At 36.0% G+C, this 57076-nt stretch overlaps 1 protein-coding gene across 1 annotated transcript; it reads left to right on the top strand.

Annotated features, from left to right (window-relative positions):
- The first annotated feature begins 2866 nt into the window (after positions 1 to 2866).
- Positions 2867 to 54622, top strand: LOC111513703 (glucose dehydrogenase [FAD, quinone]). Its single transcript, XM_074179007.1, has 9 exons — positions 2867 to 3024; positions 11722 to 11875; positions 13584 to 13802; positions 17908 to 18242; positions 27911 to 28202; positions 29881 to 30057; positions 41866 to 42062; positions 46946 to 47162; positions 54283 to 54622. The coding sequence occupies exons 1-9, from the start codon at positions 3019 to 3021 to the stop codon at positions 54558 to 54560; spliced, it is 1875 nt and encodes a 624-aa protein (XP_074035108.1). The 5' UTR covers positions 2867 to 3018; the 3' UTR covers positions 54561 to 54622.
- Positions 54623 to 57076: the final 2454 nt, after the last annotated feature.

Below are 57076 nucleotides of genomic sequence, written 5' to 3'. Positions count from 1 at the left end.
AGCACGTTTGTGCTGTCCACAGTAATGTGAACTGTCAGGAATATACCTGTACGTGCTTGTTTCTTTTCTAAATATATCGTATTCTACCCCTCCATATTGGCTCCTGATTACCATTACGTCAAGAAATGGTAGTTGTCCCTTATTTTCTAACTCATACTTGAATTTTATTGATGGACATCTATTATTTAAAAAGGAAACAAACTCCTCAATATTGAATTTTTTGGTATCGAATATCGCGAAAATATCGTCCACATACCTTAGCCATATCCTAGAGAAATACTTTGACTTTTCTTTGGTTTCCATTTCGAATCTGCTCATGAAGAGGTCTGCCAGGTGGGGGGACAAGGGGTTTCCCATGGCCGTTCCTTCCTGATGTTCATAAAAGCAACCTTCTACCTGGAACCGATTTTGTTCCATACACAAATTAGTAAGAGAATCGAATTCATCGATTTCGTTATTATTGAAATTATTTTTTTCTAGTAATTCCCTGAGGTATTGCAAGGTCTGTGGAATTGGGACGCTAGGAAATAAGGAGCTAACATCAAAAGAAACCAAAATCTCACCTTCTTGCAGAACAATGTTTCTTGTATGTTGTATGAACTCTAAAGAGTTTTTTATACTAAAACCTGGTTCCGCAATAGACAAGGTTTCAAATTCCTTAGTGAGCCACTTTGCTATTTGGTAGGTAGGAGCTCCAACAGCTGACACAATGGCATTGTCGGCATTGATTCTCCCGGTTTGTGCATTTTTGGGAGGCAATATAGCTTCGACACCGTTGGGTTGGAAACTTGTAACTTCCGTTTCAGTTGAGAGGTAAGTATGTTGTCGCATTTCTTGCGAGAACGTCTTTTACTTCGGCAATCATCTTTGGTAACGGGTTCCTGGACAATTTCGCATACGGTCCGTTAGTAATAAGAGCATTGACCCTTTCGTAGTAGTCCGATTTATCCAGAATTACTACTTTGTTACCTTTGTCGGCTTCCAAATAAAAAACGTCCTTGTCTTTCAATCGTTTGATAAGTTTCTTTTGGATTTTATCGTTGTTTTTTGAATGCTTCCGTTTATCTGTTATCATGTTCTTGGAGATTTGATTCCTGACTTTTTCTCGAACTAGTACCTTCGATGAATCGGGCATATATTGAATCGAACTTTCAACACTAGCAACGATATACTCGAGAACTTTCTCGAAAGGCGGGATGCCAAATTTTAAACCGTTGTTCAAAAGGTTGATCTCTTCCTTATCAAACGATTATGATGAATGATTTTCAACAATATTTATGACTTTCAGAGTGGTTTCTTTTGGTGTATTCTTAGATATGAGGGTTTTGAGTTTCTTATTCAGTGTACACATTTTTCTGATATATTTTGAATCAATCATCCGAAACATTCCTCTCTGAAAGTCATTCCATTGTACGTAATCATTTTCGTCTAATCTATATGTTAGTTTTTTATATAGACTATAGCTATCTAATTCTAAGAGACTACGGTTAGTGTACAGATGATCGATTTCTAAATCAAACCATTTTTCTTTGGTGAATTTTTGGACTTTATCAGCAAGTGAAAACTTAATAGGAATATTTACGTTAACAAAATTTGGAAAAACTGAATATCTTCTACAGCTCTTTAGAAACCAAATATCTGCTTGTATTAGCCTAATTTTAGTTGAATACCTACGATACAGATTCAGTTCCGTTGACCTGGCCGTCATTATGTACTTATGATGCACTCTTTGGAACCTATGGTGTAGTAATGAATGTTACTGGAGTTCTTTCCCAACACCAAATCGTTATTTTCATTTGAAAATTCAAAGTTATTTTTAAATTTTCAAATAAAAATAACGATTTGTTGTTGGGAAAGAACTCCAGTAATATTCATTACTACACCAAAGGTTCCAAACAGTGCATCATAATTACCGTTCATTGACAAAACATAATGAACTGAGTTGAATGAACTCATTAGGATACTGAAATACTTGTTTTCGCCTAATTGTGTAAGAAAAATGCCATCAGAAGAGCTATTCTCAAAAAGATTTTTCATAGTTCAATCAGCTCCCCATACAATATACACAACATGTAAGTGATCCACAATTTGCCAGATAATATAAAAAAACCTGTAAATGTTAACAATTGAAAATTAGATTCTACAGTATGAATATTCTAAATGCCTGAATGTCAATGGATGGGCTCTAAATGGGTCAACCCAGTGATTGCAATTCATGTTCATCCTCAATGAGATTTTCACCAATATAATCATACACTTTTCAACCAACAATTCTGATTGAAAAAATGTTAGAACTGAATAAAATTAACAAAATTTGAATAATTTTCATAGGAAAGTTGAGAATTAAGAAGGGTGAAATTTCAACATCACTGTCACGTTGTAAAGTCGAGAAATATGAAGTGTGGAAAACAACCACTCTTCGGAAATACAACACATGATTTTTTTTTGATATCACAATCACTCACGAAACCATCTCTACAGTGGTCCATGTATTCAGTGGATTCTGAAAGAAATATTATTTTTGTCTTCTATTTTATTATGAGATCCTAGAGCTCCAAAATATTAAGAAGACTGGTATCTGCTAGTAAATATCGAACACAGAAATGAAAGGTGGTTTGAAGTTTCATATCTGTATATATTTTTCAATTTCAATCTGTACAACAAACGTTGAAATCAAGTAGACTCTCTTTGAGTGTTATTTTTTATTCAAGTACTTTTTTAGCATTTCAGTTATATTTGAACAAGCAGGTGAGCAACTAACGGACGTGTTCACATTGTTAACGCATTTGAAATTATTGATATAAGGACTTGACTTATCGAAAAACCTGTGAAATCAACTTTTTGGTTTTGTTATTAACTGATTAACGAATAGTTTGGAGAATTTAATTTGTTGAAAAATAAAAGCGGTCATTACTTGACTGCTAAATGAGTCGTACAATACAATTGTAGATAACTGTTCAGGTGTTTTATATTATATGACACGTTTTTTTTTCATACACATCTAAGTGAATCTTCAACATGAAGGTATGTACAGATTTTAATTTTGATAACAACTATACTCATCTTTGCATAAGATTTTTCTGGCTTGATGATTGATGAATGAAAAAAATTTGTTATCCATGTTTTCTGAAATATATCACTGCTTTGATGGGTTTCATATGATATCCAGCTTCTGTAGTAAAAAAAAAGTCATGGAGGAGCTCCCATTTATGGCAAAGACGGTATCAGAGGAAAATCAAGAGATGACATTCCCATATTGATTTCAATTTACAGCTGTATACAGTATACAGCTGGATCAGCTGTATACTGGTGGCTCTTAAGCTCTTAAGCTGTATACCATATTGTTCTCACTATCTTTTTTTGAGCTGTTAATAATTCGTTTATACTTGTACAGTTGATCAGACAATAACTGAATGAAGATTGGATGTAAGCATAGTAATAGCTCTTCAATATATTCAATGGAACAAAATTACGGAGATTACGAATTACAAAACAATGTTTCGACATTTTACTCAAAATATAATCAATGTGATTGTTCTAAGAGAGTTGAGCATCAATGTTCAAACCTAAAAATTTTTCAGATGAGGTTTGTTGTATTGACTGGCCATTTATTTTGACCAGAACACTGCGATCATTCTCATATAGTGAAAAGACGATTGTATATTTTAATTTTCCTTATTAGCAACTGCTTGATTGGCCTGACTCGACAATCCCTCATAATCTGAAGACTTCAGAGTGAACGAAGAATCGTCGGCAAATTGCACTGTACAATGTTGACGATTACTGTTGTTGAGGTCATGTACGAATAAAAGTAAGAGAATAGGTCCTAGGACGCTACCCTGGGGAACACCGGTGGGAACGACACAGGTTCTAAAGTGGACGGTCCCAGCCTCCAGTTCAACCCTCACAGTTTGCGTTCCGCAATCCAGATAAGATCTCAACCAATCCAGAGATGAGCCACGAATTCCTAGACAAAACAGCTTGCTCAAAAGTAAATCGTGATCAACAGTGTCGAAAGCTCGTGACAAGTCGAATAGAACACTCATCGTTTTTTCACCTCTGTCGAGATTAGAAATGACTTCATTGACTAAATTCATCGTGGCATCCTGAGTGGACTTGCCAATTTGGAAGCCATATTGACAGTCTGGGATGATTTTATACTTCTTGCAAAGTTGGAGCAAAGTTACGCATTTACCTGAATAACAATATGCCGTGGGAAAAGTTCTGAAATTTCGGAAAATTGTTTTTATTTTTTTGTGACTTTATTTTTCGAAGAATTCGGAAATAAATTGCACATCCACATTGCCACTTTTTCCCTGCCACATAATGGTGTTTTGAGATATTTTATCCGACATTTCGTCTTCCGGTCACCATCATCAACTTTATTATTTCTCATAGGCGGATTCTTACTGTTTTGAATAATATCAGATTTTACCTTTTCAATGATGTATCATAAGTTATCATTCTTTTTCGAAAAATTGGAGATATTGAAAAAAATAACTCATTATCATAATAGGCTTTGACTTTGATGTTTCTAAATTTGACTTTCAATTTCTTACACTCAATGACATTTTGTTATTGTACAAGTCATTGAATTTTTGATGAAAAATGGCTTTCACGAATAAAAAAAAAGAGATATTCTACAAATTTATTACAAATACAATAGAAAAAGTGCTAGGACATGGAAAATGTATTCAAACTTGTTTCCCGAAAGACGACAACCACATCGAACTATGTTCAAGTTATTGGATCAAAATCTCACCAAGTTTGGTTCGTTTGAAAAGCCAATAAAAAAATACGAAGGCAGGATCAACAATCGAAATTTGATGAATGAGGCAAATTGGACATTGTGTCCTTTTCAATGAAAATATACCTTTCAAATAACAAATAACAATAATTGACTAAAATGTAAAGACAAAAGTAAATCACAGCAAATGCTCGAAATGCTGGCCTTGTTCATGATAACACAGCTGTTTCCTTCTTCGAATATTATTCACTGCACGAATAAATTCCCTCCTCCTCAATCTTCCGAACTCTCTAACAATGCTGTGTTGAAGATCCTCAATATTTTGATATTTCCTCTGACCATAAACTCTATTTTTCAGTATACCTCATAAGAATGTAGCCATAACACTTAAGTCTGGAGACCTTGCTGGCCACCTCACCGGCCCATTATGCCCTATTCATTTATCACCAAACCTTTCAAACAGGTAATACTTGTCTGGTAGTGTGTGGTAGTGATGGAGCACCATCATGTTGAAACCAGATGTTGTTATAGTTAGCCAAATGTAGATCATCCAAATAGTCTTCGAAAATCGACATTAAAAACTGGTGATAAATTTCTCCATTCAGAATTCCGTCAGATAAATGAGGACTCAAAATTCTATCTTTGCCCATACGTTAATACTAAATCGCATTCGAGGTCGAATTTCTCGGAACTGTCTGGGGTTGTTTATGCTCCAAATGTGTTCGTAATTTAGGTTGAATATCCCACAATTCGTAAAAGTGCTTTCATTTCTCCAAATTACATTTTCCAGGAAAACAGGAAAATCAGGTCTTCTTATTAGCCAATTACAAAATTCTAATCGCCTTTCGGGATCACCTAGATGCAATTTTTGAGATATGTGTATTTTATAACATTTTAAATCGCTTCTTTTGAGATATCTCAAGCACTTGTATAACAAATATTCATTTCGGAGGAAATTTGACGTGTAGATTTCCCCGGGTTCATGTCTATCTACTTTTCATAATCCACCGATATGTGAACTCAAGGATCTTCATTACCACCAGACTCATTTCATCAGTTGATTGGTTTTTCTCAAGTTTTACTCTGTTGGGTCTTTTTGTAATCTTCTGTAGGTTTCTTGACTGACAAAGTTATTAAGTTTGCTTTTGTAGTCCCAAGTGTTTAAGACTACTGTTGCGTTTCCTTTGTTAGCAAACAGAATAACGATATTTTCGTCAGTATTGAGACTTCTTATGGCGGCTTTTTCACCCCTTAAAATGTTGCATTTAGGAGGTTTGCATTTTCTCAGGATTCTTGCAGATTCGCTTCGTAATTCTTCTTCAATAACAGCAGGCAGTTTTTCAATGTCGGCTTCTATGTTCGCGATGATTTCTTCTTTGGGTATTGTCCATGTTGTTCCCCCTTTAGCTCATGAGTAGAGTAGAGTAGAGTATATTGTAATAACTGCCATTGCGATAGTTAACGAAAAATATAATTTCATCCGTAAAGATCGGGGTCGGTCATCCGGTTTTTTGATATCGATACTTTTCCAACAGAGTTTAATTTATGATGGTTGAAACTTGGCGGCATAATGAAGGTTATGTTTCGTTCAGGATAAACTAAACAAACGTATCTTGTTGATATAATACTGGGAACGCGAAAATGCAAGCTACGAGTTTGCATTTCAGCTTCGTGGACAGGAAGTTCGGCCATATCTCAATAGGTGGACCTGAAAATTTATTTAAAATAAAAACTGACCAATGACTTCGATGAAAAAAAGATATACGTCTTGAGTAGGAGGGGTTATTGAAAAATTCGGGAATTAGAAACAGACATCAGAACAACCAGGAGACGGTAGAGAGTTAATAGAGACAGTGGCGATAGGAGTTAAGAGAGAGAGAGAGGATGTCATTTCAATTTTGTAGTAATTGTCTTATTGTTGTTTCATCTTGGGGAGAATATAAAAAGGGCAATAAATTACACTACACCCATTTCATATCTGTAAATATCATAGCAATTAGTACACACGGGTTTGAAGCTAAAAAAGGGTACGGCGTTCACAAGTTGATAAAGAGATAATTTCTGTTTGAGAATTAGCTATTTTAGGCGTGCTTTTTTTTCGGTGTTACCTTTCGAACATTTTTGCTGATTGTTTTTTTGTTTTACTCCCATGTTATATTTTCACATGGTTATTTGTTATGGTCTATTAACATACCAGTTCATTATTTCCATTCGTTTTATGATATAAGCCTAATCTGAAGCTTCTTGTTGTTTTTTAATGGCTCACTATTCGAGCAAATCCCGCACAATTTCAGGATAGTTGAAAGGTCTTCTGCCGAAAGTATTAGCCTCCTGCCTTGTTTCGGAATAGAACTTCAGCTTTTTCGGACATGCCTTGATATTCAAAATTTGATGTGGAGAAATCTGCATCTGTGACAGCCGCTGCCAAATGAATCTCAGAAAATAAATGAATCAGAAATGAGCATTTATCACATTAGAATATACTCATTTATCTATTTGGCTGTGATTGAAATAATCAGGTATAACGATGTCACATTCATTAGTACCCAATTTTTAACAAATCTTTATAATGAACAACGCCAAAAACAACGAATTGATCACATAACCTGGGGCAGTAAAGAGTCAATAGATAATGAAGAGCACACCAATAAGCACTGTTGAAGTTGATGATATGTTTCTATATTTACTATATTTATCAAATGTTTGAAATGCCTACTGTTCATATGCCGACATTTTCCAATACAAAATCACTTGTTTCTTTGGTGTTTTGTGATGAATTAGGTTTTGTAGATATTAGAACTTTCGTTGATGTCATACTCCTTCAATCCTGAACTAGTTTCCACTAAAACTTTAAGTGGAAGGTAGGTAGATAGGTGCCAGCCCAGCGGGGCAGGCACAAAGTATATGCTCTGCTGTTTCATCATTTTTCAGACACAGGCGACACACACTGTCTTCCGACAGTCCAAGTCTCTGCATATGATGACAGTGACCTGTAAGAAGGCATCGAAGACATCGTAGTTCATCCCTACTGTAGTCCAACAACTGTTTGGAATCAAGCATCAAAGGGTGAATAAACGCCTTTGAGTGAGCCAATCCTGAAAGTCCATAAATCTTCTTGCCATCCAGGTGTTCAGTGTTTGTTTGGCAAAGCCCAAAGCGATGCCAATGACAGATTTTGGTCCAATGAAGCCGCTTGCAGCACCCTCTTTTGTAAGAGAGTCCGCAGCTTCATTGCCTTCCAGGCCAGTATGGTCAGGAATCCAGACCAGAGACAATCTGTTAAGTCTGCCTATTGAGGAGAGTCGGTTTTGGCAGTCTGCTACCAATTTAGACGTTGCTCGGTAGGGGCCAAGAGCTTCCAACGCCGCTTTACTGTCCGAGAATATTTTTATTGACTTGTGATTGAGGTTGGATTCATCCAATCTGTCCGCACACAATTCAATAGCCTAAATTTCCGCGTGAGTTCCTAGGCAGGTAGATAACTCTGTCTTGGGTCTGCGACTGAAAACAGCTGCACCAGAACCGGAAGTGTTTTTGATCCATCTGTGAACCAACAACTATCGGCTCTTAATATTTCCTTCTCTTGGAGGATCCAGTCCTCTCAACTCGGGAATAGTACTTTATAAGGTAGTTCGTAGTTGACAGTTGGAGACATGAAGTCAGAGGTCATTTCCAGAATGCTGTGACTTCCAATGTCAACCAACAGTTTGTTGCACTCTGCATTGAATTGATTTGTGCAATTGGCAATGTGCACAAGTCTGTATGTAGTCCATCTAGCCTCTCTTTCCAGAAAAATGTGAAGAGGAGGTCGATCTAAAAGGATCTGCATGGCCGCTGACGGTTGGTACTGTGGTACAGTACCGCATCCGCAATCTTCTTTAAGTGGACTTTTATGCGGAAAATAATGAAAATTGATGTCGCAGCATCGAGATCTTTTTCCCCACAAGTCACATTGCGTGTTAGTCAACCAAATCTTTACCATTTGTTTGAAGGTGATTGACAATGTTTCATGATGAATTTCACTAGTTCGGACTTCCATTGTCTACTATATAAAATGATTTGAAATCCCTTGAACAACTAAAAAAAGAGAATTGAAAATGAATAGCTGAAAATAATAATTATATTAAGCGAAATAAACCTGAAATGAAATAATAGTGAAATAAAATACAAGTACGAATAGAACAATGGAATAAATAAAAATGAAGAAATGAAAAAGAAAATAAAAATAAAAAGTGGAGAGATTCCAAGTCACGTTAGTTCACGACGTTTCGATTGTTAGTATCTACAATCGTCTTCGGGTTGGCCATTTTTCGCTTGATGATGGGTTTCCATATGTTGCGTATTTCTACGCTGGCTTGGCTGTATACGTTGTTGGACAACATGTATGCGGCTTCCTTGAATTTTCTCCTAAACCAATGTTCCTCTCTGTGCAAGATCTCAGCTTGGGACCACTCGATGTTGTGTTGATGGGTCCAAACATGGTCTGCTATTCCTGATTTGCTGGTTTCCCCTCGCTGTGTGTGTTTCTTGTGCTCGGCAATGCGAACATTCAATGGCCTCTTAGTTTCACCAATATAGGATTTTCCGCACTCGCAGGGTATCCGGTAAATGCAATTCTTGGAATCGCAGTCCGCGTTTGGTGGCCTGGTTTTCGTGAGGCTGCTACGGATAGTGTTACCGGATCTGAAGCAGGTTCTGATGTTGTACTTGGAACCAATTCTTCTACTCAAAACTTGTCTAGATTTTTACTTCCCCTAATACAACCATTACAAGGAAAAACATCATCTTTCATAAAGAATTCAAGGCATTTTGTCGAACTACTAGGGTCAATGGAGGTCACACAGGAAGATCAACTAATTAGTTTCGACGTGGAAAGCGTTTACACCAACGTTCCGGTCGAAGAAGCAGTCCAAATCATACAGAGAAAGCTATCCGAAGACGGGAACCTAAAAGAGAGAACGAATCCACCTAAAGAAGTAATCATGGAATTACTAGGATGCTGTGTACGTAACTGTTATTTCCAACTGAAGGACGAATTCTTTACACAAGATGAGGGACTGTCAATGGGTTCACCACTTTCACCAGTCATAGCCAACATATATATGGAGTGGTTTGAAACTCTAGCCATTGAAGAATCCCACAAGAAACCTCGAGTCAGTTTGAGATATGTTGACGACACCTTCATAATATGGAACCATGGGAATACTGAACTAGACGCCTTCCTGAAATACATCAACAGCGTGAGACCTTCCATCAATTTCACAATGGAGAAGGAAATCCACAACGAATTGCCATTCTTAGACGTTTTGGTGAAAAGGACCGACACTAAGTGGGAAACATCTGTATACCGAAAACCCACTCATACGGGACAGTATCTGAACCACGAATCCAACCACCATCAATCGACTAAAAGAGGAATCATCAAGACTCTATTAGACCGTGCTTTTGGGCTCTGTAATACGAAGGAAGGTCTCGAGAAGGAACTAGACATCATCAAAAATGATCTTCAACGGAATGGCTACTCCAAAGCGATGGTAGAAAAGACTTTGACTAGAAAACAGCAGGAGCCTCGCAAGGAAGAGAAGCCGTCACAACCAGTGCTTGCACTTCTCTACATCAGAGGATTATCGGAGAGGATGAGAAGAATTGGTTCCAAGTACAACATCAGAACCTGCTTCAGATTCGGTAACACTATCCGTAGCAGCCTCACGAAAACCAGGCCAACAAACGCGGACTGCGATTCCAAGAATTGCATTTACCGGATACCCTACCCTGTGAGTGCGGAAAATCCTATATTGGTAAAACTAAGAGGCCATTGAATGTTCGCATTGCCGGGCACAAGAAACACACACAGCGAGGGGAAACCAGCAAATCAGGAATAGCAGACCATGTTTGGACCCATCAACACAACATCGAGTGGTCCCAAGCTGAGATCTTGCACAGAGAGGAACATTGGTTTAGGAGAAAATTCAAGGAAGCCGCATACATGTTGTCCAACAACGTATTCAGCCAAGCCAGCGTAGAAATACGCAACATATGGAAACCCATCATCAAGCGAAAAATGGCCAACTCCCGCCAAAACGGTCATCTCCCACGGAACCAGTGAAGCGAAAAATGGAAAGCGGGGATAAGTGAAAGTACTCGAACGACCTATAAATAGTCATCTCTCGGAGGAATCAGTCCAGTCATCACCCGAAGACGATTGTAGATACTAACAATCGAAACGTCGTGAACTAACGTGACTTGGAATCTCTCCACTTTTTATTTTTATTTTTTTTTTCATTTCTTCATTTTTATTTATTCCATTGTTCTATTTGTACTTGTATTTTATTTTACTATTATTTCATTTCAGGTTTATTTCGCTTAATATAATTGTTATTTTCAGCTATTCATTTTTAATTCTTCTTTTTAGTTGTTTGAGGGATTTCAAATCATTTTATATAGTAGACAATAGAAGTCCGAACTAGTGAAAAACAAATCTTCACCAATTCAGTAGAATAATTGATAGTGAAACAAGAAATTTTCCGCTCAAGTGAAAATATTTATGGTGTTCCATATACATCGATGATTAGAAAGAGGAACATTTTTATTGAACGTTTTCAAATGGTGGAAGAACGGCAATGAATTGTAAAAAAAAAGTATAACCAGTATCAATGTATCATTTTAATTATAATTGTATCATCATTACGGAGAGAATACTATTATGATCTATAACCAATTATTCAATAAAATATTGAAACTTGATAATAGTGGCCGATAATTAACTTATTCAAGTAAAACTTCATTGTAAGATTCACGCAACACGTGTTTCGCGAACTGTTCATGAAAAAAAGCACATTGATGAGGCACTTGAATGAATTATTATAACTAATAACAGTAATGAAAAATTCATTTTTTTCATCTAGTTCATTTAATTTTGGCAATTCTTGTGTGAAAGGAGTACTTTTGTTAGATTGATTAACATACTGTTACAGCAAACATGTTATTTCCAACAAGCGATGTTGATTGTTTTCCTACCAGTCATCAATGGAGATCATCACGTGATAGGAAATATGATGAACCTTTTGCTGAATTTAACGGAACATAGGCCACTGATTCACCCTCTCTACCCGCAAATCAGAAATTATGGTAAGAAATAAACAATATATAGTGATGTAATCCAAGTCAATTATATAACAGTATTTTATTCAGGCTGATTTCGGAATATTCTTCCATTCCTTGATATCTCATGTTCCAAATAACGTTGAACTTGAGCTTGAAGGCCCTAGAACGCCATTAGAAAGTGACTCTGAGGTTGCTTTCCACATTTAACTCAAAATGAACTTGACATCACGCATTTTTTTGAGGTGCATTTGGAATTGCATAATTCAACCTTGAACGACTTTCAACTACGTTATATATCAGCGACAAGGTGGCTCCTGAAGTTAGATTTTGATTCAACTTCGAACTACCTTCAGCGATATCAGGAACAGGATAACTTTATTGACGCATTTGCAATCTTTGAAGTCATTTTTGTCGATGCTTGTCGACTGCATCGAGCATGTGAATACCACCAGGGTCGCCGACATGGTCTGGAACATACCTGTTCTGCTCATAATGGAACAGACCCCAGTAGGGTGGTTTACTAGCTACGGTGAGATTGCAGAGAGCATCAAGCATCTGAGGAAAACAAAGCCCCTGGGCTTGGTGGAATCCAGGCGTTTATACTCCGCAATTTCCCTCGCGAAGGACTTGTGTAGTTAGTGCATATTTCCAATGCAATAGGTAAACATCAACGGAGGTGGTGCCCATCCAAAAGGCTAGCACAGCTACATAACTGATAGATAGCTATCGCCCGATGAAACTTGTCCCAGAGGAGTATTTCGGGTTCCGACGAGGTCTGAATACGACCTCCCAACTGATACGAGTTGTTTACGGGATGAAGGAATCTTTCTATCAGGTGAAGAACACAGTTGTGGTCCTGCCAGACATTCAAAAAGCCTTCGACAGGAGGTTCCGGACAACTAATCCTAGCTTACACAGGTTAAATGAGAACGATATCGAAAACGCACCGCAAGAAGAACTCTCGCGGAAAGAAGGGATGCGTCGACGGAAGCTTAAGCGAAATTCTGTTAAGTGGAGAGCTACCCACTAACACCAGCGTAGGCTGCTTTCACTTGTGGAAGGGGCCTCCGCTGACATCTTACTCAGCTCAACAGTAGAGTCATCCTCCTGACATTACCCCTTTCCTATACCTTTCACCTTTTTTTTCTCTAACCACACTCCCGCATGTGGGAGAATGAACTTGTACATATTGTAAATAGATTTTTGTTAGTATTATGAACCCCAATAGGACAATAGGTTTTGGTTTGGTTTGGTATATAATTGGTGTGATGTGTCACCACAGTATAGCTAAAAGCAGTAGTCCAAGTATCCCCACTTTTTAGTAATAAATCACAGCGCGCATGATCAATTCGTAGCAGGTAGTTTTTAAAATGCACCCTAAATTACTTCGATAATCGGCAATATTTTCATGTCTGACATTTTTATGTGATTTGCCGCTTTTGGCCTATCAGACTGACGACGTTTTGCTTGTGAAATCATGATAAGGAGAAGTTTTGTTGTGGCTAATATTACCACTTCGCAGAAAATATTCCAATATATTTGATTAGAATTTGGAAAAGAAAACTATGCTCCCAATATGGAAAAAATATATTCCCATTTCAGAGTATATCCAAATAGTTTTAACCAGGATATATTTTCAGTGTCCCCATACATCACTTGTTGAGTGTATCGATTCGTTAGAAAATCATTTCAGTCATTCAACGTCATGAAATGTACCATATTATTTTTTCAGATTCGAAAGCAAAATATGACTTCATCGTAGTGGGGTCCGGCCCATCAGGTTCAGTTTTAGCTAATAGATTGTCTGAAATACCAGAATGGAATGTTCTTTTACTTGAGGCAGGAGAAGAGGCCAACCATCTAACAGAAATTCCATTTTTCTCCGGATTTTTTCGGGGTACCAAATATGATTGGGGATACAAAGCAGAGCAACAAGATGGATTCTGCAGAGGTGAGTTATTTCCATCCTAATGAATATTTGTATTCGTGAACTATTCAAGATAGAAAAACAAGAGTAGCGTTATTAGATCTAGACCAGTAAAAAAGTGATTATCTATACTACAAATTTTGAGTGTCCCAATTTCAGCAGACAGTAGAGTGTCATCAGCATAAAAACATATTTCACTATACTGAAGGCTGTTGATTGAATTTGAGGTGAATATGTCGGAGAGTAGGGAGCCCAAACTAGATCTTTGTGGAACACAGAGTGTAATGAGATATATTGTGATACGACACAATCTATGTTGACCTCTTACTGACGAGAACGATCAAATCAGTAAATCCGCACTGTCTATATGTGATCATATTTTTGATAATAATGCATGGTTGTATCGAATTCGTGAGTGAAATCTAACAAAATCAAACAATTGCAGTTACCTTGATCTATTGCTCTAATTACGAGTACATCATCGACAATAGGCAGAATTGATCCTGAGCAACCATATCTATTGTGAAAACCTTAATGAATAGACAGTATTATTGAAAATTTCTGTTCCTTCAAAGTAATCTCTACCGCCCTATCCAAAACTTTCGATGAAGTTTTGGATAGGGCAATAGATATAGTTACGAACAACTACAGAGATACATCGTCATAAATGCGAAAATACGAAACTAATCTTTCTAGTAGGTCGCTATTAGCGATAGTGACAATTAAATTGGTAAGACGCTGTCAGTTTGTGAATTTTCGAAATTGAATAAATATTAATTGTGTGTTGTTGTTCTGTTCTTAATTTGTTACTTTAATAATTCACTTGTTATCGAAATGGCATACACAAATAAGGAAATGGCTGATATGTACTACGTTTACGGTCTGTCGCAGGGGAATGGGTAAGAATATTCTAGAAGATATGCTGAAATGTATACTCAATGGCAGCATCCTTCTCATAGAATATTTGCTCGACTTCATCAACGATTACGAGAATATGGTTCATTCGACAAAAGAACGCAGGATTGTGGTCGCCATCGAGAATTACGAACACCACAGCTTGAGGAAGCAGTACTTAATTTGATTGAAGAACAACCTACTACCAGTACTAGAAAGATTGCTTTCCAGCTAAATGTTGATTATATAACGGTATTTCGAATTTTGAAGGAACAACTCTTATACCCTTACCATCTGCAACGAGTACAGGCACTGTTACTGCGAGACTTTCCGAACCGTCTTGAATTTTGCAATTGGATGCTGGAAATGATTAGAAGAAACTGTGACTTTCTGAAGACGATAGAATTCATAGACGAATGTAGTTTTTCTCGGGACAAGATTATTAATTTTCATAATTATCACATGTGGGCTGATGAAAACCCTCACGCTATTGTCAAAACTAACCATCAAGAACAGTTTGCTCTCAACGTGTGGCTCGGAATTATTGGTGATGATTTAATTGGGCCTCATTTGCTACCTCCTCGATTAAATGGTGAGACATACGTTCAATTTTTAAGAAAAGGGCATCCAGTACTACTGGAGGAATTTCCTTTGGGCGTCAGAAGGGATGCGTTTTTTATGCATGATGGGGCTCCCGCCTATTTTAGTCAAGTAGCTCGTCAGCATTCAACTGAAACATATGCAAATCAGTGGATAGGTCGAGAAGGACCACAGAACTGGCCCGCTCGATCTCCGGATCTCAATCCTCTCGATTTCTCTATTTAGGGCCATTAACAGCATTTGGTTTATCGTACTCCTGGTCGCGTGAATCAGAGAGACTCCAGGAATATTTGAGCGAATAGGTGGCTCAATGCGTCGACGTCTAGACGCATGCGTATTGTCTGAAGGTAGACATATTGAACATTTACTATGATTTCTACATGTTGTGTGTTTTATTTATATATTACTCTTCAATCGTTTAATGCAGGTACTAACTACAAAATAACAATAAATCCAGTTCACATTTTTATGACGATGTATCTCTGTAATTGTTCGTAAAATAATTTTTTGCTACGAACTGGTTTATTTTGGGCAAAAAACCCAAGAAACATTTTTTGTCTAGAATAAAACAGGCTATCGGAAATAAATTTCTAAATGGTAAACAAATGATAAGACAAAAAGATACATTGGAAATAAATTTTAGGGGTTGCGTTTTCCACCCCTTACAACCATGGGGTAAATCAAATAAATCACTGGCTAAGTGTCGTTTTGGTAGTACAAAACGTCAGGTCAATTTCAGTATTGCTACTTTTTCAGTGCTTGTGAAAAAAATTGTTTTACAAATTTTATGTACCCCTTTTAAGGGGCTGTATCTCAACAAGGGATGCTCCAATGAAGTTCCTTTATATGAAAGATCCTATCTTTTTTTTGATGAGGAATCACCTCCTTAAATGTTTTACACTTATTCAGTTACATCCTGTATACCATATTACATGAGGGCAGCATAATCGAATTGTATATTCGAGACATCGTAACCGGCAGCCTCCATTCTTATAGAAAATGAATAAATTATCAACTTCCTCAAATACAAATTTTGATCTGATATTTCATTATTTGCATAGAACGTTGAAAATTTGTGTGGTGAGTCAGTAATATCCAAAGATTTCTGTGGTAAATAATTTCATTAGACCTCAACTTTTGTTATTGTGAATATGATCGAAAGTTGACACTTCAAATAATTTGTTTATGTTTCATCATTATTCTATCAAATATACAGAAACAAACAAAAAATCAGATTTATACATTGATGAAAAATTGTCATGAAATAAACATATTGAAAAAGTATTTCCTTTCAGTGAAATTTTTTACAAGATTAGAAACTTCATACTTTCAAAATTGAAAATGAAATGAGAGGAACGGTTCCGTTCCCTTTATCCAACTCTTTGGATAAAAGATGTCAAGTTGATGTAATCTATACAGATTTCAGCAAGGCATTCGATATAGTTTCTCGTCAACAATTGATTTTGAAGTTGAGTGTATATGTTACGGGCATTTCGATGAGTCCGGGCACTATTAATAATAGTCGGTCTATATTCATAATCCCCGACTCAATTGGGCACTTTTCCTGGCCATTATGAATAATGCCCACCCTATCTTGAGCGAAGTGATAAAATAGGTAAACTGTAGTGTTTTTGTTTATTAAATGAAAAAAAGTTACAAAATTTTCATTAAAAGTTAACAAAAAAGTAACTATTGGACATAGTAGTTAAAAAATGAATAGTTAAAAATGTAATACCATCAGTAGTTACCTACTTTTATTTTAATGAAAATATTACTTAAGAACAGTAGTTCAAAAATTAGTAAACTAAGAAAAATCAACAGAAATATCTAATAATTGAGGACTGCCCAAGAAAGTTATTTTAGAATTATTCATTCTTGAAAGATGAGCTTTTGTGACATTTGAAATTGCAAAGAATGTTTGATTCTTGCATTTGGAAGCCTTGTCCATCAAAATGAGAATATTTTCGAGCACATTCTCGAAGAGTAGTATCAACTTTTGGAACATCGTCGATCGAAATTAACTTTTCTTTACACACAGTAAACTCATTTCTGGAGTACAGTTTGTTTAAAATACCGTGTTTAGTAACAGAAATAGAACCAGTAACAGCGGCTGAGTTTCCATTTATGTTATCGATGTCTTCGTTTACGGCATCATCCGCTCTGTCCACAATTATGTTGTGACCTTCACCGGAATCACCATCTTTTAACATTGCCTCAAGGTTATCTTCACTTACTATCTCCGTTAACCTGTCAAATGATGGCAAGACTGATTTTAAACCTACTTTGAGATTGGCTATGACGAGGTTTGTCGTGTACCAATTCATCACATTGCCCGGCTACAAGTAGAGAATTATTCATACTGCTTGGTCCAAGTGATAAATAAGAGTACTTTACTCTTGTCTCAAAATCAAATATTTGAAGCCTCCTCGTGTATTACATGTGTTTTACTGTATTTCGTTGGTGTATATATAGTCTTAGGGGATGCACAAACTTTCATCAAGAATAACTTTTTGTCGAAAAACGCTTGATAAATAAGTTTCCCATATTGTGCATACTTTGGGGATGACACTGTAAATGCCGGGAATTCAATAAAAGGTATAAGACAATATTGTAAATTCCTCAATAATTCTCACAGGTTGCATCGAGGGCAGGGTGCAATTGGCCCATGGCTTAGGTCTTGGTGGAAGTTCAATCATGAATTACATGTTTTATGTCAGAGGAAACCCACTTGATTACGATAAATGGGCAGCATTTGGAAATCCAGGGTGGTCTTACGAAGATATGCTACCTTATTTTTTGAAATCTGAAGACTCTCACCTCGAAATAAAAGATGAAGAATTCCACAATGAGGGTGGCTATTTATCTGTGAGTGATATCCCATATCGAACAGAAGCCGCAAAAGCTTATGTAAAAGCAGCTCAAGAGGCCGGTTACCCATATGTGGACTATAATGGAAAAAATCAAATGGGGGTGAGTAGAAGTAACTTTTTTGTAAACTTATCATATTTTTTCAACCAATCCCTAACGTAAATTAAACAAAATAATTGAACTGAAGTAGGAAAACCTGAATTTGAAAATACTCAAAAGAGGCAAATATTCTCTTACCCCATATAATAATAGATAAAAATGTAAGATGGAATAAGCACGCAGAATATGTTGCGAATAAAATAAGGTTTCTATTGAACAAGTTTAAGTTTTTCAAAAAGATTTTTGACATAGCACAAATACGAACATTATATTTCAGTCTAATACAGCTCATATCAACTATGAAATAATTGTCTGGGGAGGTATTACTGAAAATTTTTTGCCAAAAAAATTATCCTATCAAATTTGTCTATTTCTAGTCATGTGTGTCGAAATAACCAATGAAACCATCATTACACTGATAACTAACTACCCATGGATAGTTTTCACGGGTAGTTATCACTTATGTCATGACATTGCTAAGCAACCAACACAATAAAGTTGTTTGACATTTCAGTAATTCAATTTATTTCGAAAATGTCACTTCCTCGCTTTGGTGTTCAAAATGATGCGGCAATTGACAAAATCATTGAAGAAAATACACCAAAAAATACTGTCAATAGTAAAAAATACACTTGGAAAATATTTATGGAGTTTTGTGACGCCAGAAAATATGAATTGGATGGAAATCGTACTCTCGAAGAGCTTGCATTAATACTCAAGGATTGGGCGATTAATATGAGAAAAAAGGATAGCACAAAGTTTAAGGAGGCTACTGTTAAAACCGTATGGAATATAACAAGCAAATTATTACAAAAAAAGTATTACAAGGAGTATAATATCATGCTAGACCCCTTTAAAAGTGTTGCATTCAAACAAGCGCGGAATGCACGCGACGCAGCACGAAGAAATTTACAAACAGATCCCACTAAACCCAAAACAAGCTCAGTACCATTAACTCCAAATGAAATGAGTAAAATTATAAACTTTTGGGATGAAAATACCCCTATAGGACTCCTACGCAAATTTTATCACATAGCAGCGGTGGAATTGGCTTGGAGAGGTGGTGAAGGTGCTGCTTGCTTAGTTGATTATTTTCATATCGAAAAGGACAACAATGGATCTCCAACTAATAGGATAGAATATAATCCAATTTTCAGTAAAACCTGCCAAGGGGGTTCAAAGAACTGCGCCTCTAGCAAATGGTTAGTTCAAAATAGTGATAACAATGCTTGTCCTGTCAGATTATTCATTAAATTATTATCAAAACGAGGCACAAATATCAAGACAAATAGACTATTTTTAAGGCCAAATCGTCACTGGAAGACAGGAAGCGATAACTGGTATGACAATATGCCTCTGGGTAGAAATATAATCAACGGATGGACGAAATCTTCTGCTGAAGCAATTGGCTTGGATACGAAACAGAGGAAAATAACCAATCACTCTAATAGAGCAACTGCAGTCAGTCAACTAGCTAAGAGTGGAGTTCAAGAACAGCAATTGTTGAAAATTACTGGGCACAATAATGGAAATTCCATAAAACCTTATTTGAATATTGATCAGGAACATCATAACCAAATAATCAATAGTATGCGTGGAAACACCTATGCAGTAACCGAGGCAAATACAGCAAGATCAACGGAATATCATTATACGAATTATTCTTTTAATAACTGTGTGTTCAATAAATAATTTTGTTCGAATTGCAAAAAATTTTCTCACCGAATATCCCTCGAACATTGATAAATAACTCATAATTTTATCACAACTTCCTCAAGCATGTTATTTTAGGTAACATCCCTCCGCCTTCGGCGTCGGGATGTTACCAAATAACGTGCTTTCGAAAACTGTGATAAAATTATTTCGTTAGTTATCAATGTCCTTGGGATATTATAGCTGATAATCATCTCAGGGTTATCAATGTCACTCAAAAATTCCTCATCAAAATTATTTTCAATAGAGATTATACCTATCCGTCTGAAACACTTTTCACGTCATCTAAATTTTTTACATGTAGACATCTATATTTTCTAAGTCTTGCACTGTATCATAGAAGACAAAATTATTGTCTGAGGATCATTTTCACAATACCATATTCAAGCAAAAAATCTTCAGGATTCCTAAAGTAAGCACCTCTCGAAGTCAAAGATTTCTCACATACTTGTGCCCTATTGCCTATGCAGAAGTTCCATTTGAAATGAAGTCTATTACAAGTGATACAGATTAAAAAAAAACTGAAATTATGGCTAACTAATATAACAATAGGTAAGATAAATGAAATATTGGAACGAAAAAAATGAAGTAGTGATACAGATAGAAGAAGCACATGTTCTCACAAAAAAATGTGATTATTTACAATTACATATAAATAGAAATAATTTCACAATTCATGATCTACACCAGCTTTATACGTATATTTGAACTTTTATTCATATGTCTTAATTCACATCTGTTATTATTGTTCACCATATTCTGTACTGTTGCAATCTTTCTGAACAAGGACTTACCTTATAGAATAGACAGCAACTCTACAAAAGTGCAGTCATCAAAGACCATATTAAGAACAAAACATTGAATGAAATATGAGACACATGACTTTCAATTACTCTACGTATATGGTGTATGAATGATGAATGTTATTTCCGATAGTTTAGTTTGTAATGTTGTTTGTTTACTTATCCATGTTCATGATATTTTTATTTATTTTTCAATTCCAACTGACATCACAACGAAACGTCTCAACTTAGTTTATTGTTTCAGTTCTTTTTTTGTCATACACAAAGTCTATGAGCTTCAGTGGCTTGTCATGTTTATTTCTGCATTTCTAATTGGTTTTTCTTTTGAAAATTCAATACGACGATTGAATATAAGATTAAAAACTTGGAACATTAACAATTGAAAATGAAGTACACCTTAAGTATGAATAATTGGTAATGAACGACTTTGTGACCTCGCAGGGTCTCGCAGTATCAGCAATTGCTTTATCTGGAACACACGTGTTCATTTGCTGATACTGCACATGGTATTTTCCACAGGAAGCTGTTATCGCTTTGTAATTTGATACGTTTGAGACGTTGATTTGCATACAACAACTCCTCTTTCATACAAAAAGTTATTGCTTTCTGCTGCAACTTTTCACAAAACACTTTCCTTGTAGAAGCTGGTGTTGAGTTGGATTTCCTCTTGTATGGGTTCTTGGATGTTGATGCTTGGTCTTCTCCTAGGGATGAATCTTGATAAGGTACAGGATGGTTGTCTGTTTGATCATGGATGATCCGGGGGTGGTTGATTCGAAGTGGACATTATACCGATTCGTATAGGTTCTTTTTGTCTGCATTTGCAGAAGATTAAAGAATAAGTAAAACAATGATCGATGTTATGGTGCAATATGTGACAAACGACTCATTGACAAGTTTGTCCAATCCTTCAGAATATTGATTTAATTGGTGTTGAGCGATGTTCAATTCGTCAAACTTGATTTTGTTGATTTTCAGTGGTTTCACTTCTGGAAGATGTCGTTTTTCAGGAAGGTTCAAGCATGGTTTTTGTACAAAACGTTCTTATATCTGTCGACAAAGTATTTGGAGTGGATTCTCGTGCTTCCAACGAATGAGCTACACCCGGGTTCGAGTTTTAGCAGGGAATTGGTTTTGATCACTGTGTAACTGGTTCCATATATTCTCAGTTGATGGTGATTGATAGAACTTCAGATATTGTTATGAGCCACAAATTTAAACTCAGTTCGTGGACATTGTATTCCGCAGCGTAGATCAGTGAACACTGGCAAGTTTTCAGGAGAATGGTCAATCTTCTCAATAGTTGGGCTTCGCATACAGCTTCGCTATTGATCGGGCAGGGTAGTAGATCGGAACAGATTTTCACGCCATGATTCAGAATGTTACAGTTTCAATATGTTATCAAGGGTTGATTACATGAAAAGAAAGCTTTCCATTAATGTTTCACATATTTCCAATATTTTTGATTGTGCTTCGTACACAAGATCGTCAGAAATATTATAAATTGATTGATATCTCGATTGAAAGTTTCTTCATCGATTTGGAATTTGTGTATAGTTCTATTGAAATTCCTAATCACTAATGTGTTTACAGATATTTGGTTTTTCAAAAGGATTTCTAGCTGGTGTTCATCTTGGGTGAGTTTATTAATACAGTTGGTGTAATATTCGCCATCGGATGAGTCTAGATTACCAGTAATGGCTTTCCAGAAGGTGTCTACTCTTTTAATTATATCCTCGTTCGGATCTTTTATAATAATTTTGGGTGTCTGCAAATATTTCTCTATATTTCAAGTCGAGTGAGTCAGATATTTGGGTCTCTAAAATAATGTGTGTTTCCACTTCGGTTTTGAAGAATAATATTCTGGAGTTTGATTGGTAAAAGTGTAGAGTATGCTTTTCAAGTCTTTATAAACGAGAAGAGCCCATTTATCGTTTGAAATTTTCAAAGTGCTTCCTTCGTGAAGAAAAAATACTATTGTGTTATTAATGGGTTGAATGGAGTATTGGTAGTGTGTTGTGTATGTTGCTGAAATCAGTGGGATAATCCTGAAAATGAAATCAATTTTCAGTACAAGGTTGTAGTCGGTCAAAATTTACTTTTTTTTTTGTTTTGTCTTCCAATTGACTGGAATTGCTGAGTTTTGGTAGATTTCTATAATTTCAAATGAGCCACTGAATTTGTTTTCTAATTTGTTTTTTATTTGGGATTCTTTTATGTTAACATTGTCTTCTACCTTATATTCACTTATATTTCGTTCAATGTTTTTATCAAATCGAATTTTGGATGTTTATTTTTGATCTTTGACGAGCAATTTCATAGTAATACGAAATTTTATTATTCGAATCTCGTATTTACTTGGTTATGACTTCTTTTTGGTTGTGAAGAGTTTCGGGTGATCCACTAGAGTTGTGTCCAAGTAGTAGTTCATAAGGGGTGAATCCGTGGGTTTTGTTTTTGGTATTGTAACAAATTATTGCATATGGTAAAATGTCTAAGGGGTGTTCACCGGGGTTGTCAATTTTATTTGGTCTTGTCATTTATAGAAGGGTAGAGGAACCGTTTGATTACTAGCGGTCCACACTGGAAAATGATTTTTTTATGTCATACAATATACAAATGGTTTTCAATAGGGCGTTGTTGAATTATCAACCGAAATCACAACGAATTCTGAGTGGAGTTCCGTTAGAAGTATATCAGTAGGGTATTCACTACTGATTTATTTACGATTGGGTAAGACTGGGTGAATTTGGTGAGTTCGTCTATTATTGTGAGTATACAGTTTTTGTGGTAATTTCAAGAATGTCTGTTTATTCTCTCGAATGGTGTTTTTGGAGTTTCAGTAATGACTAAGGGGCTATTTAAGTTTTTTCTGCAGATTATTGCTTTCGCAGTTTCGCAGCAATCATGAAATATTTTCTATCTTTGAGGGTTTTACTTGAAAGAAAATTGATTCTATCGTAAAATTCGGCATATTTCTCGAATGTGTCATCAATGATTTCATGATGGAGATCTTATAATTTGTTTTGAGTAGTCGGTTTTCGTATAAGTGACTGAAATTTTCGTATTTTTGTAGAATTTGTTCGACGGGGGTTTCTTTGTATTCCGTTGTTTTATATTTTTTACCAGGTTCATACTCTATTTCTTAATCATACTCTTCTAATTTGAGTCTTCAACTTGCTAGCCTACTACACGGGTCTTTTATTGAAAAAAGCTAAGTGAGGGGTCTATGGTCAGTAATGAGTTTGAACTTTCTTCCGAACAGATATGGTCGAAAGTGTTTCACAGCCCATACAATCGCTAAAAGTTTTCTGTCAATCGTAGAGTACCTACTTTGATTCAGCGTTGCATAGTGTTCTGGAGGTGTATACTATGTGGAGGTCATTTCCTATTGATCCTTGTGAAAGAATAGCTCCTATTGCAAATGCACTAGCATCTGTCGTTGAGAGAGAAGGTTCTTCGGAGTTGGGATAGATCAAGATTAGATTGGAAGTGGGAGCTAATTTTAATTCATTGAATGTTAGGAATCAATCGTTGAAAGGTGAGACCTCGTTAGTCCTTAGCTCGCACAAGTTTCTCAACTTCTGAGAGTAGTCGTTCGTATGGGAGCGACAGCTGATTAACGGAAAAACAGATTTTAAAGCACTTTTTTTACAGATTTCAAACATTCTGAGTCGAATTGGGTATCTTCTTGTAATAGTTTTGTAAGTGGTTTGGAAATTTTGGCAAAATTTGGTATGAAGCGTCGATAACAACCATGTAAGCATAAAGAGGATTTGATTTTTTTTGTATTATTTGGTTGGGGAATTTTTGGATGCATTCCACTTTGGACGGGTTTGGTTCAACATCGTTCTTTATGATTACATGTCCAAGGTAAGCGACTTCTTTCCTTGAAAAATTCCTATTATTCAGGCTGAATTTTCTTAGTCTTTTGAACACTTCCATCAGTCTTGAGATGTGTTCGTGGATTGTATATAGTAATGTCATCCATGTATACAAGGCAGCGCTCGTTTTGGATGCCAAGAATGATATCAAGTGTGAGTTGATTTTTTATCTCTTGGATTATGTCGATTTGTTCGACAACAGTAGTTACAAAAAGGATTTGAAGCCCTATAACTTCTGTTTAATTATCTGCGAGCGCTTGCGACAGCTGGTCGTGCTGTCATTCTCTAGGCCCTAGAGCCTAGCGCTATATAACTTCTGTTATAGAGCCTCAAATCCTTTTTGTAACTTACATTATATATATATATATATATATATATATATATATATATATATATATATATATATATATATATATATATATACCTTTACACCTTTACAAATAAAATCAAACAAACAATCTAAACTAACAATGCGAGACGCGTATTCACAAAATCTTACAGATACCCTCAAATTGACCAGATTTCCAAAATGCTTAATCAAGGTCTCATTCAACATTCTACATCTCCTTGGTCATCACCTGTTCGGATAGTACCAAAAAAAGCTAGATGCTTCAGGAAAACCCAAATTGCGTGTGGTGATTCACGATCGAAAACTGAACGAACTGTCAATATCCGTTACCCAACATTTCTGACCTGGTAGATCAGCCTGAAGAATGTCAGAATTTTACCTGCCTCGATCTTGCATCAGGATTTCATCAGATCGAAATCAACCTGAAAGAAGTTCCAATAATAGCCTTTTCTGTCGAGAACGGTCACTACGAATCGTCCGCATGACATTCGGTTGAAAGAACGCACCATCCACATTTCAAAGAGTGATGGAAAACATCATCATTGACATCCAAAACAAGCGCTGCCTTGTATACATGGATGACATTTATATATACAATTCACGAACACATCTCAAGACTGACGGAAGTGTTCAAGAGATTGAGAAAAGCTAACTTGAAAATTCAGCCTGAATAATGCGAATTTTCAAGAAAAGAAGCCGCTTACCTTGGACATGTAATCATAAAGGGACAAAATTTAAAATGTTTATTGAAGTTTCAGGGCATACTACGATATTTCTTCTTAGTCGAAAATCGAGATTTTTCATTAGCGATTTTTTATTGAAAAAATCACTACGCCACTGGATTCAGAGTGCCTCTAAACTGGTGTTACCAAAATTTCATGGAAAAATATTCATTATTAACAAAGTTATGACAACTCAAAAATTTTAAAACTCACACAGCTAACAGTCACAAAAAACACCCTATATCAACAGATATAGCCATGAGAATATTTTTTTTATGATTTCAACAATAAAGTACCGCCAGATGAAAAAAAAAAAAACAAATAGCGTAAATATTTTTAATGAAAATAACGGAATTACATTCAAGTTTTCACGTAAATTAACTAAAACTAAGATCTAATATTTCAATTTAAATCTTAGTTGCCATGGAAATGATATTACAGTTTGACACTTGTGAAAGATTTGAGTGTACTATTGTCAACAATAGTAACCTTAGAGTTCTTCGAATTATTTTGTGTCATGGCTGCAAGATTGAGCGTAAGAGAGGAAGTTGAAATTGTACGTCTTTCGGGAGATGACGTTAGAAGTGCTAGAGAGGTTTGTAGAGTATTTAATGAGAGACATCCAGATCGTCCTCGTATTAGCTGCGGTACGGTAAATAAATTGAATAAAATATTCAATGAAACTGGTGCAGTATCAAAAATGATGTTAAAAAGTAATCCTGTACAAAGACGAAACAGGAATAACAGGAATGATCAAATCATTTTAGATTATTTCGGAAATAATCCTAATGCCAGTATAAGGAATGCCACTTTAGATTTGAATATTCCACGAAAAATTATTCGGAGTTGTCACACACACACACACACTTCAAGAAGGCGACGAAGCAAGACGCCTGGAATATTGTTTATGGGCCCAAGGGGAATATTTGAACAATAGAAATTTCCTAAAAAATATTTTATATACCGACGAAGCCACTTTCACTACAAATGGAGTAGTGTCATCACAGAATTGTCGCTATTGGGCAGCGGATAATCCTAACTGGTTAATAAACTGTAAAAGCCAGTATTCCCAAAAAATCAACGTCTGGTGTGGGATATTGGACGAACGAGTTATTGGTGCAGACGAATTATTGGTGCAGAGGTTTCTAGAATTTTTAAACACAGAGTTTTGGGATGCTATTCACGAGCTGCCAATCAATGAACGATCAAATTTAATTGTCCAGTTAGATGGGTGTTCAGTTCATTATGCCAGAGCTGTGAGGCAATGGCTCAACGAATATTTTCCAAACCGATGGATAGGCCGTGGTAGTACGTTTATAGAGTGGCCACCCAGATCTCCAGACCTCACAGTTTTGGACTTTTTTCTCTGGGGACTTCTCACACAAAAGGTTTAAAAAAACCGCTCAAGAGATAGAAATTAACTTTGTGCAAGAATTCGACAGGTATGTGCAGATATTAGCCCTCAAGAACTAAGGAACGTAATCAGAAACATTCGTAAGCGCTACGACACATGTATCGAAATACGTGGTGGATTAGTAGAGGCTACTAGAATACGAGTTAGAATTAATTTTTGCACTGAATCGAAACATTTCAATAATTTGTTATTAGCTACGTTCATTAAAATTTTTTGCTTCATTGTTAGTTGAATTGTGTGAATGTAATTCCATTATTTTCATTAAAAATATTTACACTATTTGTTTTTTTTTTATCTGGCGGAACTTTATTGTTGAAATCATAAAAAATTATATATTGTGACTGTTAGCTGTGTGAGTTTTCGAATTTTTGAGTTGTCATAACCTTGTTGATAATGAATATTTTTTCATGAAATTTTGGTCACACCTATTTAGAGGCACTCTGAATTCAGTGGCGTAGTGATTTTTTCAATAAAAAAGTCGCTAATAAAAAATCCCGATTTTCGACTAAGAAAAAATATCGTAGTATGCCCTGAAACTCAAATAAACATTTCAAATTTTGTCCCAAGGTAGACCTTTTAGTACTTGACATTTAAAAAAAAAAATTAAAATCGATTTACAACTTCAAATTTAAAGGGGGTGTTTCCATTAAAAATGAGTCACACTGTATATATATTCTCTTTGTTTCGGAAGTTGATTGATTTTTTGTTCATTGATTGATTTTTGTTCTTCCTAAAAAGTTGCAATATTCATCAAATAATTTGTTCACCAAATTCTATATTTTTTAGGTATCCTACATTCAGTCAACTACACGTGAAGGGAAAAAGTGCACTGCTGAAAATGCATTCTTAAGGCCAGTACGAAACAGATCTAACTTGAAAATTCAAACACGATCTCGAGTTTCTAGAGTACTCGTAGATGAAGAAAGTAAAACTGCTTACGGTGTTGAGTATCTCAAAAATGGAGAAGTTCATTACGCTTTTGCTAACAAAGAAGTTATTTTATCCGCTGGCGGTCTACATTCACCACAAATTCTCATGCTATCTGGAATAGGACCCAAACAACATCTAGAACAATTTGGTGAGTAGATGCTTACTGCATTTTCCCTAACCTTCCTATATATTACTAGTTTGGAGCAAGTTACTCTACCGTTATTATTTTGATATAATATACTTCAGATTCATCTTTCAATTACTCCATCATTTCAATATACAAGTCCATATTGCTGAAAACCTCTTTTGTGAAAATGATTCATTGTATATACCTGTAATCAAATATATCCAAGCGATTCTCTGTACAAAGAGTCTGAAATATTTGATATGAGGTAATTAACAATACGAAGGAAAGAAGCAAAATTGGTGATTCCGGATCACAAATATTGAACTAGAAAAAAAAACTTTCCAACAGTGAATAAAACGGTAGGTTAAGAGGTTATCTCTTTCTATGTCCAGAAACCTTCAATATTCTGATATTCCTTCGCCTGATAAAAAAAGTGTAGGGCCTGACGCGAGGAGTCTGGAAACCTAATGCTAGACATGGTGTCAGCCAGCATATGTTGTAGGAAATGATGAATGCCGAATTCACTGGAGTCATTCATCAAAGCAATACCATATTTGTTATAGAGTTTTTAGCTCTCGGCGGACGAATGTTGTTCTATTAAAGAAGGAGAAACTGATATAGAGATTTCCTATTCGGACTTCACAGACTCCATCCAGACTACTGAGTCGAAATGGTTGATTTGATTAGTGGAGTCTTTTAAGGAATGCCGCCTTCTTCACTCTATAATCTCAAAATCATGCCGGCTTGCAATACTGGAGCAGAAATTTCAGCCAAACAAATGCAGAAAGCTGTCGTTCTCGGCTCACTACGTCCGCCTAAGGAACATGGTTTTGTACCCAATGATCATTTACACCACGGTAGGAGGATATCAATTGGTAGATAATGCTGTCGTGCCTTCCCTAAAGTTTCGGGGCTTCGAGGATAGGGCCAGACCTGCACCTTAGGAAAAAATAATATGCGGTGTTGCCCTACGTCCCAGGAGATCCGAATTTATTGAAACTACCCATTCTTTACCCTCAGGTTCATAAAACTCAATGAGCCTAATGTAGTTCATCTAGACCATCAGATCAAGTAGATATTTGTGGTGGAGTTTTCAATTCCGGGTGAGACAGATATCGTCTAAAAAAGGGAGGCAAAACGGACAATTGCATCTGCTTGGGACATATGATTCTTGGTGTGGTGAGTGGTCACTGGTTGATAATGCCGGTGCATTTTCCCGAATATGTCGGGGCTTCTGAGACAGGGCCTGACTAGGCTATCTTTTGAAAAACAGTAATAATAATGAACTTCATTGATTAACACACTTCCCAAACAATATACGGATTGGATTTTGTTTAAAACCAAATATCCTCAAGATTTATGTCAGTTTGAAGTTTATTGTGCAAGAAATGATGATGTCGTGAATTCCTAAGAGATCATCTAAAAAATTTCATTTATGTCTAGTTGTTTTTCTGAACTCCTGAATGATCTTGAATTGGTCATCGAATCATTTCCCTAATGTTTTTCAAACAATTTTTTGATCTCAGTCAAATGTGTTTCAGATCATTAATTACCGAACATTACCGATTTTATCTCGATCATGTTATTACAGGTATCATTTCCCTAATGTTTTTCAAACAATTTTTTGATCTCAGTCAAATGTGTTTCAGATCATTAATTACCGAACATTACCGATTTTATCTCGATCATGTTATTACAGGTATTCCCGTTATCCAGGATTTACCAGTAGGGGCTCAGTTGTACGATCACACCACCTTTCCTGGAATGGTGTTTAGTCTGAATGAAAGTATAGGCATAAATCTACTGAGAAAAACAATTAATCCTTCCACATATTTTCAATATTTTAGAAAATCTACAGGACCATTAACAACCTTAGGTGAGTATTTCTTCGTGATAACAGTTTAGTAAGATCTAGAATAGTATCTTGAATCTTGCGAGAACATACACCATAATAGTAGGAGAGCCCACGATGCAAAATGGGGATTTACTCGAGCGTCATAGAGACATATTAGCTTGCAAAGCTCAGATGATAAGAAGAAAAAAATGTTTTATAATATATAACTTTTTATCGGTGGGGGAAGCGGCTATAGATTTTAAAATATGTAAAAAAATACTGTTGCATGTACATACCCGAGCGCGTCAGATATTGATAGTGTCAATGTCCTACGTATTTTTAATAATGTTCGTATTTTAATCTGATCGTTGGCATGATGCGGGTGGTGGTCATTATTATAATGTGAAAAAAAATTCGCCGTTTTGAAATACTCAAGCGCGTCAGATTAAAATATATATGGTTCATCTTTATGTTCTAGACCAGGAGTCTCCAAACTTTGAAGCCTTCGTGCCATAATGATTTTTTCAGTTTGTTCCAAGGGCCAATTTCTGCCCTTAACTATATTTCTAGAGTAGGATAGTCGCAAAGTGCGTGACCTAAGCAAACTTACTTTTTTTTTTGCATTTCAAATATTATTGTGACACTTAACGACATCTAGTGGCGAGTAGTCGTACTTTGTACTATCTTTTTAAGCTACCCGCTAGGTGGCATTAGGCATAATTGAATATTTGGAATTACCGCGTTGGTTCGAGAAAGTTCTGGTTCTAGTGGCTAGTGTAGTCCGATCACCTCGAGATGACAGTAATAATTGCATATAAAAAGGCTAGCGGCGCAACTACGAGTTAGTCTGCGTAGGAAAGGCGAAGGAAGCGAAACTGTCTATTGTGAAATAAAGTAACACTCGTCAATAAAAGTATTTTGATTTGACTTATTGTTTTTATGTGTGATTTGTTAGTATGGAGAAGCGAAAAATCGACAGTGAATGCGGAACGTTCCAAGAAAAATGGAACTTTCAGTATTTTGTGATTGAGTTCAGCCTTGAGCTTGAACCACCGACGAACACGGCGGTCGATTTGAGTCAGTGAACAAAGAACCCACGTAGAACCGACCGGCTATCGACCGACCGAGAGAGAGATAATTAGGGATGAACTGCTTGCCAATCCAATCGGGTCTAGATCCTTCTGGTCGGTAGCAAAAGTTGTTAATCAGAACCAGTTCACTTCGAACTTCACTGTTTAGAAACTCTTTCATCTGGAAAACTGAGTTTATTTGGAATAAACTTCCTGAAAACGTTCTTCAAACTTCTAAATCCATTTCAATCTCCAGCGATTCGAAACTAATGTGAATTTCTATTTTCGCACAAGCACCGCTCAACGAGCGCCTTAAAGATTTTTTTGTAATGCTTGTGTTTTGTCCTTAAAAAAATTAAGAAAAGAATCGAGAAAACTCAAAGATCTCAACTGTCTCAGCCCACCTCTTTTGAAAATTAAAACGCTATATATAAATTCAGGAAGAAGTTGAAAAAAGAAACGAAAACATGATTAAAAATTCACAAAACAGGAACAAACCATTATGGCATGTTGTCAATATGAATAATATCAAAAATGAAATGATATTGTATATAATGATCATGTTTATGAAAGAAAGGTTTCGGCTTTCTACTTCTCCATCTTTATACAAAACATGTGGGAATCTTCCAGAGAAAGACAGCACTGAATTTCAAAATGAACTTACAAAAATGTGTAGTTTGTGCAAATAAGTAAATTTCAGACACAAACTGCACGAAAAAGCCCTCTTGAAACAACTACTTTCATATAAACATTGAATTACACGAAAAAAAAAACTTTCGAAACAAGTAATTTTATATGAACATTGAGTTATGCAATAATGATAATAATATAAAATTCGTCAATTACATTGAATTTTTTGAGTTTATACTGATTGCTGGTTCTTTCTCTCTGATTCAGGATATATATACATTTCATTTTATTTTGTAATCGTTGTGAAGGTGTCAAATTTGAGGAATTACATGGCGCCCAAAGAACTTTATTCTATTCACTGGTACTCCAAACATTCGTTATGGAATTGAATCAGATATCATTCACAGGAGTGCTACACATTAGTATATGAGAGAGGTAAAATGTCACTTACATTGAACAGAGTCATCCTAAATTTAAATTAACAATAATTTACTGCATTCAAATTATTTACTCTCAACGAATTGAATAAATGAAATTATACGACGATAATACAATATTTATTCTTGCAAAATATCATTCATAACAAACAAAATAACAAATCTACTATGACAAATGTTAAAATATGTCCAGTAGTAACCAAGACATTCTCCAACGAATAGGTATTAAGTTGAAGGGGATTGAAAAAACATTGATTTTTTTGAAGGCGGTATAAATATATATTCCTTTGAATTATACTGTCAACAGACACATCGCACCAAGACAAATGATTTCTGATTTTGTTGACAAAAAAATATTTGATTAATCAGTTTAATCTTCCTCTTTGAAGATGATCACTTGGTGATCGAAACACGTGTCGAGGTGTTAAAAATAAGGATTTGGTGTTGGGAAAAACTCCAGTAGTATTTATCTAGTACTCATTTATTCACCTTTATCTTCTTACTACATTGTTTTGTATTCTGTCCTATGTGAATAATTTTTTTTTCATGGTAGTGTGCGCTGGTCAGGCCCTATCCCCCGAAGCCCCGATACATTCGGGAGGGAGCGCCAGCATTATCAACCAATGGTCACTCCACACACCGTGGGGTAAGTGATCATTGGGTCCGAGAGTCATGTGCCCAGAATGACAGCCTTCTGCCTCAGTGTGGCAAGCCGGTATGATTTTAAGATTCGAGAGTAAATAGGACATCATTCCACCAAGGACTCCAATAATCAGAACAACCATTTCGACAGAGTGATCTGGATAGAGTCTGCGGAGTTCGAAGAGAAAATCTCGATATTTTATTCGTTTTTCTTCCTCTTTTCTGACGATATTCGTCTCGCCAGGAGCTGAAAATCCACGACAAATATCGTTTTGTTCTAGTGATCGAGAAGGAATACATCAGGCTTATTAGCTTGCATGAACCTGAGGGTGGGGAACGAATAGTTCCAGTAAATTCGGCACTTATCGTTCCCTCTCGTTATTGTTAATATTATGTTTTTTTCACCGTAGTGTGCGCTGGTTAGACCCTATCCCCCGAAGCCCCGATACATTCGGGAGGGCGCGCCAGCATTATCAACCAATGACCACTCTCCACAACGAACTTCTAACGACTTTACATGCTGTATTCAGTACCATTCTGTCATGTAGACGCTCCAAAGTCCACGACCTCCCTGTTGTCGGGGGAAGTACAACCGTGGAACGGACTATTTGGGATGCAAACTCCCATAGAGATGCATCATTTTTCGGGTCTTTACGTCGAGTTGTGCTGATATTTGCCGCGGAAAGAGTTTTTCACTGCTGTTACCTCTTGTGAGTGGCGTTGTTCCACGCCGAGGTAAGTATACGTCTCTCCGGCATTCAGACGGTGTATGATCGTCCTCTTTTGAGATGGACCATTGCACAATTGTCTATCCCGAATTTCATACCGATAGCATGCGTGTACTCTTCCACCACCCTCAAGGACTGATGGAGATCCTTCTCTCCAGAGGCATAAAGTTTAAGATCATCCATATAAAACAGATGGGTGACCTTGTGCCTCCCGTTTCCGGGGGTGCCACAGTTATACCCTCGAGTATTTCTGAGCGCAACGGATAATGACAATAGTGAGATGCAGAAGAGAAGGGGACTGAGAAAATCACCCTGAAAACAACTTATAACACGAATTCAAGCATGTTATCGGTCTGTAATTTTTAGGAATCGACAAATCTCCGCTTTTGGGGATAAGAACGGTCCACCCCTCGACAAACCAATCCGGAATCGGCTGCTCTCCGTCCAGCCAGAAGTTGAAAACTCTGGCCAGATGGCGGTGTGTACTTGGTAATTTTTTTCACCAATAAGTGTTCAGCTCATCTGGGCCTGGAGCAGCAAAGTTCTTGGAACCAACAAGAACCCTTCGAACGTCATCCGGGGTTATCGGGTTGTGCAGTTCATTGAGCTCATGCTGTCGAAGCTCTCTGTTGAAAGCTTTGAACTGCACTAGGGCTGAAGTGTCTAAGTTGAGTGGCTGCGAGTGTTCATAGATATCCTTCCAGAAGGATTCCACCTGATCAGCGGTCGGCGGATTATCCACAACACGTGGAGGTTCTTGGAATAAGCGGAAAGGTTTCTCGTGGAACCTAAGGTTTTCTGCGATACTTCTCGCTCGCCTCACTAGTGACTTCTTAGCAGCATTCGTATTCTACCAAGGCAGTGCTGTTTGGTGGTCAGCAGTACGCCTTGACTTAAGGTGTAATGGATACGTCGTAGATTGGCGGCTATTCGCCGCACGTGAAAGGCATATTGGCCGACCTGTAATTCATCACACATTGGATACGAGACACGTGTTGTCTCGCCGACGAGATCCTGCCCTCCATCTTGTGTACACGCCGTTCAATCTTCCGAACCGCAAGGCCGGGATTTCGTCCTTCCGATTCGGAAAGCGATTGGACGACGTTATACACAGCGGTGTTTATTTGCCAGATGTCAGCTTCTTTTGTTAGAACACTATGAACCTCCGCATCCAAACAAGCCAGTTCTTGTGACTTCAGGGGCCCAATCCTGTGAAGCGCCCTGCGTGTTGTGATAGAGTCCATTGGTGGCATGATGCGAGTCTCCTCCCCAGCCGGGTGGTAGAACTGGGCGGAAAAGGCGGCATGCTCCGGGTGGGTTTCACACCACAGAGCATGCAATCTCGCCATGTACCCTCTTCGCGCAGGCTTACTACTCTTGCAGCAATGCATAAGGCTATCTCTCAGCTCATGCGTCCACTCAAAGCGTCCGTTTTCGTTGCCAGGGTTGTCATCGGTAGGCAAATCATCGTTATGGGGTCGATTGTGGGGGCCTCTTCCTCGATTATTGAGAACCAAATGTTGGGTTCGCCGGGTGGTTAGCCCTGTGGACCCACGGCCGGCACCGGAGGGAGAATAGAGTTCTCCTTCCCGGGTGTGCCTTATCATTATCATTATCATGCGGCATTCTCTGACGATGGCAATCAAATTAGAGGAGAAGGGCACTTAAGTAAAAGCTTGTTTTTAAAGTTTTTTTTTTATCATTATTTTATTGAACTATAGTATTGATGTTTTTATATATACATGAAAACGTAAATTTGTGATTGTTGAGATGTCCTTGTTAAGTGTAACTGAAATATTGACGTTTTTGGTAATGTATGTAATCTTTGTGCATTCTATTAATACCACTACGGAACATTGATATTGAAAAAAAAAGGGTATCCCCGTGGACATATGAATTAAGAGATGAAGACGGTAATTATAAGGGGATATGGAATGCGAAAGACCTAAAGTCAGCTAGCGCTGATGAAAATTTACGCTAGTAAATTTTCTTGAGGCAAGGGGGGAATTGTAACGGTCTAAATTTACTTGTAAATATTGTAGATATTGTTCGTTTATTTACTATGGAATCGACAGAATTGTCATTTATTGATGACGAACTTTTCGTCACAGCTAGGGACACATCTGGTTTGTCAGTGTGCCCAACCTACATTTTCAAAGAAGTTGTTACGTTTCAATTTAGCACTAGATCAAACTGCTCTTATGTGACCTTTCAAAAACACTACCTTACCTTTTAAGGTAGGATTGTAGGATATATTTGGTTGGTTTACTAAAATCATTTAAAACACATTTAATGGTAAAATTCTTACCCTGGCCAAGGGGTTTTCTATACGATTCTTCGTGTGCGGTGTTCTGCACGGAAGTCCTGCTGGGACTTGATGAGTGACTGAGGGCCTTCTGTTTCTTATGAATCTAGAGACGAGAAACGAAGGTTGTAGAATTGAAGAAGTGATATCATAGCTAAGATCACATGAGAGATGCGACAGTGATTCAGACATACCTAATTTCGGAAATCCTTCCACCTGGCACGAGTTCGGTAACCACCACAAATCCTCAAAAGAGCTTAAGTTTCAGACTGCAAATATCCACACCAAAATGACCAATCAGTCTTCCACTATACAATCCTGACTTGTAGAAATAATCCCCGTGAAGGATGGCACAAATACAACCAAATATATCCTACAATCAGTCTGATGGTACCCTTTGAACTCCGAACCAAGCTCACCGAAGGCTAACTTCCAAATACTAAGCGACTGCCACATCTGACAGCTAACCAGTTGTTGCCACAGTGCATCCAATCTACACTACAAGCACCAAGGGGGCGCTGTGCACAACATCATACATCTATCAATTCCTCCACAGCCACTTGAGACAATATCAACAAGTCCATAACCCATCAAAACTCCTTCTCAAAGCAATGCAACCCTAAAACAACCCTTGACAACTTGAGTAACCGATAAATCCTCCACCCGTGAACAACTGTAGAACTAGTTCGGTGTAAGTCGACGGAACGATACTACGAAAGTTCGGCAGATGTCAACCAACAGCTGTCTTTTAACCTTGTTTACGAATATTTACAAAATATATTGTTCCAACCTATTTTCAACTATTTACCAATCCTTATTCATGCGATGGAATAGAAACATACAAGGTAAGTCGCCACATCCTTCCCTTTCAGTACAAATATTAGAGCATTCGTATTATTCAGATTATTTACCGAAAATATCAAACAGTATTCAGAAACCAGAGCTAACTAATATTGTTTTTCAGGCGATATGGCTCTAATATGTAGTAATCCTTCTGGAAGTGATGAATAACAATCTATGCAAGAAATATTCTCGGAAAGGTATAGAGAATAAGGCAGACAACGGCTGAAAAAAATGATGGGTGAAGAAAACTGAGAAACAAACAATAACAACTATTTCAACCTAGCGAGGAATTTCGGATCTCCAACGTCGATTGGCAATAGGAGAATGCGTAAGTACTGGTCAAAGCAGTTAGTCAGGGAGCATACATTTATTCTTATACATTTCAGGTATGGTTTTCTATGGAACGGAAGATTCCCATTACTATGATGTTAAATGAATAAAATGAACTTGTAACTGAATTACATTGTTAATATCCTCTGAGTAAAGATCTTAAAAGGTAAGGTAGTGTTTTTGAAAGGTCACATAAGAGCAGTTTGATCTAGTGCTAAATTGAAACGTAACAACTTCTTTGAAAATGTAGGTTGGGCACACTGACAAACCAGATGTGTCCCTAGCTGTGACGAAAAGTTCGTCATCAATAAATGACAATTCTGTCGATTCCATAGTAAATAAACGAACAATATCTACAATATTTACAAGTAAATTTAGACCGTTACAGCCTCACTAGTGACTTCTTAGCAGCATTCGTATTCTACCAAGGCAGTGCTGTTTGGTGGTCAGCAGTACGCCTTGACTTAAGGTGTAATGGATACGTCGTAGATTGGCGGCTATTCGCCGCACGTGAAAGGCATATTGGCCGACCTGTAATTCATCACACATTGGATACGAGACACGTGTTGTCTCGCCGACGAGATCCTGCCCTCCATCTTGTGTACACGCCGTTCAATCTTCCGAACCGCAAGGCCGGGATTTCGTCCTTCCGATTCGGAAAGCGATTGGACGACGTTATACACAGCGGTGTTTATTTGCCAGATGTCAGCTTCTTTTGTTAGAACACTATGAACCTCCGCATCCAAACAAGCCAGTTCTTGTGGCTTCAGGGGCCCAATCCTGTGAAGCGCCCTGCGTGTTGTGATAGAGTCCATTGGTGGCATGATGCGAGTCTCCTCCCCAGCCGGGTGGTAGAACTGGGCGGAAAAGGCGGCATGCTCCGGGTGGGTTTCACACCACAGAGCATGCAATCTCGCCATGTACCCTCTTCGCGCAGGCTTACTACTCTTGCAGCAATGCATAAGGCTATCTCTCAGCTCATGCGTCCACTCAAAGCGTCCGTTTTCGTTGCCAGGGTTGTCATCGGTAGGCAAATCATCGTTATGGGGTCGATTGTGGGGGCCTCTTCCTCGATTATTGAGAACCAAATGTTGGGTTCGCCGGGTGGTTAGCCCTGTGGACCCACGGCCGGCACCGGAGGGAGAATAGAGTTCTCCTTCCCGGGTGTGCCTTATCATTATCATTATCATTAGTATCAGTAAAACCGACTTGGCTTTTCAGCGGGGTTATTCGTGATATTCTTTAGTTTACTTCGAGAGCGCGTTGAATAAACGGCTATACAACATGTAAGCTAGTTGTTCGGGAATCGTGAAGCGTCCCATATTGTCAAAATTAAATATGAATGGAAAAATAATTGTTATGAATGTACATATTCTTTAAGAATACAATATCCGCCCGAAATAAAAAGTAAGGAGGAAGTAGTGCAAAAATGCGCGAGTATGACCGGTGTCAATAGAGCGACAATTTTTAGAATTCTCAAGGAACTCATGGAAAACAACTTTTTCGGGCCGAAAGTATCCACTGGTAGAAAGTGTTTGGTTATCGATGAAGAAGTGAAGAATTCTAGTAGGAGACCAGTACACTCTTTTTACATAAAAAACGAAATACCTACATTAAATAAAGTTTTGTCAGTTATTCGTGAAGACAGTTTCTTTCCTGATATAAGAAGAACTCGATTATGGAAGATATTACATCAGCTGAAATTCACTTCTGGAAAGGAAGATAGAAAGACCATCTTAATAGAAAAATCAGTGATTGTAGAATGAAGAAGAAACTATTCAAGAGAATAGAAAGTCAGAATAGAAAGCCAGGTCAATGAGGGTCATACCGTCTCGACGGTTTGGCAAGATCAGAACATCAATAGTGGAAGACAAGCCTTCATGGAAGGTTGGTCCACTGGTTTGAAATTCCAGATGGAGAAGGTTGTCGTCTTATCATCACTTACATAGGCAGCAGTGAAGAAGGATTCGTGAAAGATGGATTGATGGTGTTTGAATCGAAGAAAAATGAGGATTGTCATCAAGAAATAGATGCCAATGTATTCTAAGAATGGTTTAAAAACATACTTGTAAAACTTCCGCAAGGATCCGTAATAATAATGGATAACGCAAGTTACCACAGTAGACGAGTCGAGAAGCTGCCGACGTCGTGTTGGAAGAAAGCCGATATTACTGAGTGGTTACAAATAAAAGCTATTCCTTTTGAATCGACCATGGTAAAAGCGGAGCTCCTCAACTTGGCTAAAAGTCATAAGTCAAAATTTTTCAGGTATGTCACCGATGAGATGGCGGAGACTAAAGGAATGTCGGTTCTTCGGTTGCCGCCTTATCACTGTGAATGGAATCCAATAGAGTTGGTTTGGGCTCAAGTTAAAAGATTCATCGCAAGAAATAATAAGACCTTCAAGCTGTGTAAAGTAAAGAAATGCCTAGACAGTGCTCTGGAAACAGTTGACCAAAAAGCTTGGGAAAAATGTATCCACAAAACAATCAGAATCGGAGCAGAGATGTAGGATCTGAATGATCGCATAGACTCATTATCAGAAACAATTATTCCAGTTGTCACCAATCCTAATGAAACTGATTCATCCAGTGAAGAATCACTACACGAATCCCTGTAGATTTTTTTAGATTGAAATTATCGCAATGTCTTATTCGAAGTAAGCATTCCCATTAAATCTATAAAATTGTTTCTGAATCAACTATGAAATCCAATAAGGAATATGAATCTTCATTTCCAAACCAACAAGAATATATGCAGCCACACTTTTCTACTTCCTGAAAATGTCAAAGTCGAAGCTGAAACGTCGAACAACGCGAAATTTTGAACGCGGTTCAACTCGAAATCAGTTGTTCAAATTTGTAACCGCGGAAATCTATTCTATCTGTATACTTATCTGGTGATGTTTCGAATACTTTATCCATCTTCATTATCATACCGACGATCAATTTGATATTATCAGTGTCAATGATAATAATAATAGCAAATTTATTTACATCAAAAGAAGAATTATAACTACAAATTATAATGTTTTGATTTAAGTAGGTCCTTCCCAAAATAAAATATTTGAACAAAATAAGTTTTCACCATATTTTAATTATAATCTCATCATACAGAACATATCAATGGAAAATTTATTTCAATACCCCCAGTCCGACGCCTATTAATATTATCTTGAAAGTGATATCAGAAAAACATCGAGCGGTTCTTTTGGCGGTATTTTCGCATTCTTTGTCGATTTTTTCACGGTCTTTGTCGCATATCCCTATTTTAATGGCTCGTCAGTGGCGTCCTCATGGGATAAAGAGGGTAGACATATCTCAATGATTTTGTGGGTTCATTGCAGTGATATTTGCTTGAGACGACTATATTGCTTTATTTGATGTAGCGACATACTTGCATTCTTGAAATTCTTTTACTCTCATACAATACTGAACGAACTATAGAGGTAGTTTTTCGGTTTTCTGCTCTCCATCTCTACACAAAATATTATAGCAAACTACCAAAGGAAGGAAGGAAATATATACTTTTATATTAACATTAGATTATACAAAAATCACGTTCTCCTATTCAGTTTCCATTTCAAACATTCATTATGAAATTGAGTAAGAACGTTACACAATATAATATATGAAAAAGATATATAAAATTTCATTTACATTCTCAATGGCAGACTTCGAAGTTTTGGAATGAGACACTAGTCATAACAACTTTATGTCACGGATGAGACAAATTTATTTATGTCACGATGACATTCATATGTTCATATTCATATGTATTTGATATTATCACAGCTATATGAAACTTGTTTGAATCGGAAGGGGGTTATTTTCAGTTTTGCACAATTTTTGTTTGAAGATGGAGAAGTGGAAGCCTGGAAATATATCCCAAGAGAAAGTTTGATCTTCCTCTTGAAAAATATCACTTGATGATCGAAACACGTGTCGAGGTGTTGGGAAAACACTTCAGTAATATTCATTACTACACCAAAGGTTCCAAACAGTGCATCACAAGTCATCAGATAACAACAATCAACGGTGAAACGGAAACTTCACATTCTTGTTTTGACTTTAGCAAAAGGCATTTGAATTTACCAAGCACTTGAAACAAATTGAATCCCTTCAATATTAGCAATTGCCCAAATTCTCTAACAAATATTGATTTATATGAGAATTAGAATGCATTTTTCTGTTCGGATTTCAATATTCAATACGAATAGGAATTATATTGTTGAAATTTTACTCTACAAAGAAATATAATAGAGAAATGTGCCTCATTGATTACTCTTGTTCATATGACGACCTATTTATTTTATTTAGTGTAAATTCATATCAAGTATAGGATAGAGAAAATAACTTTAGTTATTTATATAACTTTCTCTATCCTATATTTTATTGATTTGTAATTCTGCATGGTTGCCAAAAATAGTGTCCGCAACACATCTGAACTTGTTACTTTTTTGTCATCATTCAAGTACTTGAACAGTGTGAAATCCAGTAGAAAGAATTGGCATGAAATTAATATGAAGAAAACACTTTTCACACAACCAGAACTAGATATCTTTTCTCCTCGTTATTCCAGAAATAGTGTTCTAGTTATGGCTGTGGGAATAGTGCATAAAGGAAATATATTTATTAGAAAAAGTTGATTCATCATGGAATTTCATAACCAACAATTGAAAAAACCTGTAAATGTTGTGAAAAGTATGTCTATTACCATTTTTTATTTATTCAAATCATTTAAATAAGCTGATATCTGTGACAAAAAATCAGGAAAGGGCTTCGAAACGCCTCAAGTTTAGTGTCAGATATGTACGAAATGTTTTCATTTATTGGAAGATAATAATCTAAACAATAATTTTCCAGGTGGACTTGAAGTACTAACCTATATAAGAACTAATATTTCATCTGAGCCAGATCCATCGTATCCCGATGTGGAATTGTTTATTGCTTCTGGATCGGTGAATACTGATTATGGCTTGACTTTCCGAAAAATTCTCGACATACCTCCTGCTATATATGACAAAATTTGGAGGCCTTTGGAAGGCAAGCCGGTGTATCAAGTGAGTTGATCTATTTGCACTAATTCGGTACATCGGCCTAATCTTCTCTATTGTTAGGGATTTTAGATGAATTCATGGGTGCCAGTTTGTCTTATTTATAATTCTATGGTTTTACAATTTTCAATATTGTATTTTATGACGTATATATTCAAAAATGTTCTTTAATTGTTTGAACACTTCTCTGTTTTCATTGTGTAGACATAATTTCGAGGAAGAGCATTTGCATTGGATTCATAACTGATTTTCAAATCTTTACGGAATTGAAAAAGACTACCTTTCATATTGTACGCAATTTTACCCCCAGACTGTGCTAGCCACTTCGCAAATTACACGTCTATTTAGACTGGAACTTTAACAAATTACATTTAAATTTTCTTTAATCATACTAATTTATGAAATATTAACAATGAGAATTCAATAGAAAACTGATGATATAATAGTATATAATAGTGATATTAATAGTAGCCTCAATTGATGGAAAAAACCGATTGTTTTGACCTCATAAAAGAAACCAAAACATAATATCACCAAAATAAAATAAAACTCAATTAACATGATTCTTTTAATCTTTGGAGTTGTTTGAATTATATGTCGAACAAAAATAAAAAACAGAATGAAATTCTTGAAATGGAGATAGAAAATAGAAAAAGTTGTAAGCAGTACACTAGACAACAAAGACTACTTCACAAACATTGGAAAGGAATTATCAGAAAAAATCAAGATCAAAGCCAGCTTTACACCCAACAAACCTTGTACCTATACCTACTCTTCAACATATATTTGAACGACTTATTCAAATTGCATGTAGAAAGAAATGTTATGAGCTATGCTGATAACAGAGCAGTATTCTACAAAGGCAAAACTTGAGGATCGAAAACTGTAGTAGAACGGGACTTCAGAACTATTCTTGAATGGTTTGACCGGCAACCACTAACAGAAAATACAGACAAATCCCTCCACTTCTCACTACAAAAATTCGACTCATTTTGACACCATGAAGGTCAGACCTAGATTTCAACTTGAAATGGAACGTACAAATACTAGAGGTAGTAGATACGTATGAAATTTCACTTCATTCCTTTTCTTGTTTGTTTTAGAAAGTTAGAACTTTTTTTTTTCTCAAAACTTTCATTGATACAAACTCTAACCATCTCCGCCGTTAGCCAGTTGATTCGCTGGGTCGGTGAACAGGGTAACCTCATGAGATGGGTAGCTTCTGAGTGTAGTCATAATGTGAACTTAAACTGATTCAGATCTGCAACTTCTGATGTAGTCATTCCGGGTGTTCCGCAGTGGTCACACCTGGGTCCGATGTTGTTTCTGGTCCAAAGAAATAAATTGCTTTGAATACTCAAACTGAATCGTATGGGCTGAAGACGGTGACATTCACACGAATGTGATATAAGCGGATTATACACGCACAATATTAAGGGAGGTGCAATGAAATTGAATATGTGTTTCTGATATTGAAATGTTGGGCAATATTTACTGAACGAAATGAAATCGTTTTAAAATAGGTAGTGCAATCTGGAAATTATTGTGCAGGGTGGCGGCAATATTGTATAATATCTCGTTAACTGATGTCGAGAAGTGGAGAACGTATCGGCTGACGCATGAAAAATTGAATGGTTCATTTTGGGATGTATTGAAGTTTACTACGACTTTCGGATTTCGGCAAATATACAAATTGCATTAGATAACGAGATAAATATTACGTGCAGATTGATAAATGGCGCGAAAAATTGTGATTAATTGAAAGTATTTCCATAGTCGAGACTTACTAGAATAAAAACCGGAGGAACTGATGATGCGGAGAAAATTATACGTGGGTGCTCGTTATTACACAATCGTTATTACACATATCCTTTCTACACGTTTCAGTTCAGTATGCAATTCCAACTATTGTACAAGAGCCAAATCGATCCCTCTACGAAACCCTTCTTCACTCGGAAGGATCGATTGCAGCTTGAAAAATGGTTCTTATGCAGAAGAACATGTTCTTCCTTACGAATCAGTAGAGAGTTGTCCTGAAAATTTTGAGAAGAAAATTGGATTAGATAATTTAGGAAACGCTTGCTACATGAATAGCATTTTACAAGTGTTGTTCATGACGAAAAATTTCAAGAACGAGGTTTTAATAATGAACGAAAACAAGAATGTTTCCTACTTATTCACCAAACTCAAACACATGTTCATGCAGCTGCAGTTTCGTAAGAATGTATCATCTTTCCCTCCAACCGACTTCCTGGAGTCTTTGAAGTCCACTAGATACTTATTAGGACAACAAGAGGATTGCTCTAAATTCTTGGGGTTCTTGTTGAATACTCTTCATAGGCAAAACAATAGCAGAATCAATACTCCTGACTGTAGTACTATTTTGATCATTCCCATATTGATTTCAATTTAAGAGCCACCGGTAGACAGCAATTTCAGCCCACTGGGCATCGTCAGTATCGGTCAGGCGGTCCTCACATGGATTATTGATTGAATGTGAGGTAATGTAAGGTAAAAATTCTGTTGAATTGATTGATTATTAGAATTATCCTTATTGTTCCTGATCTATATCTATGGATGACCTATTGAAGATGAATTTATATAAGAGGTTTTTTGTTAATGAAAAGTGGTTACCCAATTTTTACCTTACATTACCTCACATTCAATCATTGAATCATTAATCTATAAACGTTTTTTCTAAAATTCCAAACATTAAAATTGCATATAAAAATCAGCTCACATTGAACAAATTTTTTTTAAATTAAAAGACAAAGATCCAATTTCAGATAATTCAAATGTAGTCTGCCGCATATCTTGCACACAATGTGTTAAAAATATATTGGCCAAACCAAAAGGAAATTGAAAGACAGAATTTGTCCTTATAAAAGCGATATTAGAAATTGTTAAAAAACCTATGCTCTAGCTCAACATACGATTGAACTAGACCACAAACCTGATTATGAGATTGGGACTATCTTAGAACATGAATCCAATTAAAAAAAGAGAACTTTTCTAGAAACGACAAAAATTTGTAAAGAACCAAATTCAGTTGATTTTATAGAACAGACTTAAATCGTCTCAGCGTGATGTATTCATATCTACTTCTAACAACTGATATAACCCTTCTAAAGATAATAATCCTAATATTAGCAACCCTAGATAGTTGGTGTTTTTATATTTTTTATTCTTCATCTCTCATTGTATGTTGGTAATAAGGTCAAAAAAATCACTCTCAATGATTTCATAACTGTCAACTTCACATCCATGCATTTAATTCAAAATTTGAAAAAAACCTGTTACTTCCTCTGTGTATCATAGTCTTCATAGGAGACTATGATTCAATAAATACTGAGTGTATTTCAAATAATCTAATCAATCATTACATAATGTAAAGTTTTCATTTTCATGTTGTTTTTTACCAAGAGTGTTTGTCGTTTGGGAAATGTTATGTTTACAAATTGCGGCAAGTGAAAGGGATTACTAACCTCACTTTCCTAAGTGTCACACGTTTCACAATCAGATATTAAAATCAATTATCAATTCATTGTAGAGTTCCTGATGAAAAGCCAATAAAGGCTCGAAAGCTAGAACAGAAAAAAGAGTTCACTTATTTTACCATCCTCTTACTGACTGCATAACCGAAAATGATAAAAGATTCTTCTTCAACTTAGACACACAGTCCTTCTCCGGACTGTGAGTTTGTGAGTTTGAGAGAAGCTATAGTTCCTTCATAACAATCAAAGCTTATCGGTCATCTGATGCAGAACAGACAGTGTAAATATAGATTCAATTATAGATTGGAATCTTAATTGTAAACAGCATGATTCAATTGAGAATATTAGTTTTAGGTTAGTCACGAAAAAACGTAAAATAAAAATTTCATATTCAAACTGACTGCAGTAATCGTCTATCCAATTGACTGAAACATTGATTTGGGATCATTTACCTCTAGACTGAAAAACCATTCAATTTTCCCTACATTCCTCAAATTTCAAAATGGTTTCATTCTATGGAAAGTTGAAAAAAAATTAATGGCCAAACCTAGACTTTGTTCAATATACATAGTCACTTGAGGTTTACATGTGGTAATCGCATTTCAATATTCAGCACCTAGAACTTTTTCTACTTGGTATCATTCTAATAAATATTTTTAGGTGATGTCCCAAACACAGCTGAATCAATAAAAGTGATAAAAATATCAAAACTGCACGCTATCGTCTCTTATTCCCTACTCTCGCATGATCTGTCTGTCTGTCTGTTTTTCCGTTAATCAGCTGTTTTTCCGTTAATCAGCTGTTATTAATACATATGCGAAATAGGACAGAAAAGAGGGTAAAATTGTCCAATACACGTATGACCAAGAGGGGAAAATTTTGTTATCTACGCTTTTAGTGTGTATCGAAATGAGTATTTCAATCCAACTTCTCAAAACTATTCGAAAGAATGTGTGATTCTAACTTACCTGCATACTTTTTGTTATGTAATTCACATTAAAATTTCGCATTCGATTATTGGTTGACGAAAGTTTGAATAACCACGCGGCTTACTACTGGTTTGGGTTAGGAAGGTTAGTAAAAACGCATACTCAAATTACGAGGCTGGATAACTGATGCCCAAAACTCCATGTTAACTGAAAAAAATTGGTTTGATCAAATATCTTCTGTCATCAGTTGAATGATCATCCACGTCATCTAGAACTGGATTCGTGTAGAAAAAAATTTGTTATATATACGTGGGTTTAGATAAATTGAAAAAATAACTTCGATTCATTCTGACTAGCAGTGATGTACAATACGATGAAAGAAGTTGTGAACGTGAATACCGCAACAACATTTTACGATAAATTCAGTTTCTATTCATCTAGATAAAAATTTGCTTTCATTATACAGGTTTTTCCTATGTTGGTTCATCCAAAATCCAAAGGACACATGGAATTGAAATCAACGGATCCTTTAGATTCACCCAAATTCTTTGCAAACTATCTATCGGATCCCGAAAATCATGATGTCAAGACTTTCATAGCAGCAATAAGAGAAATTCAAAGGATCAACGATAGTCCGTCGATGCAAAGATACGGAGCCAAACTAGTTGACACTAAAATACCAGGTGAGTGTATGGAATATTAAATACACAAAACTGATCAGTTCATTTTTCTGACTAACCATTAATTCAATTCTATGCTGTTGGTATTATTGGCAATAATTCGGGACAATCTTTCAATAATATTTACTACTATACCAAAAATAGTTTTATGGGTGATATCTGCAAATACAATACAATATTGAGATAACTTTTTTTACGTTTTGAAATTCAATCAAGATTTATTTTCATATTTATTACATGGCTAACAGCCCTACTGCAGTGTGAAACTCCCTGCAGTCAACTATTATTTGGAAAAATATCTGTAGAATCTCCTCTTTTCCCACTTCAAAACATCGGTCTGACAAACATTTCCATTTCTCAACCAGATTGGCTATCTTCGGTATAAGTTATGGAAATTCCTGATTTAACAAGTTTTGAAAACCACCCTTGAATTCACTGCAGATGACAGTTTCATTAAGAGCTTTGAAATGACAGAAATATTTTCAGTAACATCTTCAACCGTGACTTCATAACTTGTAAATGTACTTTCAAAAACATACATAATCTGTTCTTGTTTTATTGATTCATATTCTATTTTCAGAGTGAAGTTTTTGAAAATATACGAGTGATCAGTGAAAACATGAGTCATATCCTAACAGAACACACATTCATAGTTTGACAGAACCCAAAGTGGATAGTTTAAAATCTGTTTAAAATCTGTTTTTTCGTTAATCAGCTGTCGCCCCCATACGAACGACAACTCTCAGAAGTTGAGAAACTTGTGCGAGCTAAGGACTAACGAGGTCTTACCTTTTAACGTGTGATTCCTAACACGGTAATCGAAGTAATCGAAGTACAAGGTTGGACTGAAATCAACATCAAAACTAGATTTGAAAAGAGAAATTCTGCGTTCAATTTCTGTCACTCTTTTCAAAAAAACCAATCTAATTCCTATTTCAAAAGAGTTATTCATTCAAAGTTACATATACTCTTAAATTCTTCTGAGGTGAGCATGATTTGATCAGGGAATATCATAGCCATATATCTGAAGATCTGATTATCTTCCGTAGGAATCGTTTCATCAGTATGAATTCGGCTGTGCCCGAAATATAGTTGTCAATGGTGACAGAAAGATGTTCGTAAAGAGTATTATATAGTAAATGTCTATGAATTTCTACCTCGATGATTATGGAAACATCTAATGCATCATAATGTACAGGATACACAAAAATTCACTTCGTCATAACTTCAAACGATAGAAATCGCAACTGATCACATAGCATAAGATAGAAATGTACAGCGGCATAATGTACAGTTTCAAAACGTAATCCATCACAATATACTTCATCATAACGTCCCTTTTCATAACGTACTCCGTCATAACGCATCATATTATCAAACGATCATATTCCTAATCGGTAGAAACGGTAACGCGTCATGAAGTAATTCATCACAACGTTAAACACATAACGTAAAGTATCATAACGTACTTTGTCATGATCCTATAGTCCATGCACCTGCTTATACTAGGTGGGAATAATGGCGGAAGTTGAAATTTTGAACTCATTGAAGATCTAAGAAGAGCCTTATGATACTGAAGAAGCTCAAATATGATGAAATACTCAAATTTATTCATTCATTCTTCCTAATTTTTCATAATTCTCCATTATAATGGTGATTGAAATTCTGAGATTCATTTACACCACAAAACTAATTGCGAACGAGTTGGCCATTAACCATCGGCCATTGCTATTGGCTGATTCGATCTGTGTTTTCTTCAAACTTTTAAACTGTTTGAAGGTTATAATGAATATATTCCAGATCGATTTATTTGTCTCTATTTTGTCTCTGAAGCTTTTCAACTTGTTAATATGGCTATGCAGAATGACATGAAAGTAAGTAATTGTAGTACCAAATTATTTTGTGTGACCAAAATTAATGAAATACCAAGTTACAAAACTAACAGTATAGTCTGTTAACTAGTTTAGTGATCCAATTATTTTTTCTCAGAAAAGTTTGGTTGGGTATCATGATCAATTTTTTCTTTATAAAACAATTGTTTCCTTTCCGACGTTTCGAATTTCATTAAATTTATCTTCAGGACTCGAAAAGTAAAAAGTAGTTTCTTCGTGTTGATAATATTACTATTTTAAAAACCATTAGACATATTAAATACATATTAAAAAACAACCACCAACTTTCCGAGATAACACCAACACCAAACGACATGAAACAAACGAATATCAAATAACTTTGGTTACTGTAAAAAGTGGGACTTTGATGATGTCACAGTGCCGCAATCAAGAACCACGATATGTGCTAAAGGTTCGTAGTTTCATCACATTGATACCTTACTTTCAATCTTCCCAATTATAATCAAAATCAAACCAAAACAGTCATTGAAAAAAACGTATGTAGGTGAGTGCAATATGCGTTAAATTTAGTTGATTAGCATTTGATTTGGACTCAACTGATGTTAAATATATTTCAAATACCTTCAGAAAACATGTGGGTGAGAGATTATATCTATTCAATATTTCAAGAAAAGAAATAACTTTCAGACATACATAGAAATCGAAAAACTTTTAACTAAGGTGAACGAGTTATACTTTTAATGAATATTTCAAGGATGCAAAGTGAACTTATGAAAGGTTTTTCGGATAATGAACAATATTTGTCTGTTTTTCAGTCCACACCCAATCCATTCCCTTCTCTTTTATTTGAATTTTTCTACATGATTGCTCGGCAGATATTTTTCATATTAAAAATGCCTCCTGCGACAATTCGCTGTCTTTGAATTCAAAAGCTAGTATCACAATTTGCACTGTAAACAGAAAACATTAAGCATCCCCTTATATTACATATAATATCAAATTGATGATGAAAACCCGCGATAGAGCTCATGCCAAATATCTTAATGAAAAGACAGCAGCGCTAGACAGTAATATTTAATTTTACGCAACTACGTCAGTGACGCAGTAAAACGTAAAAAAACAGCATTTATACGATTTGTTTTGAACAAAAATGAAAACAATTCAAAAATGACATGGAGGAATCTTGCAGATTGGGGCGTTACTACAAGATCATCCTCAAACTAATAGCCTGCCAATTGAACTACGTAGACCTGAAGAAATCAATGGTTATTTTGTAAACGTGGCTGGACATTCAATAGTAAATAAATATCAAGATGATCTCTTTAGTGATACCACACTGCATTGATGAAGTTGAACATATTTTCAACGAGTCCTTCAGACAGGGTATTTTTCCAGAAGTTTGGAAGGTTGCTAATATAATTCCAATTCCGAAAAAGAATGCACCTACCACGTTCAGTGACCTACGCCCTATCACCATTCTGCCCTCATTCTCTAAATTTTTCGAGAAAAATGTTTCCCGTCAAATAAGAGCTTTTCTTGAAGAAAATCGAATACTTTCCTACGAGCAGTCTGGGTTTCGCAAAAAAAAACGGAACACAGACTGTCCTCTTGAAAGTAATCGACGATCCTGCGATATTCAGAGATCGATCAAAAGTCACCATTTTAGTTCTGCTTGATCAAAGTAGAGCTTTCGATTTAGTTAATTTCGATTTACTCATCAGCAAGCTCAAGTTCATAGGATTCGATGACACTTCTCTTGAGTGGATGACCAGCTATCTCACAGGCCGATCACAGAGGGTCAATCTGGATGATTACTCATGGTCATTACTAAAAGAAACAATCTCAGGTATACCGCAGGGAAGTATTTTAGGACCCTTGATGTTTTCAGGGTTTATTTTTGATTACCCCACTTTCTTATCACATTGTCTAGTACATCTATACGCAGATGATATACAGCTGCTATATTTGTCTTCTCATAACACCGATACAGAAAGTTGCGTGGCCAATATAAACACAGATTTGCACAAAACATTCCTATACTCGGAGAATCATGGACTGAAAATCAATCCAAATAAAACTTTGGCCTTATGCATAGGGTCTCAAAGACAAATAGTAGAAACTCAGTGCAACTTTAGGCTCACTCTCGATAACGCAGACATTAACTGGGTAGACAGTGCTAAAAATCTTGGCGTAACCATAAACATTTTCAAAGTATCATTCTTCAAACTCAAATCGCTATATAAATTCAAATCGTCAGAAGAAATGAAACTCAGGTTAGTTAAAACTCTTATTTACACCCATATCGAGTATTGTTGTTCGGTGTATTACAATTTTTTGCCACAATATAACAAACAGAAGTTACAATGTATACAAAATGCTTGCATGCGATTCGTATGCTGTATACCATATGGTGAACATGTCACCCCATTTTTGTTAAAAATGAAGAAGCTGAATGTGAGGTACAGAGTCCAATATTTGATAAAAATGTTTTTGTTTGAGTTGCTTCAAACTAAAACACCTAGTTATTTATATAGTTTATTAAGCAGGCATTCTGACATACATATGGTCAATTTGAGAATTAAGCCATTCAACATACCTAGGCCAAATTTCAAGGATGTTTTTCTTATATAGTCCCTTTTTATCTAAATAAAATTTTACCCCTTTTAAATCATAATATTCATAAATTAAAAAAAGAAATAAAATCACAGATGCTTACTGCTCAGTGCTAATTTAAAAAATTTAAAATTCAATGTATGGTAGTTCAATGAAATTGTTAAATTGACCAAAATAATGTTAAGAATATTAAGAGATATTAGCAACTATATGATTTATTATTTTTTTCTCTTGTCTATCACTGTTATGATAGTAAATAAGTATGTTTATAATTATTTTCTTATTCTCACTGTATAATTTTTGGGAGCGGTAGAAGATAGCCTCTGGCTAACACTTTTCCTTTCATGTATAAATGTATTTCTATGCATAATAAACGATATTATTATTATGAAGAGTAGTATGCCAAATAATGTAAAACAAGAAAGTACAGAAATTAAATTAATATACAAAGCAATCTATTATAATCAATATACACCAACAAATGTCATTATGTATCTCATCGGCCATTTGAAATACCTGATATCTACTCACAAAATGTCTTTATTGCATATGTTTAATGGAAATGACAATGACATAAATTATTTATTATAATAATCATTATCAATCATTTCTCTAGAAATTATACTGAATCTTTCAATAACAGTCCCACTATTAATGAAAAATTGGAAAACGTTTATTTTGAGTTCGGAACATAAATCGACATAATTTTGGTTATCTTTGATGAAACTCAAAGTAAAATGCATTTGAAATAAATTCTACCCTACGCAGTATGGCAAATTTCTGCTAAGAATATGATGGTTATTTTGCTTGAAAAATATGTGTTCGGCCCATCAACTACGGCACCAGTAGGCTATTGTGAGACGGACTTGATACGCGAGCAGCCAAATTATGATGGATTACGTTATGATACGTATTCTACACATTACGAATATGATGGAGTACAATACCGTATTGTATGATACATGTGAAAAAGATACGTTACGAATATGATCGGTTAACGTTTCTATAAGTACGTTATGAATTTATACTTCATGATAAAGTACGTTCTGTTGTTTTACGTTATGATGAATTACGATTATGAAGGCTTAGTTTCTCTGCATTACGTATTCTGTATATTACGACTATGTCTTGTAGCGTTATGATGCATTGCAATTTCTCTCCTTTGATGTTATGATGGAGTATATTAAGATGAATTAGATGGACCCATGATTATGATGATAACAGTTTATTTGACCCTGCTACCTTATCACCTTCGTTCTCTGCTAGCGTATCTTACTTCAACATTTTATCCAACCTCTGCTTATCTAAATTTCGAATAACTTCAATTCATCCTCTAACAGGTTAGGTTACATCGGATATATCCAAATCTGCAATGTTTCAGTATAGATTCGTGTAAACAAAATTCGGTGGACATTTAGAGTCTTCAAAAGTTTCTTCAATAGAATCAATAATTTTTTTCGATACGATTCTGTCGACTTCATAAAAAAGCTAAATCGTACACGGTTGTGGCATTCTTTAGAAATTGAAACTTTGGGACAATTTCCAGATATGTGTATGGATTCGGACATTTTGCAACTCATTGATTTACGAAAATTCTAGAAACTTCGAACACAGCGGGATTGGCCTGAATCCGACTTGATTCTATATCGTGCCCAGATAAACGTGATTATGCACGTGGAAGTACACAAAATGCGAACATTTACCATCGTTGATTTTCATGTCTCGTGTACAAGAGTGTATTCATCAGGTACACTCCTGTATAAGGAGTACTTCAAGTAACTACCGATGTGTGCTGCCACATACAAAAATTTGACACATTCAAAACTTTCCAAATTGATGACCCGTGTACAATGAGGAAAAATACGTAATATACTATCGCTTATTGAAACACTTCAATGGCTTTTAATGTGAACCCCAAGTTTCATGAGTCACATCAATCAATTGTACCTCATGGCTGCACTGCTGATGATGGCGACTGTCTTTGACATTCCACTGCGAAGCTCACCCAATAACGACTGACAACATCACCCCAATTCACCTCCACCCCCAAGGTAACTGATAATACTCCAACTATGACTTCTTTTTCTCCAATAAAGGCGTCAGCCAGCCAAGGACACCAAATGCATATTCTCAACATCTCCGACCATGTTGCCGCGACCATGCTACAATCACTTTCGGTACAATAACAACTTTTTTTTTCTCGATATCACGTGGGATCTCGGATAACCGTGAAGCTACTTTTTCATTCTCCTTAGTCGGTTGACCAGAAATCGTATGTTTCCAGGCCAGCATGAAATTGTACAGAATTACTTAGGCATCCTGAAATCGTACGGGGTTTCTAAGCCAGACAGAAATATTATGAAGTTTCTAGGCCAGCCAAAATAGTATGTGAACATAAACATGTGTGGTGTTTTGTTTGTTATTGCGGCATACACTTACTAAGATGCGGTAATATTCGAAGTGATCCCTTTGTTGCTTAGTATGCCACACATGAACCCCGACCAGTTTCCCCAAAATCAACTAGTAATTTGTTGAATACCGGTTTATCCAAGTTCTTTTTGATTTTCAGCTGAGTTCCATGACTTCGAACGAATACAATTATAAAACGAATAACACGAATGCAGATGACCTGTCTTCAAAGCATGTTTCGTTTTCAGGTTGTGAAGACTACCAGTTCGATAGTGACGAGTATTGGGAATGTTATCTGAGAACTATCATCGCAAGTGTTTATCATTATGTTGGTGCTTGTAAGATGGGACCTGAAAATGAAGAAGATGCTGTTGTAGATTCCTATTTGAGAGTTCATGGCCTGAAACAATTACGTGTGGTAGATACAAGTGTTATACCACTTCCTTTAACGGCTCATGCTGCTGCTCCGGTATATGCAATTGCAGAGAAAGCTGCAGATGTAATCAAAACTGATTGGTTTCAATAATCAATTATTCAAATTTCAATTGAAATTTCAGTTTCAATTCATCGAATAAATATTCTTTGTCATCAGTGCTTTCCTTATACCTTATATCCATTTGAATTGAAGGGGTTATATTTTTAGGAGTGATTAATTTTGGGAAAGAAAATTTTTGGCTTTCTACTACTCCATCTTGATACAAAAAAATGTGGGGATCTTCCAAAGAAAGGAAGGAAGTAATCAATTCGAAAATGAGTAACTCTATACATGGATGTGTAGATCATGCAAAGAAGTAACTTTCAGACACAAACTGGAAGAAAGCCCTCCTGAAACAGCTAATTTTATATAAACATTGAATTACACGAAAGAAAAAAATTATTTCCAAACAAATACTTTTATATGAAAACTGAATTATATAGAAGATACTTTTCTCTACTCAGTTTGTATTCCAAACATTCGTTATAGAATAAAATCAGATATCATTCACAGGAGTTCTACTTTAAATGAATGGTAACAAATTGCACACTGTCATCCTCAATGAAAGACATCGATGTTTCGCCGTAAAACACATGCCTTAAGGCTCTTCAGTACCAAATTGGATAACATTATAGAAAATACACACGATTCATTCATGAATTACGATTAGCTGCTGGAGTCAGGTTTCTCCTTTATCGCAGGAACGTAATTGAGAAATATGAGTAATTGGATTTATAGTAAAAGGTTACACCAAAATATGTGGTTGCACAGATTGCCACAAAAGAGCACGATAATCCATATTGGAATTGTATGAATTGCCTTGGTTTCGCTTGTCAGAAAGGCTTCATGTTGCGGATTCATTTTTACTGTGAGGTGTTGGATCTCCTCTAGGTTCATCTTGGTAAGTTTCAGTTCAAATGGTCTGGTAAATAGGTGAGAAATCTTCATGATTATAATGATAGACCTGGCCATTACATGTAATGGCCATTAGACCTGGCCATTACACACAATCAGAATAAATTCGAGTTCAATGTTTTCAGAAAACCTAGCTATACAGACATCACCATCCCAAGCGATTCTTTCCATCCAGACAGTCATAAACAATCTAGCTAGGGAAATTGATACAATCACACAGATAGGTCATAATAACGGTTTCAACGCAGATACTATCCAGAAGTTAGTCAGGAAACAAAGCCGGAAATTCACTTGCAGATCAATATATCCTCAGGTCAAATAACCAGAAATCAAGAAATGGGTAACGCTAACATATTTTGGAGAAAAACAGAAATTATCGCAGGTTTCTTCAGAAAAAACAATGTGGAAGTAGCATTCAGACCACATGCCAGGTTATCTCATTTTCTTTTCAATGCCAAAGATAAGGTCGACAAGTTGGAAAAATCTGGAGTTTATAAGCTTAAGTGTCCGGAATGTAATAGTGTTTATGTGGGACAATGCGGACGAAATTTCCAAAAACGGTATGCTGAACATGAAAGGTCCTTCAGACTGGGAAAAAATTATTCGACGTTTTCAAACCATTCCTTGGCATGCAACCACAAGTTTCCGAATCTAAACGATACGGAAATTCTGCACTATGCAAGGAAGGGTTGCAAATTCACAAGCATAAACATTGCGGTTGCAACCTGTTAAATGACCAAATCGATTTGAATTACTCTCTTGTTTTTAAATTGGCACATGAGCATTGTGAACTGTAGATTCAGGAACTCAATCAAGTACCTGAATGGTATATATTAGCGAATGTACTGAATCATTCTTAGTTTATTGTTTGAGTTTGAAAATGTCCATATAGGACGAAACTGCAGTAACGTTAGTTACAAATGAAAGTGGTAAAAAACATAGAAATTTACATTTCTCTTTCCATCATGATCTCCTACCACATAGTAACGGCTACATCCATAAATTTATTGTAACAACAGTTGGTAAAATTTGAGTTATTTATGTCTAAATGAGATCCTAGAGAAAAGTGTTTGGAGACTAGTAATATAATCTTGTTCATTTTTGTTTCATGAAATTGGTCTATACTTATTTCGTAAAATTCAGAGATGCATATAATAACAAAAGATCCAAGGGCTCTTTGCAGTTATTCAACTTATGTTGGCTCTGGGAAACAGAACCATATCTTGCTAGTGGAAGTCTCCCAACTTAGACTCGCTCATTTTTTTAAAGTTGGTGGCGCCCTATATATATTTTTAATTTTTCTCTATCCGGTATAGAGAGTGTTTGAGTTCAACCCACCCTATACCCGACTGAGCTGCCGTGCACTCTTTTGCGCGTACCTCTTGAGCGTCTGTTACCGAGCTCTTCCGAAATTACCTAACCTTGTAATAAATAGTAACTAAGAACAATAAGTTTTTTTTTGCCACGTGGCAAATTCATACTCATCAAAGATATTACCCGAATTCAATGCCTACGAAGTTGTCGTCTGAAAAAACATCGAAATGAGTTATATAATGCAATCTATTTAAAATCTGTTTTTTCCGTTAACCAGCTGTCGCACCCCTATGAAAAATGATCCATTATAAGAGAAAAAATGGATATCAGCAATTACC

Source organism: Leptinotarsa decemlineata, unplaced genomic scaffold (assembly GCF_025532065.1).
Source record: "Leptinotarsa decemlineata unplaced genomic scaffold, Ldec_3_MD MMD2_tig00004307_RagTag_RagTag, whole genome shotgun sequence".
Classification (NCBI taxonomy): Eukaryota; Metazoa; Arthropoda; class Insecta; order Coleoptera; family Chrysomelidae; genus Leptinotarsa; species Leptinotarsa decemlineata.
The sequence above is the reverse complement of the archived record's forward strand: the minus strand, read 5'-3'. Positions and strand labels throughout refer to the sequence as shown.

Coding starts and splice junctions, on each gene's coding strand:
- LOC111513703 (XM_074179007.1), top strand. Junction 30,058..41,865: donor AGGACCATTAACAACCTTAG/GTGAGTATTTCT, acceptor ATAATTTTCCAG/GTGGACTTGAAGTACTAACC. Junction 47,163..54,282: donor AGTTGACACTAAAATACCAG/GTGAGTGTATGG, acceptor TTTCGTTTTCAG/GTTGTGAAGACTACCAGTTC.